This window comes from Nyctibius grandis, chromosome Z (genome assembly GCF_013368605.1).
Source record: "Nyctibius grandis isolate bNycGra1 chromosome Z, bNycGra1.pri, whole genome shotgun sequence".
Taxonomy (NCBI): Eukaryota; Metazoa; Chordata; class Aves; order Nyctibiiformes; family Nyctibiidae; genus Nyctibius; species Nyctibius grandis.
This window is the reverse complement of record NC_090695.1, coordinates 76,141,600-76,202,547: the sequence shown is the minus strand read 5'-3', so window position 1 is coordinate 76,202,547 and position 60,948 is coordinate 76,141,600. Positions and strand designations below refer to the sequence as shown.

The following is a 60,948-nucleotide window of genomic DNA, read 5'->3' as shown; positions in this document are numbered from 1 at the left end:
GGACACAGCCTCAAGCTTTGCCAGGGGAGGTTCAGGTTGGACATTAGGAAGAATTTCTTCTCAGAAAGGGTCATTAGACATTGGAATGGGCTGCCCAGGGTGGTGGTGGAGTCACCATCTCTGGATGTGTTTAAAAAAAGACTGGACATGGCACTTAATGTCATGGTCTAGTTGACATGGTGGTGTCAGGGCAATGGTTGGACTCGACGATCCCAGAGGTCTCTTCCAACCTGATTGATTCTGTGATTCTGTGATTCTGTACCCAGGCTCAGTTTGCACCATGAACACAGCAAGCCTGCCCTTTCTTTTTCACCAAGTGACCTATGCCAAGCCTTTGCTGCCAGCTTGTTTAAGCAGTGCCACAGCTGGGACTAATTGGGAAAGACAGAGTTAAAAAACCAATGCTGGATCTTGGGGCAGCTATTTAAAAACCCCCGCTACTGGTGTACTATGGACAAACACGTGTGCTTGGTTTTAGGAACACTGAAAAAGCTAATTGGTCTGCCCTTTCTCCTTGTGCCAGCTATCTGCCCAGCTTTGAACATCCCAGTTAGCAGCCAGCCTGAAACTACCAACACATCTCAGAGAACATGGAGCAAAAAAGGGGTCACAATGCAATGTGTGTTGAACACAGAATGTATTTTCAACTTTTCATGTAAATGCTGTGATTAACAGCTCTGCACACCGATAGGTCACCCAGCCTCTCTACATGTGATAGCAACAGGGAGTTAAAATTTTACTTAACAATCCTTCATTCAAAGGCAATCTTTTCAATTAGTTTTCAGACTTGTGCTGCCACTGAAAAAGCAAAGTAGGAAAAACACATTTTCTTTGGCCTGCAAACGATTTCATCAACCATATTCCTTCTCATACACAACTCCCCACCACTACAACTGCTGAAACAAACATCACTACATCTGAACTTCAAGAGGATTTACTTGGACCAGAGGCAGCCAGCAACAGAAGAATTTTAATGACTGTGGGAGGACTGCTGGTATTTTAAGAAGTCTTCTAGAACCTTTTGAAGGATTTGAGATAAGTAAAAATAAGTGGAGCAATTTTTTTTCCCTAAGTACTTTGCACCATGTTTTCACATAGCAGAAGTGAGTTCTACAACTGGACAATGAAGCTGAAAAATCTGAACAGAGAAGTAAAAGTTAAAAAAAATCTGAGACAAAACCAAGTGGCATGTGAACCACTCTAAAGAAGAGAGCAAATGAATCCTTCTAGTCCAAGCTCTGTTTTTTATTCTCTTTGCTCACAGCAGCTTTAATTTGATTAGCTTGCAAAAAAACACTCAATCCACAGATCAGATTTCTCAGGGGTATAGGGAGATCATGTCAACCTAACAAAACACTAATTAAATTTTTAAACAGCAGCCACATGCTCAGTGAGTTCCTCTAGTGGAGTCATACAAGCAAGGTTTGCATCCTGTTGCCTTTGATCTAAAGCATTGCACTTCACCTTTTAGAACAAAAAGCCACCTGCTGCCAGAAGTGCTCCTGAATTAATCTACCCCATGACTGAAATTTAACTGCTGTTAAAAGAGTTTCAAAAGGTCCAGCTTCTTGAATGGTCTAGTGCCTCCTTGGAGAAGGGCTGATCGATGTACCTGAGCAGCAACTGCTACCTGTCCTAATTACAATGAGAAAAGAAAAGCCTCCTTGGGCATCCGTCTTCACAAGGGCCCTCTGGACCCAGGCGCCTGTCATGAACGATTGCATCCCTGGTTTAAAATTATCCACCCACAGCTTCTCCAAAACCACCACACTTTCAGCACAGTAAGCTAGGGCGAATGATTTGCTGCTATTTCTTAACATCATCCCCCCATCCTATCCAGGAGAGATTCAATAAAGAGCACGCAAACAGCAGTAAAAAGGACACTTGGAAAGGGCAACACCCCCCAAAAAAATAAAGTCTCTATGATATCCTTCTTTTGTGGGCAAGTTGGGGACACAAAAAAGTGCTCTCCCTGGAGCCAGGGAAGAAAGCAACTCTGAGAGCTCTTGAGAAAAGGGAATTGTTTTTCGCTCAGATGTCCACTGTCTTCGGAGGCACTCTTACCCTCTCCTTTCCTCTGCTTACCTGCACTAGCTCAAACATCACGCAGGCACTAAGAAGAATTTATGAGTGGCTTAGCCAGCAGATGCTTTTAAATGAAAAAGTTCACACTGCCTGTCCTTCTCTTTCTCAGTACACTTACATGGATAAAAAACAGATCAACATTTACATTCACTTGCTCTCAAACACAGTCATTAAAAACAGCTGTTTAGTCCAAAGCGAGACATTCAATACCTTGGTCAACTGGCAGATAATGCTGTGTTTATACCCTCTGCCCACTCCATCTTCCACAGCGTCCACACAAATTTGGCTTGACAGAACAGGTGAATTTCAGTTTTACTAAAACCAGTGGCAAAACTCTCACTTTATTCAGTGGAGACAGGTTTTGCTCACTTGCTGCTCTTCCCTTCCTCAGCAAGGAACTGCCTTTTCCAAGCAATTTTATGCTCGGAAGTATAAAATCCAAGCATCTCTTCCAAGCAAGAGACGCTAAAAATTCTGCTTTGCTGGGCTGAACCTCTCCCCTCCATTTCTTCCCTGCCCAAATGGGAGAATATTGTCCCTTATGTTACATTCCAGTATGTTACATTGATGGATACACCTCTGATTTTGTTTTCTTTTTTCTTTTTGTTATAGAGGCAAATTACAATGAGGAAAATGGCCCCAGGAATTTACTGTTGATATATTTTACATCATTAGGAAAACATACAGTTTCCCAGAGAAAGGTCCCAAGTTTTTTATCAGTAAGATCCCACCTTTGCTCACATTTACCCCTGTCAAGGAGTTTTGATTTAATATCACTGGTTCTCGGTAACCGAGATTCACATGAGTGGCATTTCTCTTTAAAACAGCCAGATATGAAAAAATCCATCTGTTAGCTTAGCTATTCGTAACAATGTGCATGTGTGGCTATTATACCTAGCACAGTCCAGTCATTTGCAATAGACTACTACATATGTTGTCTTGACCTTACAAAACAAAATTGTACCTTGGCTTTTAGTAGCCCACTGCTTTTGACATGAAGGGTACATCATTTAAAAGATACCCTACAAACATTTTTCAGTGCAAATATGCAGAAGCTGTTTTGTTTTCAATTACAAGAAAGGTTCCATAAAAACGCATACATTTTTTTCACGTTAAAAAACCCTTTGCTTTCTGCCATGACCAAGAAAAGCATTCCAATGCCATAAATACATTTTTTTTAATCTAGCATCCTGACTGTAGCCCTTTAAGAGCCTTAGGGATGTGTCCTACTTTACGAACTTGTCCATGAAAAACTTGGGACCCCTCACATGTTATACATTTCATATCGCACTTCAAAGAAGAACGTTAAATACCTTGTGACTAGAGTACTGTTTATTTCATAATCTAAACAAACACTGGAATACAGTCTATGCTTTTCTACTTTCCTGCAGACTTTACAACGAGCTTTTTTTCCCCCCATAATTAAAACCATCTGCATACACACAGAACATGCATGCTCTCTAACACCAGTAATCAAGGTAAGAAGAGTCAGTTTCCATGGTCTTCCTGTTGCCTGTATTACAAAACAATACTTTTGTTTTTACTGTAGTTATGGCAGTGTGGCTAAGGATACAAAGACTAGAGCACAGTTTTACTCCCTGCACAGAAAATGTTCATCACAAGCATGCTGATGGTGATAAATATTACATGTCTATTAAATGATAGGCATACTTTTATCCCCTTTACTCCCTTTTTAAAAAGACTAAGTGGCTACATGTAAATGCAGTGAAGCAGTTATAAGCTTAATTAATCAGAGTTGATTCAGACTGGCACCAAGATGCAGCGAAGTCCAACGAAGTCTCAGCGAGGCTCTCCATGGGCTACCGATGACCTCTGCCACAAGGCATCTGCCTTCTGCTTTTTGAAAGTAGAAATCAAAGGCCTTGCAGCACGGCTAGTCCTGCAGACGGGGCAGTGTGTTGGGCTTCCTGGAAAAGAAGCACTTGTAGTCCATTAGTGTTTGAGAAAGCCTTGTGAGTGGGTTACCTTCCCCGGGGCCGTGCACCCACCCCGCTCTGCAGCGTAGCCCACTGCTCTTCGCCGGCCATGCAGCTGGCTGCGGTTTTACACCACTGAGTGGTCGTTGCTGTGGACGCCAGCCAAGATGGTGTGGTTGAGCGAGGACGCCGACCGGTCCGAGCCTTCGGTGGGGCCGTTGGCGCTCTCGCTGCGCTGGCAGCAGAGGATCTGCTTGAAGGTCGCGCTCATCTCCTTGTCCCGGTAAGAGTAGATGATGGGGTTCATGGCAGAGTTGAACTCCGCCAGAAGCAGGAAGAATTTTTCATAGGCCAGGACGTTGCACTGGGGACAGCAAACATCAAGGAGCAGCAAGACTAATCCTGGGGTCCAGCAGATTATGAAAGCACCTAGGAAGAGAAAGAGCGGACAAAACACAACAAAACCCACAAATATACTAATGCACCGTGACTTGTCAAAACACTATGAGAACCATGTAACTGGAAGGAGCAATGGTTAATTTTCTCCTTCAAGAGTATCGTTCCCACACTATTTCTTTACTGACCCGATGAGAAGGCTGCCTTTCAAAGATCTGTAAATGGTTATGGGCAGCATATCAAAAGAGCAAGGCATTGCCCCCTACACTCACCATCTGAAACGTTCTCTGCTTGGCAAATACATTTGCATTTAAAGCTGATAATGAAGAACATTTTTTCCCTTCAGCTAGAGACCTCTGACTAATCAATCTCTTGATCAGGAGAAACAATGCTGCAATTTACTCCTCAAACTAATAAGAACAAAGAAAACCTTTCTGTGAGTGCTGTGACTGAAGCATCAGGAACACAAAAAGAGTGGTGCAGGCAGCAATTCTGAAGAAAAAGAAAGCCTGGGTCTTGTTAATCCATTTCAGCCCCATTATGTAATGGTAAGTCCTAAACACACATCCTTCTTGCACTGAAATGTCTTCCTTCAACAGATCTACTTCTTTTCTTAGGGTTTTATTCAACAGAAATTCAGAGGCTCCTCAAGCTTCAATAGTGTAAATGCGAAAGAGCCTTACCCTGATTGAAATTCTTCCCCCTCCTTTCTCTGCTTTGAAAAGCTCTGAGGAGGATAAAGCCCAGAACAAAATTCAGAGTTCAATGCAGAAAGGAAATCAAACACCTTCCACTTTATTGGGAGTACCGAGTTAAACAAAGATGATAACTCTAAGGTTAAAGAAGTTTTAAATATAAGCACCATTGGGGAAGCCCTTACACACCAATCATGTCAGAACAAAGACGGTGCTTCTGAGATTTTCCAGACTGACATGCTTGGCTGAGGTGGAAACCAAGACCTTATTATCAGCGGGCAGGCTTAGTGCAGGCAGCAGCACTAAGGGCTTCCCAGCACTAGCTGGTGAGCACTGTTTTCAAACAGGTTCTCCTGTCACTGTGGTATTTATTTGTTAACATACTGCCTGCGTTTTTTCTGCAGTGATGCTCTCTGCAGGTCTAGCAGCTGACTACAGTCAGTCTCCGCAGCATGCAGACTTTTCGCCGTTCCGGCCAAGAAGGTGCCAGCTATTTCCAGCTGGGGCAGTGGTAGCTGTAAGCTGTGCAGACACCTTTCTGTTTGGATACCAAACCCACCTAGATCAAACAGAAGAATGTTTTCCGAAGGACTTTGCAAACATGCAGGGTGTGCTGGGTTACCGACACCGCCAACACACAGGCTTTCTACGTACCAAACAGCACCCCTAAGCTGAGCTTGTTTGCAGCTGATGGTGCCACAGTGCCACTCAATGCCTGTCACTTTCCCTACCAACAAAGCTCGCAAAGGGAAAGAAGCTGGGAGGCGAACTGCCAGCTGCCAGTACAAAGCACCGATGTCTTTGGCCAAATGACTTTGTTAGGGGCTGGCAGCAATTTTACAGCATAGGGATGAAACTCTCCCACGCTGAGGTGGCATCAAACACATGAATCCACTTCATAGCCTTTGTCTGCAGCTCTTTTGGATTCCAGCAGTCCTATAAAGGAGTACTTGAAACCCTTGCAAAGGACTACAGTCTTTTATCCCTTCCTTGTACCTGTTCCCAGAAAAGTAGAAAACTGCATCTCTTTGTTTGCAGGATTGTCTGGGGTGATACACAGGCTGCCCTCTGCACAGAGCAGCTCTGCTGAGCTGGTTTCTGCAGAAACCAAGACAATCTTTCAAATTCAACCACTAGCTGCTGAAACTGTGTGTGTTGTATTCAACCTCCTAGCTAATGAGGCCATGGTGGACTTTGTTCCAGCTTGAGCATGTATTTTCTCCATTACAGGCTGCCTCAGGAGAACAACATCAGAGACGAGAACACTGCAAGTCATGGGATCTACAGTCAAGGACAAAAGACGATGACAGCATCCTCACCAGGCCTGCAGCAGAAAAGTCCAATGTGGGAACAATGGAGCTGACAGGAAAGCTCTCCTAAGCATTGTTCAAAGTTGCAATTGAAAGCTTCCAATTTTCCAACAATTTTGTTTGGTTGGTTGGTTGTTTTTTTTCACATGTGTTGTTGAGAAACAAAATATGCCAAACAGAATGTTGTGTTGCTATAATTTTTGGTATGGTAAAAGCAGCAACAAGAAGAAGCAGTACGGTGAGGCAGGTAGGCATTTGCCCCTGAGAAAGGCCCAAAGTCGTTGTCAAAAGTCCACATGCAGCCCACTGCACTGAACACTGGTCTCAGGTGGAGTTTCTGAGCCTCTCTGGGCTCCTCAGTATCTCAGATAGGTCCAATAACCTATATGCTGAGGCTTGTATTGTTGCAGTCAAGAAAAAGTGAACTGCAGTTGAGCAAGCAACTAAATGCCCTGTGCAGCTCATGCTACACTGAAAAAAGATAAAAACAAAGGGTCACCTTCCCACCCAGCTCTGGAAGAGAATGGAAGTCATTATTCTGCAAGTTGTCACCCTGCTGCTCATGCCAGGCCTGGAGATGGGTCAATGATGTGCTGGCAGCCACGGTGTCAAGAGGAGAAGAAACCCATGTTGCCCAGCTCCAGACCTGCTTGGGTAACTTTTCGGGTGGGCTTTCTGCTGCCCTGGCCCCCAGCCACAGACCAGGCTGACTTTCCAACCTGTTTCCTCCACGCGGCAGCGGTGGCAGCAAAGGAGCACACAGTACCCAGGACCACACCTTTGTGCAAACAGGGCTAGCTCCAAGCTTCTGCACAGACAGCTCATTTGTTATTGGGAAGTAAAAGCCATTGAAGCCAGCTTCATTCAGTCTAGAGGGTTTTGTTTTACTTTAGCCCCTGGGATTTTCCTAGCAAAATTTCCCACCATGCTAATGGCTCTTGTGGCTTACTAAGTTAAGTGCTTGCAAATGGTGACACAAACAATGCCTCAGGTTTTCTCAGTTGTTATTTAACTGTCAGTGCCCTGGAAAATACTGTAAAGTATCACTCATGGTAAGGGCATGTTTGAGTTAGGTACAATGCAAAGAACATAAAAATGTCAACCTCCTATTATACTTCAGATTTGGGAAACATCATCTGTTAAACATGGAACTCTTCCCCTGGAAGGAAAAAAAAGCTTGAAATTTATTTTTTTCTACTTCTTACTTGGAATATTTGTCAAAGTAAAGTGATACTAAGCTAAAAGTGAGCTAAATTCTTCCCTTTCCAGAAATATGTTGTGCATTGATTTCACCAAGAATGAAGATCTAAAAATATCACATCTAATAAAACAATGAGATCCAAAAGCTTCCTGCTGCCATATACTGAAAAGCCTTAAGCATACACCAAAATCTTGATGTATTTTTTCTGCTCAGGAACAGAACTGAGAGCAGCCCAACGTACAGTGTGAGTAATTTCCAGTTTCCATGAGTGCATCTTAACATTTTACAAACTTGGTCAAACCACGTTACCATGACATACAAAGCAGACCTACTGCGTTCAGTGAATCAAATATGCTCATCTTTGTGGATATGTCATTGACACGCCATGGCACTAGGAAAGCCCAACATGCATGAATAAAATCACAGATCGTATGTCCTTGGGTGGCTGAAGAGCACTGTTGCCTGGACAGATACCGCCTTGGGGTGACACCTCCAACCCTGGCAGTCCTTAGAGGTGCTGGCACCGCATGAAGCTGACTGAGCTGTTCAGTTGAAGCAGTAGGAACATCCCTATGGTGCATGGCCAAGGTCTGCCCTGCGGGTCTGGTAGGAGAAGGCTGGGTGAGGAAGAAATACCCATCAGGCTGAGGGGCGAATGGCTAGCCATGAGACAGAAAAGCTTGAGGGAAACGGAGAAATGGCACTGCATTTTTGAAAAAGATTTAAGGAGACAAGAGGGGAAGGGTTCCTATAGACTGAGAAGCACGTTTTACAGCAGGAAATCTGAGCTACAACAAAGCAGTCATGAGATTAATCTCATCTTCTGCTGTTGTGTGATACCTCTAATCCAGGGCTGAACCTCCAACTCCTTGTGCACAGTCTGTCTTGCTGCGCTGTGGCGGAAGTCCACCGGGGGCTTTCCAATGACCCCTATATGACTCTATCACATCTGTCTTGAACCCGTGTCTGGTGCACCAGTGCAGACTGTACTTCCATGGCAGCTGCATGCTTGGAAACTCCTGGGTAAGCGTGGCATGGCCTCAGAGCCAGAGCTGATTGCAAGAGAGTAAAAACTGTTGTGGGCAGTAGGCATATGAAGCCAACCATGATAAATCACACAAAAATGAGTGAGTAGAAAAATAAAAGAGAAAACAACTCCCAAAACCACCAGCAGAAAAGAAACAAGCTACGTGAGAATAAACGCTGACGAACTAGTCACTCATTGGTCCTCTCAGGAATGTTTGCAAAATCAACGTAACAAACTGCAGACAGTACAGAAAGATAAATTAGGAAAAAAAGGATATGACAGAAACAGCCTCTTAAAACACAGAAATATTAATTTAAGGCTGTACTGAATGACAGATCACCTATGTGCTACTGCAGTCAAGCACGCCTGCTGGTTTAGTTTATCGCTAAGCACTGACCATTCAGGATGACGTTTTTTCCTACCAGTGGAGACTGTCTTAAATGCCTGTATTTGCAAAAACTTGGTAAGAACCAAAGCAAATAAGAGCCCACTTTCTGAGAAGCAGACATACCTGGAGGATCTGACATAGTTAGTGGAAAACAGGGCAAAGAGGAGGGGAAAACATTGTCAGTTTGTCTTGAGGAGCTTCCTTTTGTTTTTCAAAGGCAGACACTGCACAGATCCAAATCCATGCTCAGAGAAGTGACTTTCAAGCGACCATCCGTCTACATGCATGGCAAGATCATTTGGTCGAGCTTTATCCTAGGGCTGCAGATTAAATCATTTTATTGCTGCTGCAGATGGAAAGAGAGCCTTGTTTTAGCAGGACACTGGTCAACTGCAGGATATTTTTGTGTTATGCTTCTCTCTGTGGAGGATGTAAGAAGTTCACAAACAATACACTGGAGGCACACTGGCACACAGCCCCAGGGGACTGCTCAGGGCCAGCCTTGTCAGGGGGTGGCATGGAGGAGCATCCTGAGGCTCACCTGCCGCCCCCCTCCCAGCAGCTCCCTGGGGCCACAGTGTCCCCATGCTGCCCCAGGGGTGGGCAGCGGGTCAAGGATGCAATTCAGCCTTAACCACCCAGCCTGGATGCCAAGGACCTGCCCATGGCCACCTCTCAGTGACCAGACTGGATGGCTACTTGTGAAACTTCCCAGGTTAGCAGGCGAAGCATTTCCAAAGCAGCAGAACAGGTTGCCCAGAGAAGCTGTGGCTGCGCCCTCCCTGGCAGTGTTCAAGGCCAGTCTGGATGGGGCTTTGAGCAACCTTGTCTAGAGGAAAAGTGTCCGTGCCTGTGGCAGGGGGGTTGGAACTAGATGACCTTTAAGGTCCCTTCAACCCAAACCATTCTATGATTCTATGATTCTATGAACGTGCAACAGCAAAATAAAAGAAGTGCTTCTGCTCCTGCCAAGTGACACACCGCCGTCCCTCGGAGGCTCCGGTGGGATGTGGCTCTTGTCAATGCACACTGATACTGAAACACCCCCTTCCTGCTCAGACATATTTTGTCCCTTTTGTGTTGCCCTCTTACACCCCTCTTGGGTGTTGACCGTGACTACTGTTTTCTGGCATGGCCTCACACTCACCTTGCAAATTCCTCACACACGGAGTCCATACGGAAGGTAAAAATACTGAAAAGTCCTCTTTTAGGGAGCAAGAGGAGAGAAGGGGGAAAAAAGATCTTGCTTGTGTTTGCAGTTTTGTTAAGATTACAGAAACAGGATAAGGCACTACCATATCAAAGACAGAAAAGACCCACTCCAGCTGAACTACAGGGACATTTACGATCTGCCGCTGTTGCCTACCTCCCCTTGTCTACCCACTGTCCTCTCCAAATCCCCTCCTGTTCCCAGAGTGGCACTTGTGACAGGGTGGCTACACCACCTCTTCTACTGGGACAACGGTGACCAAGAGAGTAAAGGACATGGCATCACTGCCAGTTACCAACATGGAAAAGGGTCTTGCTGCACTTTCTGCAGCCTGAAAGCAATGCTATGGGGAGACGATTTGTTTTATTTAACAAAACCATAGCCAAAAAGGGCTACAGAAATGGCTGGCATTTTCTACATCCTGATACAATCCCACCCTCAGCAGGGTGAACCACTTGCTATGCTAGCTGAGGAGCAAGCTCACTAGCTGCAACACAACTGCACTTCTTCATGCCCTAGCCATCTGTAAGCTGTATCAATAACCCTCCTTATCACACTGCGTATTATCTTGTGCATAGCATGAATAGAGATAAGTACTGCATGAAATAGTGCTTTTTTATAGCTATGTATTGTTTTCCCCAGATACAAATATTAGAGAATGAAATCTAAAATGAATGCAGAATTATGATATATGGAAAAGACCCATGAAGATCATTTATCATGCTGGAAATATACAGAGTGTAGGAGTAATTCTTCTAATTCTAGTCTGACATAATTTTCTCCAATTTTGCCACAACATTACTACAATATAGCTTATAGTTCTTGGTGGATGAAAACACAGTTCTTGTTGTTTTTTGTAGGTTCTGCTGGAAATAGTCAGCACTGGTGTAAGGTTTGCTTCCACCCATGGAATTTTTATATGAAAAAATAAAATGTGACTACCACATATGGATCAGATTAACAAATGTAAAATAATCCTATGCTAAACTTGGCAAATTCTGCAGAGCTCCAGATATGAAAGGCTTGCCTCTCCATCCACAGACTCCAAAAGGATCAGGGAGGATGACAATGAAAGACAGTCCTTGAAAAATACCCGAGGCAGGGGAGACCAGCATGCAGTGTGCCAGTAAGAATGGTCTTGTTGAAAAGGGTACTATCAAAACCCCTTCATTTATTTAAGTTGTCTTTATTTAAGGAAGCTGTATGAATTTTGAATGAGTGAGAGATTTGTAGCACACTCCTTCTGCAGTTTTTGATTGAGTGCAAAACACTGCTTTCTCTGGCATGCATCTGGGAGACTTTAATGCAACGGCCCCTTTGGGTTTCAAGCCAAACATTTTTCTGGTGGGACTGTGTGTGAAAGGAAGAGGGGATATCTCCAGCAGTGTAAAATAGGAAATGAGAAACAAGGCAAAGCTGAATAAAATCTACATTCATATTCATGCAACAGTATATTACATGTACTTCTCGTAAGATCATTTGGAGCAAAAGGATCCGAGCAAATAAGAGAAAATACACAACCAGGGAGCATATGGGAGGAGCTGGGTGGTATGACCTATCAGCTTGTCTTTCACAACACTATACGTGCCCCATCCCTGGGGACTCCTGTTCTAGTCTCCCATGAGCTGAACAGCTCGGAACGTACAGGTTATAGATAAAATCCCGACACTTTTCCAAGTGTCTGAACTCCACATGAAAAGTTGACAGGTTTGCCAGATTTTTCAGTCTACTGCACCCATGGTTTGCGAAGGGAGTTTTAAATAAACTGTTTCTGCTAGTACTGCATCCAGTACCTGATTTCCTACCTTCTCCACAGCTATATGCACACACACACTCCAACCTCTTCCTGAATCCTGTTCTGGGATTTTGAGCTGTTGAGTTTGGTCAGACTTTGCACGAAATAATGGCTGGATCGTGTAGGAACCCAGAAATCACGTCTTGCTCCAAATACAGTGTGTGTCTGCTTCAAACATCTGTCTTCACCTTTGACCTCCTGTGCACCGAATTTATTTGGTGTTTAAGGCATGGCTATCTTGTCAACAAATCACTCCCTCTCTGAGGAATCTGGCTGCTTCCCTCTTGAAGCATTTATTTGATTTAAAACACACTAATGACTTAGCATGAAAGCTTCCTTGGGGCTCTGCCTGTGCTCTAGCTGGGCTGGGAGGAGCAGCAAGCCTTGCGCATAAAGAGTGAAGTTCCAGTGTGTGCTAGCATCACCTCATTCTGAGCTTAATAAATACTAAATACTTAATATTTAGTATTTCATCTGTGTCTGTTCATCCCTTTAATCCTCATCACCTTCTTTTTTTTTTTCAGAAAAAATACAATGAAGCAAAAATCTCTTCCTAAATGGACAGTCTTGACCACAACTGATGCTCCTGCTGGCATATAGACTCCTTTGCTACAGGCTGGCTCTCCCTGTTCTCTTCCAATGCTCACACCACCACATTGCTCCTGACAGTTTATCATTTAAATACTGACTCTTACACATTCCTTGGTGAAATCTTTAGGTCAAAGCCCTCCTTTTAAACCAGACACACTTCTGCATCTACACCTGCTGCACGTAAGGCCAACTGGAGATACACTTGACCCACTGTGGCATTTCAGAGGGTGCTGACAATAACCATTTGCCAACAACCCCATTGGCACCACTAGCTGCATGACCGCTGTCTCTGAGCATGGAGATGCTCAGATGGAAAACGCCTGTGGTCGGTGAGGCTGCACTTACAGCCATCACACCTTCCTGTTTCTCAGGGTGGCCGACACCTTTGATCTCCTCTTCCTGCTTCAGTTTGCAAGCCCAGACCAGTGGTAATGAAGGGCAGGTTTCCCTCAGTAGGACTTGTAAATGGCATCCATGGGAGTCCTCATGAGCTTGCTCTCCACAGCACTTTGCACTCGCCGCCTCTGAGTGCTTGCTGCCAAGTGCTGGAGGCAGGGTACGCTGACACTTGGCCTCCTGGGTTTCCTTCTGGAGGTCCCATCTGCTGGGTGTCTTCCCACCTGGACCCTGGATGGCCTTTGCACAGAGCCTGGCATCAGCTGCGGATGTTTCAGATACCGAGTGGGTCTCCAAGCCCTAGTGTATCTCTGTAGTATCTGAAGCTTTTGAAGTTTGCAACAGTAACAGACAGAAAAGCCTGGGGAGGATGGATAAGAAAACAAAACAAACTGAAGAGAAAATGAGACCCGGGCAGAAGCAAGCTGTCAGAACTTATCCGTTTATTTCATGGGTGCTCGTTCAACTCCAGCCCAGGTTAACACTTGATTGGTGTCATTCTCTGCCTGCTGCTCGCAGCCTTGCAAAATGAGTTCGCTGGTCTCTGGCCAGCTGATCCAGCCGCCCTCAAGTATTCTTTGGCTGACATCTCTGAAGGAGAAAACAAGTACTAATGCAAATGGAGGAGACCAGGACCGTTTTTCAACTGACACCTGCAAACCAAAGGTGTTCGAATATCTCCTCGTTTCAAACATATGCTTGTCGTGGTTTTAAAGAACACCTTGCAAAGACGGCATGTGCAAACTGCTTTCCAAAAAGAAAAGCAAAAGCTTGAGCCCATGGCAATTTACCCACATCCATTTGAATCCCTCAAATCAAAAGGTTGTTAAGGAAAAAAGGAATTTGCCACTGATCTAGTGACTGCAGGAGAAAGACGGTGCTCCCCGCACCTCCCCCCACATAAGTGTTTTATCTATAAAAAGCATTTTAGACAAAAACAGGAAGTCATTAAACACCAATGCTCAGGATTCCAGCTGATTTCTAAATTCATACAGATATGTGAAGCTAATCTCTGAATAAAAGCCTGGCTGTTGCCAAAGCAATCTGAGTATTTATCTCTGTGTAAAGACAAACAGTAGTCCCCGTGGAGTTTTGCTGTTGCCAAAAACCTGACACACAGAGGAAATTTTGGTGTCTTTTTCAACTTGGAGGCGTTCTTGATGAGCCTTTATCCTCTATTATGCACACAAATGCTCCTACAGTCCCAAACCAGTGGTGGTAGCTTGGCTGGAAAAGGGAGCACAAAAGCCCAGCTGATAAGAGGCTCTTGAGGCTCATGGTACTGGTTTCCCTGGGTCACGATGACACAGGACAAAGAAAAGCAGGCAACTGATGTCTGGGGAAGAGCAGAAGCAAGAAACCGCCTTTCAGTCCATACCTGGCATCCTACTTGCATCCCCTAGTCCAAATTCAGCCAGGATCCTCTTTATTCAGCCAGGATCCTGATTCCTCATGGTCATGACTTGGGGTGCAGGGTGGGGGACAGACCAAACCCTGAACAGCAAAAGGACCCTGTCCTATGGGTCTGGGTGAGGCTTTCAGGTCCTGGACATGGAGCAGCTGGAGGTGACCAGGTCTGGTGCCTACACAAACGTGAAGCTCACCGCAAGAGGTCATCTTAGGCAGGATCGGGACAGCTGGCACCCTGCAGGCAGGGCTCACAAACCAGGCTCTGTTGTGCCTGCCTCTGGAAGGTATATTTAGCATGCTTGGGACCTGGGTGTTTCACCTCTTCTCTAGGACCTGCAGTTTTCAATCACGGAAAAATAATTCATGGCCATGTTGAAAAAACCCTGTTTTGCCTACTTTTCCTTTGGAAATCCATATACCCCCTGCGGTACTCTGGTTCTTTCCCAAGTCACAATGCTACAGTCAAACAACACAGTTTGTTTAGGAGATTTAAACAACTTCGGTACAAGAGATTGTTTAATTGTATTTTCTTTTGTTGTTAAGGATATTAAGTGTTACTGGTATTATGTTTGGATAAGCTCCACTTGCAACACAAGTTTCCAAATGAAGCATGGGTGGATGCAATTTAATTTGTAAAAGACTGCTTTGATTCTTACATAAGATGAAACTAATAATATTAGAAGAAAAATATTAGCCTCTATCTGCTTCCTTAATAGGAATATAATTTGTTTCTCCCATGCTAGCACCAGACTGTGAATAGAAGAAAGTGTTACAAAAAGGTAGAGACACTTAAAATGATTGTATTATATACCAGCTCTACCCTAGCTGCAAGAAAACTGCATGTGCATTATTTTTATATAGCCATACTGCAATTTATCTGATTACAGCTAGCTGGCTAAGCTATGGTAGACACCCCTTCAGGGAATTGGATTAAGACCAGTTACACAAAACAGTTTTAAGAAGCAGAATCCACCATGACAGCTGTGCTCCTCTGGGAAAATGAAGTGCATGAGCTCTGGAGTGAAGTGGACAACAGGGGAAAAGACCTCTTGGTTAAGGGGACATCACTCCAGAATAAATCTTCCAGGAAAATCAGTCTGTCTTTTGGATATGTTAGGATAACCTCCTCCCCAAACAGACCTTCTACCCCTCACCTGAATGCTAACAAATCAAAATACTGCCTTAAGTATTACTGCCAAAATACAGCCAATACAGCCTTGGACAGACTGTACAGGAGCAACGGTGCTGTAGTAGTCACTTGTATACCTCACCACCCAAGCAATGTCAAGGTTGCTTGGGCTATCAGACTACCAGTGCGGCAGCTACAAATAGCAATGATAAAACAGAGGGATAGCAGACAGACACAACATTGCACTTCACAAGAGAAGCACTGAGTGAAGAACTACCCAAATTTTGCTTGTGGTAAGTATACACTGACAGCTTATCAGGATAAACTCAAGGTTTTATCACTTAATTCTACATGTACACGTTTAAACCTGTCTAGATGAGGCTGATAACTTGGGCAGAAAATACCGCTTTTGGTCTGTATTTCTACACTGAAGATGAGAGATGGTTTAAAGCTACTTCTTGGTTCTCACAGATACCTCTGAATTCCCTTGGAACGTCTAATTTTTCCTGTCTGGACAAGATGCCATTGCACTGTAACTTATGCCTTAGGTGTCAGGGAGAATGAAAGATTAGTATTCTATCAACTTCTATGAAGCCAGTCTCTGGATTCATTAAAAATACTATCACACAGAAAGAAGCACTGCAACAGTGTACAGTAGGCACTTTTTTCCCTGTCAGAAGGGTGTTTACCATCCTGCAGCATACAATTTTACTGCGGTAACGACAGTATTTCCCATACTTAAAATGGGAAATACAGTGAACAAGTCTGGAAATGTTTCATTGCTGGTGGTAAATATCTGGATTCCAGTGGCAGCTTCTCTGTGATTTCCTTTGCATTTACCATTACAGAATCTATATTGATTTAAAGTCTTCAGGCAAACGCAGAAGACAGCATTGATAAAATTTAGCCTTTATTTCAACTCTTATCTTCAAGAATCACATTCCCAAACCATGCATTATACTGGTGAAAAAAAGGTGCGTCTTCAGCTAGCCCTTTCTCTCACCAGTACACTGCTGTGGAAAACCCTGGGAACGCAGCTATTGGGGGAGCGATGCTTTGCACTGTTCTGTTTTACGTCATTTGGTCAGGCCAAGCAGGCAAAAATCAAAGCAAGGGAAAAATTCAGAATGCATTAGAAACCCCCACCACTGCAAATGAGGGAACCCCAGTCTCCTGCACTTAAAGGGTTAGCCATTAAAACTGCTTCTGGGTTGGATGAGTGATGCGTCCTCTGACTATGACCGAGTTTCCCCACATTTCATGCATTTATCGGAGATGTGAGTTTGATTCGGCATACTGAACTGATCCTTGGTGTTTCAGTTGGTTTTCGGGAACAGCACTTCTGCCTTTGGCAGTGTGCTGTCCCGTTCTAAATTTAACCCCTGCTAAGCAAAGTATGGCACCTAAAAGTGTCCAAGAATAGCGCTTGCCTTTCAGCTCCTGTGTTAGCACCACATCCTACGTCACTGTGGCTTAAAGATTCATATATAAATAGCCTCTGAAACCACCAAAAAAGCGCATTATCATACTGTTTTGAAGGTTGCTCAATCTGCATGTTTCTGAGGATGTGACTCCTTCGACCTCTGGCATACAATTTGCTCCAGTGTCCCCATAAAAGACTGTAGATTTTGGCTATGATAAAAAGGAACAGTAATAATGAACAGATTAAAAAAAAAAAGCACTAACTCTTCTCTTTCAGTTCACTTGCTCCCACCTACTCATAGAAGAACAATCGTATTGCAGCAGCATACTGAAATACTTTCAACGCCAAAACTGGGCTGATTCCCAGACACCTTCAGGTCTTTCAGGGGTGTTCATGAGAAGTGCCAGACAACGGTTATTTAAATCCAGCCCCTATCTACCAAGCAAGGAAGTAAGAGGCATTAACATTGCTGCTTTCTCTGCAGCATGCCTTGACTGCAGCTCGGCTTTGTCCTAGGTCTTCTGCTGCTGAGCATGAAAGAGCCGTCTCTGTCCCCACTGAGCCCTTGGCCTCTCGAACAAGACTGCTAAAGAAAACAGTAATTATTTTCTGCTGTCACCTGTCTTCAGACTAAGGGCGAAGCCAACTCGCCTCTCACAGGGACACGGAGAAGGCAAGCTGCTGCGAGGGCAGAGCTCGTGGCTGTGCTCACTTAAGTGCTCCCCATGGACCCGACAGGGAGCACGCGGCTTCTGCAGGGCAAGGACTTGAACGTTCTTCCCTTTTAGCACTCTCTGCTTACCAGGGTCTTCAGTCCTCAAGGGATAAGGGATTTAAATGCCATTCAATGTAAAATCTTTGGCAGTTGAAAATGAAACCGCCTAGAAGTTTTCAAAATACAGAAGACATTTTAAACAATTCTCTGAGATGCAGACTGAGATGATTTGATAATAACTCACATCACCATTATGTATGGCAGGGCAGCACTCTACTTTTTAAAATAACCACTAATAACAGTTCGATCAGATGTGGTAGATCAGTTACCTACGGTGCAGGTCGCACCAATGGCTGCCAGAGGCAGAAGATATCTGTGAAAGCATTTGCTGCACACTTAGAAAGCCTGAGGCTGCATGAGGAGAATGACAAAGCCGTGGCATCCAAAAAGCAAGCCTAATTTGTTCTGCATGCTATGAATGGCCCTTAGATCCATCTAATCCCCTGCGATTGATCCGGCATGCTGTGCTCACCGGCCACATCTGCATGGCACGCTGCTTTGATCGCTCCATGGGAACGGGTTCTAGACGCAGGGTTGAGCTGTCTGCTCAGAGAAAGGGGACAGCATATGAGGAGCGATCTGGCCATCAAAGAAATTGTAAATCTACTGATTTCCAGAAGCAGTGGTAAAAACAGTTGCAAATGGTACGGCTGCATTGAAAGCGGGCCTCTCAAAGGAAAACAAAAGGCTCCTCCATGCTCTCTCTGTGGAAAACTACAAGAAGTTACTGCAAGGTTATCAGCCCTCAAAAGAAGGTCTTAGTATGTCAAGGCCGTCTACTGTATTGCATCCTTCTGCTTTCAACAGTACAGGGTTGTGATCATAGATACAGGCTGCAAAACAGAAAACCTAACTAGCATCACACCAGCTGTTGTTCTCCAATGGAAGAGGAACTGAAGGACCAAGACTGCTACCAAACCATATAGGCAACTTGCAGCTGGATCACCTTCAGCAGCTGCACAGGCCTGCAGCTCACCTATGGGGCTGAGGAGGCAGCAAATCGACAGACTAGCAGAAGGGGTGAAACAGGGCCATGGTGATTAAAAAAGACACCTCCTCAAACTCCTGCTGCCAGCTTCTGAATTGCCCCGTGTTAAAAAAACCTCCAGCACCAAGCAGACAGGCCGTGCCCACTGGCATTGCTCAATGGTACCAGAACACGTCCAGGAGGTGGAACCTGGAGACACAGGAAATATGTTTTATTGCAACGCCAGCTAATTAAAGCACCTACACTGAGTAGCACTCCTCCAGCACGCACCCAAACCAGTGCCTGCAGGATCATTCAGATGTTTTAATTCCGCACTGCTCACAGTAGTTTAAGTCAGATTATTTTGGGACAGACAGACTGACACATGAATTTACAAGATTTCTGCAGTTGTTTTTTTAGCAGATATTTGTGGGCTTGCACCTAAAGCAAACGGGAAGCTGCATGAGATAAACGGAGACCTTTGAGGCAAAAGGCCCTCCACTGAGGAATTTCTGGTTTAAAAAAAAAAAAAAAAAGAAAAAAGCAATTAGTATATTGTAAGCAAATCGCTTGCAAAATCCTTCTACTCAGTAAAGTAATTGCTTCCATGAGGTACCTCTGCTGCTCTAAATGAAATACGCAGCTTTTTTTTTTTTTATTCTTCAGAAAAGAATAAAAACCCCTAACACTTCAGCAACACACTGAAGGAAGCCAATCAGAGCTGACCTCATTTTCTTTAAAAATGTTTTAACGATGAAAGGAATACTGAGGCAATATTGAGGTAAAATCCAACACAGCAGCAGTGTGTAGGGGAGGTGCACAAAGGAGAAGCCCTGATGTAAACTGAGATCAGGCTTTTCTGGACTTCATTTAAAGCTCCTGGTGAAATTTGCTGGCTTCTCACCATTTTTCTGCAGAGCTCAGAGCAGTGGCTGTAACAAAGCCAGGCTAGCAAAATTAGAGATGAATGCAGCAAGGCAGAGAGACCATTTCAGCGTTGTCTTCAATAGGCAGGCTTTGTAGCCTGGGGATTGATCACAGCCGCGTCTCAAACAATAAAGAGCCAAACCAATCAGTGCAACAAGGTTCAGATCTGCTGGGTTCTTACAGCTGTTCTGCAAACTACAAGGGGAGGAGAAGAGCACAGATTTTCTGTCCCTGGTACCTTCTTGGCAAGCGACAAGGGATGAGTCTACTTGTTCCTCCTCCAAAATTAATCAGCATTCAGCTTCCTTAGTCACCTGGTGACATCACAAGCGTTTTTACTGGTACCAGTGCTCTCTCTGCTGTCCTACCATCCCAACCCTGACATTGTAACTAACTCTGTTCATTAATGCTCTATCTATGTGCATGAGAATACAGGGCTGAGAACAGGGTAATGACCAGGCAGGTTTTCCAGATTGACCTACTGCAAGTTTGATGACTCCACGGTATTTCCAGCACATATTTTTCTGAACACACTCACTGTTTATATTTATCATTGACTACACTCCTGCCTTAAACAGCATTTATCAACGAATGCACATGCAAGTTTCACCAGCTCTAGTGCTTTTAAGGATGCAGTGCTGGCGTACGCAACGAGGCTGAACAGGGCTACGCGTGCAGGGCAGGTAACATGGTCTGGGCAGGATACAGTCTTCATTCCCTGCTAATTTCATCAGCGTTTGGCTGATCTTATGTCTCAAGCTGTCTGAATGCTTTGTAAAGCCCAGGATCCCCTCTGAGCTGCCTGGGTGGCTGAGCTCTGCGCTCCAGTACACAAGACGTTGTTCCCAGTTGTGATGCGGTTGCCCTCCTCACTTATTGACACAGCCTATGTGCAGGGTTTGCTCTCCTGCCCTGACCCACAGCTGGAGAAGCCTGCGTCAGTGCCTGAACCACTGGGGTTTTGCAAAACCCAAGCTGTGCTTGCCTGGGGAAGGGAATGAGCAAGAACGGGGAGGTGCAGGAGCACCACTGGACCCCGCTTTCCCTCTCACCCTCCTCAAACCAGGAAGTTTTGCTCCAGCAAGTCATAAACAGCATCACAGTAGCTCTGTTTTCTCTGCGAATTGGCCAGGGAATCTCCCTTGAGAGTAAAGCCTGCTACAGTTGCCCATCGCTGTGACTGTCCACGGGCATTGATGCTCTGTATGTTACTGCAATTGGCTATACATTACATTCATAAAAGAAAAAAAAAAAGAAAAAAAAGTTGCCTGTAACTGATCCACAGCCTACACGTTCCTCATCGCCTCCTCCTTATTCTGTGTCACACAGTAATACCTATATCTTCAGGCCCACTTTGGGCAGGAGTTCAGGGTTGATGGGAGAGGGTTGAATGCAGAGATCTCCCAGGGTTCAGTCATGGCTGTCAAACACTGCTGCTAGCAGCAGGTCTGAGCTTGAATGTTGCTGCAATGCAAGAATTTTGAGCGGAAAATTCAGTCTCATTCACAGTAGATGGTGCAGGAAAGAGCAAACACACAAGAAAGCAAGGAAATGAGTTTGTCCACAGAATGCAGTACACACTGTCAGGAGGCTTTGAGATGAGCAGCGAGATGACCACATACGGTAGAATGAGCACAGGGAAAGGGAAAGGCAGAGGAAAGTACACCAATGCCTATAAGAGCGTTGCACACCACTGCGACAGATGCGTGTAAATGTTTACAGATACAATTTAAAACTTAATCTTTTCCCCAGAAATGTTCTATCGAGACGTGTGTAAAACAGATGAAAAGAGAAAACCCCAGAAGTTATTTGCAGCAGAAGAGGGCCGTGCGTGACCTGCCACTTCTCCAGCCTTCTCCCTAGCTGCACTTTCTGAATTTCGTGACACTATGGAAAGCTGTCCCGTTAAGCCGGCATCACAAGAGGATGAGCTGTCTCCTTCCTGTGCAGAATAACCAGCAGCACAAACTTGCTGACAAAACCCTTCCTTGCCACAATTCTTAGGTAATTTTTCTCAGAACGTTCATACTTAAAGCAATCTACAACATGCTAAGCAGGGAGAAGGAAAGAGTACAAATTAAGGAACAGTACTGATGTCTCTCTCTGGCTCATTTAGCACTGTTTGGCTTTCCAAAACCATGTTGTTATTACAGGGCTAGAAATTATTTGATGCCACTGTGGCACTGTGTTTGTGTTGCCTGGCTTCCAGGACATCTAATTGTTTTGGGTTTGGTTTTTTTTTTTTTTTTTTTTTTTTTTTTTTGAGGAGTGGTGAAAGCAAAAACACCGGCATGCCTCCATGCCAAGGGAAGTGACAAGACTCTCTGTGAGTCCTTGCTGGAAGATGCTCTGGACAGATCAGGAGGAGCCAGAGAAGCCTCTACTCATGGCTTCCTCAGAGAAAAGGGCCAAACAACTCACAGTGGTCCCCCCAGGGAGAGTCATGGCCACCCTCTGTAACACTCCCCCACATCATGGCACTGCCAGTGAGGCAAAACCCTCTCTCATCGGCGGCAGACCCAAGCCCCAACCCAAACTCTCTACCCTAGTCACCTGTTGGGGTTCAGAAGCAACTGCTATGACCAGAATTTGAGTGCTCATCTTCCCAGTGCAGACCCACCACCTATGCCAATTTTTTTTTTTTTTTTCTCAAGCATTTGTAATAACTCAGGCACAGGATACAACAGGAGGCAGTTCCTGCCAATGCATCACGTGCAGACCAAAGGCATGTTTATCTGCTCTTGAGCTCTCGTGAACTCTTAAGCAAGTCCTGAAGCCAGAGCTGACACTGCCACAAAGAGGGCAGCTGCGGTCACAGCCGTGAGGGATCCCCTGGAAAAACCTCACACCAAGGGCACCAACTGCAACACACGCCCTTTAATCTCAAATAATGAAAATAATCTAAGACAAGTCCCCTCCATCTACATTAGAGAACAATTCATACATGAAGTGAGCTACCAAATAATTAAATATTTCCAGATGTTTCTCTTACTGATAATATCTCATGCTGGTTCAGGAAGTTTCTGAACCTATCGCTAGCCTAGCAGTTCTTCTCTCACAGCTCCTTAAAATCCTGGCAATGTGCCCATCTTTTCCAAGTACTTTGCGTTTAATTTTCCTGGGGCATGAAAGATAAGAGATATTTACACAAAGAAAATATACTTCCAAGCTTCCAAGAATGTGGACACTTTTTTTTTTTTTTTTGAAAGTGGTCAGTCCATGTCACGGAAGTGGAGGAGATGGTTTCAAGATGTGGCGGCATACATCTCGTTATCACAGATTTCAGTACACGCAGAACTCCACCATGGCACTCTATTGCAAAATGCTGCCTGAAAAATCACGTACGTGAAAGCTTTACAGGCATTATATCAGGATACTAGTGCCTTTTCTATGCACTGTACTAAGACTACTTTCTTAACAAGAAAAAACCTTAACTCTTTAAAACAGTATCAGAAACCTTCCGCTTGTGCTGACTTTTTTTGTTTGCTGTGGTTTCCGCTCTCTTACATACATCTGAAGAGATGCTCAATGAAATTGCTGCATCCAACAGACATTTTTCTTTCCTGTTTGAAAGCAACAGCAGCAAAAAGAGGCAGTGAACTTAAACTTCAAATAACAAGAAGGATGTCAAAGCTTTTCTAATAAAACCTCTGGCAAGTGTAATATTTTCGTTAGCTATTCTTGTTACCTTTTGGGAGATCTGCACTCAACAGTGCAATATGCAATAGAGACATTTTTGCAAGATTCCCTCTACTGTATGAGTCAAGGGTAACTCTTGATAGTTAGCCTGCTGATGCAGGAGACCACTCTTAAAACTTTCGGGAGAAAAGCATATTGCTTCAAAGTGAAGTGCGTAAGTTACAAAGCTTATGAACGGATCATGCTCAAGAGTTTTAATACATTTCATCACCTGTATTTAAGGTCAAGGCCAGGTTTTAAAATCTGGTTCTTGTTCCTTCCCAAGATTTCACCAACATTCGCAGTGAAATCCTGGTGCTAACACAGCCAAATGCAGAACTTGTGCTTCAGCCAGCTCTGGATCCAGCTCTCTCCATTTGTTCTAAATGAAGGAGATGTTCGAAATTTGAGGCACTGTCATATGCACTGTATGCTGGAAAATTGCTATGTCTGTGGCTGAACATCCCTCCGAAGGGAAATACTCAAACAGGCACAGTTTCTTTCTGGATCAGGCTTTGACCAGCCATTATCTCTGTGCAATCTACTTTTTCAATTACTGATGCTCAGTCAGGTCTGGGAGCTTCAGAACTGGGAGTATGTGATAACTAGGTTAAAATAAAATAAAATAAAATAATTTAAAAAAAGTATCTTTTTGGTGTTGAGTTTCCCAGAGCACTGAGGAGGGGTTATAGTCTTCCTAGAACAGGCAAAATTTTGGGAAACCTGGGAAAAAATGTATCCTTTGCACCCCTAACCACTGCCATGCAGGAGGACATGTCCCAGCCCTGCTTGATGTCTGTGGGCTCCACTGGACCCAGAGGGAGCTACTCAAGGCAAAAAAACCCCAAAAAAACCAAAATCTCAGCAGCAACAGTAAAACGACCCATGCCAGCCAGTGGCCAAGGGCAGTGGGCTCTGTCACACTCCTATGCCCCGCTCCCTTGGACCTGCCCAGTCAGGGAAGCTGGGAAGCAAACACCTGCCTACCCAGCTCTGCAGGCAGGGTACTCAATACTACTTCCACCGAGGTAATTCTCTCCTTCAGAGAGATAAATCAACAAGAGGGCTAAGCGGTTAATATTTAATTGTACTATTTTCTAAAACTTCCCAGGGAAAAATTTTAAAGTTTCATATCCCAAATTAATGGGGGATTTATATTTATTTATTTATTACTTCTTAGCAATTTAAAGTTTCTAGGGAACTCATAATTTCTTCTGAATGTAAGGAACTTGCAGATGGGCTGCAGGACATGAAACAGGCAATTTCAGCAAAAAACAAAAAAAGAAAACCTAAAACATTTCAAAAACTAGAAAAAAAAAATGAAACAATTCAGCAAAAGCATAGTGAATTAAGAGCTCCCTCTCAATTAAATCATGTTTGCTTGTAAAATCAACATCCATATGCATAAAAGAAATTTAAAAGGTTAAATCCTCAATGCATGTTACCAATAACAAACAGTTCAATTAGATCTACTCTTAGGGTTTAAATACATCTATTTTTAATGCACACTGGAAAAATCATGGTATTACTGGCAGGGTAAAAATGCAACACATGCATCTTCCATTTCACAGCCTGGTTCCAAAAACTCAGGAAAAAAAAAAAATTGTTCTCTTCCAGGAGCAAATCTCTATACACTGGATATTTATGCTGATGGCAATGGTTTGCAGGAAGGTGGCTACACTTTGCTTTCTGGAAATGGGCCTGGAATTGTTTTTCTCTGCCACGCCAGGAGCGCCCGGCAGCCCGGGGCCACCAGCGCTGCAGGACAGGGCGGTGCGGGCTGTGATGGCCCCACAACATCCTCCCACAGCTCACACTCCCACGTACCATCCCGGCGGCTGGGCTGGCTCTCAGAGGTGCTGCTCCTGCCTGCCAGCTGAACAGGGGCAAGGCCACAGAGATAAAGTTATAAATCAAGAAAGGGAGCGGAGAGATGGGAACAGAAGGACAGGAGAGGGAGGGCGAGTGAAGAATTAAAAAAACCTAAATAACTGAAAATCTCACAGGAAACAGCATCAATCACTACTGTGTTCTCTGGAATGTGCTTGAAAGTTCACGTTTCTTGAGTGCATACGGCTTTATACACACCTCTCACCCTTACTTGGCGGCACAAGCAAGGCCAGCGCTGCGTATCTGAAAGCCCTTTAACACCACTACGCAGCAGCACACAGCGAATACAGCACTCGGGTATTTGATGGATTAATAGACTGAAAGCTGAAGTGTTCATCTAAACAATGCTATGTTAATTATTTCCAGTTAATTACTTTGCTTTGTTTGTTTATTTAAATTGACCCCTCCTCACTCTAGACTGAACCAAGCCAAGCTTTTCTGCTGGAAAGACAGGAACCAGCACAACTCATTTCATGCAGAACACTGACTAAACAGCCAAGGATTAGATGCTGATTACCCTCAGTGAAGGACCGTTTTCAATCTGCATGGTCTACAGAAGCCATATAGGCTATTAACCAATATGCATTCCCTTTACCTTTTTTTTTTTTTTGGTGTGATGACAATAGGAAGGACATTAAGCTACAACACATTTTGATATCACTCTCTCCTTGTTGAAGGACAGTAAATCCAAAATGCAATTGGAAGGCAAAGCCTGTCCATGGGGATGAGCATCAGGCAGCAAGCAAGCAGACAAGCAATGATCCCTCAGCACCCAGCACCTCTCTACACCTATATCCCACAACATTGCTTCTACCCTGGGAAAGGGCTTTGTGGGAAACGCATTGCAAAATGCAAAAATGCACAACAGGGACACACAGAGCAATGTCGAGCGGCTGAGCAGGAGGGGGAGTTTTTGAGTTTTTGCAGGTGGCCATTTCGCGCACCTTCCGTCCCTGCGGTGCAGAGGCAACCACCCTCCCTGGGGATGGGAATGCTGAAAGTAGGGAGGAGGGACCAGAGCCATCTGCTGGATTAACAGCTCTCTGGGGAAGTCTGCATCTTCTTTCCTCAGCTGGGGCTGACAGGCTTTTTCAACAGAGATCTCATTAAGCCCATAGTGTGCCTAAGAAAAAGGAAGAAACCCCCATATCTTCACATCTTCAGAGCTAAATTCTGCAGATCACCCTATATTCTGGCACCAGAACAAATGCAGAGCAAGTGAAAAGCCAATTTGCTGCATTTCTTTGCTATGTTATGTAACAAGGATGTATATTGAAATAGTAATTAAAAAAAAAAAGTGATCTCTTTAAGGAACAATGAATACATTCCATTGCTGTATACTACAAAACATACTTCCAAAAGATGCTTTGTTGAAATGAATTAATAAATCTTCATAGAGCACTCATACAAGTTCCATGAACTATGCCAAGCGTTATTAGAAATGCCAATTTCTTCTGTATTTCACAACATAAAGAGTGTATCGCCTTCAGTGACCACGGTACTGCATCTCTTCCGCTCTCACCTAACAGTGAGAGTTATCTCCTTTTCTCTACTATGAATTATTGACTCGTCAGCTTCAGAACAAGAACTTCAGTCTGTGCATTTTCTTGGAAAACAATTCTTCAGTTTCCTAAATGCCACTTGGTATGAACCAGCATACAGGGGTAACAAAAAAAAAAATAAAAAAATACTTTGTGACTGTGTGCTTCAAATTAACCTTATGGGTAGTCAACCTCTGAAACAAAATACAACACAAATTAAAACCCAACCAATTTATCTATTAGTCTTTCCATCCTGTTACTATCAACCTTATAGGTTTTGTTTGTTTGGTTGGTTGGTTTTTTCAGCCTTTAAAGCTTGTGCACCACCCCACCATGTCCATCCTGCACATTAAGATGGGAAACCCGCATCTGTGTGGCTTCTAGCAGCACAACCTACATTTCACGTGATTTCTGGCAAGTCAGGTTGAAGATCTTCTTCAAGAAGTATCTTCCATGGCCCTGAAAGGTACATCCGTCTCAATGCAAACCTCTTTCTGTTTTTAACACTCACACCTGCAACTGAGGTAACTTAAAATTTTCATTTATGGCTAGGGCAGTTACCAAAGGGAGATTGTGGCTTTACTACAGCACATGCTCAAGAGCCTACAGCAGAACAGTAGCTGACCAAGCAAGCCTTTTGCTATTCTGAAGTGATAGAAAACCCCTCAATATCTAGCTGACAAACCATATGCTTGAAGTGAAGCAGCAGGTAAAAAAAATGGAGGCTTAACTCCGAACTATCTAAAATGCGGACCATGACCTCTCCATCTCCTTCAGAGGCAGAAAAGATAAAAGAAATTTCTCATCACATAGAGGATGAGACTGAAACACCTGAGGATGTGAGCAGGACCACAAGATATCACGTTCACCTCTTGCCTTAAGGTTGAAGGACAGCTTGTGGTCTCCTCAGACGCACTCCACCGCTCCTCCAGGCGGCAGGAAATGCAAAGTTTTGAAGTTGAAAACTGTTAATATATGTTTGGAAAGCTCAAAAGGTAGTTCAAATGAGAACTCCAAGAAATACACAGCAGTTGCTTTTGCATGCAGCAGCATGTAAATGAGAGCTGCTGGGAAGGGGAGACTGGCTACCATCAGCAGGAAACCCAGACAGAGCAGAGGCTTTTGATTCAGAAATTAAAGTGTCAAATATCTCTCCGCATTGATGTTACTTCAGAAATCACCCACTAGAAACTAAAATTACACTGCTTTTTATAGGGTGGAAGGGCAGTCCCAGCCTTCATATTCTTTGGCTTCCATGCAATCCTTACATTTTTTTTTTGCTTGGGCACATGCACAGCAAAGGCAAGGGATCTCCTGGAAAATGAACTGGTCAGCACAGAAATCCATTTCACTGTTTGCCTCCAGAGGAGGAACCAGAATGTGACGGTGTGCCCTGATGACAGAACTTTGAACATCAAACACTAGCAGACACGCTTCGCAGGTCTGCCAGCTTAAGACAATTTTTCTACCACAAATTTCTGTTTAGACCTGTGCAAGCACGGGATAGAAACATCCACACATCATTCCCACCCTGCTTTCTGCAGGGTGGTACGAGCAGACAGGAGCTGTTATGCATTTCTGTTTGCAGAGAAGACATGACTTTACTCCTTCAGCTTGTGCCTTTCTCCATCCATGAGGCTCTTCACAGCCTGCAGTTAAGTGACTCTTTGTAGCCCCTTTGCCAATTAACTGAGAGCAAGGGCCTGTTTTACACATAAAGTTGACAGTTTCTTACTATGTATGAAAAGAATTATATTTCCCCATTAAACAGTTGTAAACTGAAGGTAGACACCTCATTGCTTAATGTACCCAAACTCACGGCTATGCTAGTAAATTTTTACTTGTAACTTGCCTTTATCAAAAGTAGACCTTGTAGCACTAGTTGCTGATTAATAGGCACAACATGATTGACTTTTTAATACTGTTATTCACCAGACTCTTCACTCCCCACGCCAACTGAAGAGACAAAAAAACAGCCTGTTCATCATATGTTCAAGGTTTGAAATGAAACTTTTTTTTTGTAATTATGTAGAAGTTTTTCCTCCCAATTCACAGGAGCTAGCAAAAATGCATGTGCAATAGCATTGGCACCAAAGCAGGCGGCTGTGAGGGGCAGCGTGTCACACGGGAGACTGGCAGGCAACGCCAGGTCCTGGCATGGTACCCCACCTGTTTTGGGGTGTTAGTGCAACTGCTCCAAGTTGGGAAGAGTGAGCACAGTTTCCACTGCACCCTTTTCTCTTATGTAAGCAGGATGCCGCTGTCATAGAATCACAGAATGGTTTGGGTTGGAAGGGACCTCAAAGATCATCTAGTTCCAACCCCCCTGCCACAGGCAGGGACACCTTCCACTAGACCAAGTTGCTCAGAGCCTCATCCAACCCGGCCTTGAACACTTCCAGTGATGGGGCATCCACAACTTCCCTGGGTAACCTGTGCCAGTGTCTCACCACCCTCACAGTTACGCTAGAAAGTATGTAATATATATGATAAATAATGAAGGTAACCAACTTTAAAAAAATCCAACACCTCATCACGGAAATCCAGTCACATATCTAAACTCATTTAATATATTTTAAAAAAATTTCCTTCAGTTTTTCTTTTTTTGAACTACAGTTTTTAATTTTGGTTTGTTTAATGGAAGAAAGCTACAACCATTCTACAACTATGCAATACATTTACACGGCTTTTTTCCCTTTCTCTCTATATACACAGCTTCTGCTTGGAAAATTCATCTCTGTGTTAGTCCTCGTACTTCTAGAAAAGTAAAAAGTGTGCACTTAAAAGCATCTTCAAACAAAAGGAGACGAGAATTATCAATACCATATGTCAGAACAAGTTCTTTCTGAGGTTACATCAATATCAGAAGATGGGAAACAGCTCCCAAAACTGCTTTTAGGAGAACAAGGAAGGTACTGAGTACAGGATCAGAGGAAACCATTTCCATGAAAAGAAGATAAAATGCAGGACCTTGGCAGCTTTTCCTGCTTGTAACAGCTAAATTCCCTCCCTCTTCTTCAGGAGATGACGACGACTTCTTTCATGAAAGAAGATATCTCAAAAATCTTAACTGTCCTTGCATATCTATGGTTGTATTAGCAAATTTGTATTCAGATACCAAGTACTTTGTTAAAGCAGAAACACCCAGGCAGATAGCTCTTACTTCAACACAAAGAAATGCATAGGAAGCACTCTCTCTCACTCCCCTCAAATTTACCTGAAACTTTTTTTTTTTTAAATATAACGTCATAGGCTTTTAGCGCTAACATCAAGGAATTACTGTTTCAACCTACTGCAACACACAGAGGCTGCTCTCCTAACGTTAGCCCATAGCAGCAGACAGACAGCCCTGTGTCAGGTATGTTTGGGACAGTTCTACAGACTAAGTTCTCGCTCCCCCAGCTGCAGAACGCAAGGTCACCCTGCCCTCAAACTTCAAAGCACTCATCCCTGGGACTTCGAACAGCTCCTGTTCAGCAGTGGGCCTGGAAGCCAAGTATTTTCAGTTACAGTAGTTCCCTTTGCTTCACTACTTCTGTAAGCAGCACAGACTGACAGACAACTCTTGAGCATGAAAAAGAAACACTTCAGACAACAAATGATGCCGTAGCTTCTGAAGTCACATGTCCTTCCATACAAGCTCAGAGTCCTTTTACCTGCTCTCCAGGCACTGATGGGAAAGGATACGTGTCCACCAGCGGACTTGCCACGTACACAAGCACACTTGAATGCAGTATCAGTGTTTTTCCATGTAGATACAAAGAAAACGAACTTGAGACTTTTTTAGACGGTGTTAAGTGGAAGTTTGGCAGGAAGGCTTCACAAACGAGAACTTCAGAAAGCATGGGGATGTTGCTTTCAGCTTTAAAGAAGGACATCAAATGTCTAAGCATGTGACAGAAACTTATGGACAAGCTGAAAAAAAATTAAAGAAAAAGATTTTTGTCTGAAAGAAAAAAGAAAAAATAGCAGTCCACCTGTGATCTCAGTGACAGCATCTCCCACTGTATGAAACAGGGAAATAGGAAGCTGTTCTGCTAATAAAGCCAGAACAAGAAGAGCTCAGAATCACATTTTTCTTTCATATTCAGGTTCAAAATACATTTATTAAAAAAAAATACACAAACTAAGCCTGTTTCTTCAACACGCTTTTCATGCTGAGACTAGAAGGAGGGAGGCAAAAAGGCTATTGTCTGAAGGCTATCACCCACTGCCAACCATTTCCCACCCCACTGACCGGCTGCTGTACCTCTGATGTCTCAGCAAGCTTTTCCACTGGCAATAACTTGGTGTTTGATGTTAAGGGACATAGTTTCACTGCAACTGTAAAGGTAAACATAATTTGGGGTTTAAAATGGTATTCTTCTGTTTTCACGGATTACCCCAGCAAAACAGACAACCCAGAACACTTACTCACACTACTCATGTGCAATGAAGCAATGCGCAAGAAGGAGCACCACTTCTCCTCTCCCACAAAACAGTCTCTTGTTCTCAGTGTTTTCCACTGGTGGAAACAAATGATTGTTCAATGCCTCATTGAATGCAGTTTTGCAATGTGACAAGTTAGCAGCTGGCATTTTTGTTTGCGTAGTTTCTCAAGCTGAGGTCTAGCTCTCAGTTTGGTTTAGCGTTTGAGCGGTTTTTGCTGAAACATGGGAAGGACGAACAGTATCTCAAAGATGAAAACATAAGCCAGTGGCTGGACACAGACATTACTCCAGATCTTCCAGACTGCAAATGCTTTGCTTTAACAGTTACCAAGGATGTATTAGTTTTAACTGAGGATGCAAGAAATTTAACCCAGAGATTCAGTGAAGAAATTAAGCAAAACATTTAGAACCAAACTCCCCACCCAACTATGTGCTTTCCAGGGCACAAAAACGGTATCTTGCAAGCAGTCATTTCGTAAAAGCATTATTATTACCTCTTCTAAAGGATGGATTCCCATCTTCTGTTCCAAAAAATTCAGCTCAAAAAGCCTGAGATCAGTAGGTCTTGGTCATGTGCCGACATTTTACATGTAAGTCTTCCTGCACATGCTGGTTTTCAAATTTTTTCCTTGGTAACAATTTCTGCCCTGGTCCTTCAGCTTTTCTCAGAGTTTACCAACACCTCTGGATTAGAGCAAATGTCCCACAACACATCCCCGTCTCCACTATTTTGGAGAAGCTCAGTACTCAATCATGGATGTAGAACTGTTAAGTGGAGTCAGATGGCAGAGCAAGATATGGTACTAATTCATTTTGGTTTAGTGCGGATTTTTACTAAGTGAATTTCACTCCTTAGCCAGCAGTTTGTTATTTCACCTGGATCCAACAGAAAAGGTTGGATTCTATTGCTTGGGGGTAAGGGTGTGATTTCCAAATCCTATTATTCTTAAAGAAAAATAAAAATAAATTCCCTTGGCCTTGTTGAGAAGAATACCTACTTTTGCCATTGCAGTTCACTATTAGAAGCCTTTTGGAAACAAGACACAACCTACACAAGCAATTATATGTATTTTTTTTTAATCAAAAGCTGAACATTAGTACAAACCAAGAACTGCTCAAGGTTTATTCCTCGTTGGCCATTCTTGGAAGAACGCTTAGAGCTTTCCTTTGCCCTTTAAATTTATTTCTTCCCTGAAAAGGTAATAAGTTATACTGAAGTCAGGGGAAAGACTTTTATTAAACAAGGCCTCATTTCCATCGTATGTAAAGGAATGGATTTACTAGAGGGATTTTCCCCCTTCAAAAATAAAATAAACCCACATTCCTGCCTTGGGAAATGATGGAAGTTCCTCAAAACACAGTTTCAAAGAATCCAAAATGAAAATAAATAATACTTATTCTGAACTGAAGGGGGAAAGAAGGGGAAGCCTCCAAATGGTTTCCCCAGGGTGAAGCAATGAATTATACAGGGATACCTGGAATACTTTAGAGAAAAGACAGTTACCAGGGACATATCGGATTTAGCTGGGGATGCAATAAATTCAATTGGGAGAGTCAGTGAAGAAATTAAGCAAAACATTTAGAATGAGACTCCCAACACACCCCGTCAGGCTCCAGGTTCAGAGAAAGAGCAACCTGGATCCAAGGCACCAATAACTTCTGCTTCAGCAAGGACAGCTTGCAAGGGCTTGTTTTGAAAAAGAAAGCTACTTACGTAGTTTATCACACAAACAAACTGACCACAGTGTAATTTCCAGATGCTGTGCTCCCTTATTATTTTTCCTTTCAATATCCTCACCAACCAAGCAGTACTGGGAAGAGATTTGGTTTGGGGCTACTAGACAGAATTCAAAAAGATCAACTGGAATTCATTTACAGGACTATAAATGTCAATAAAAAAGATCAGTGAGTGAGATTTAGAGAGACAGATTAAGTGTCAGAGAGCACACATAGTATTGCTTTTACTAGCAGCATGAAAAAAAACAAGCAAGGAAGAAACATCCTATGCAAGTCCAAAGGGTCTTAAATTGAAGACACACTCCAATCACTGCATAATTACATACAGATTACAGCTTAGATCCTTAGCAACTTTTCATGCCTCCATAATTTTAGCTGAAAGCAGAAACCCATTTTCCTGATGAATGTAACTAATTGATTTTTTATAGTTCTTTGTGAAGATTTGTTTTTCTTTTACAAAACAGTGCTAGATCTAATATAGTAATCCAGCTATACTTATCAAGAAAATAAGAATATGGACATGTACATGTACAAGCATAAAAATATTAGTCCACTCATTATCGATAACAGACATCATGAAAATTCTATTTTTTTTGTTATTAAATCTGAACGATTTCACAATGAAATCTTCTAACAATTATAAGAAATAACATGAAGACTTCCTACTTGCAAGCTGAATGTACCTTTTTTTTTAAGTCAACACCAAAGTGTCATTAAGATGCATGGGGGGGAAAAAAAAAAAAAGATAATACATTGTAAGTAGTAACAGCAAGCCCTGGAAGCCACCCCCACCCCAAACTGTATGCGTTATTTTCCTCCAAGGAAGCTTCAGAGGAGCAATCACAACTACTCTTAAGAACTTCCACTAAGAAAAGAGAAAGAAATCCAAGCCATCAAAAAACCTGTAGGATAAGGTATGCTATAAAAAAAAACTTATAGAATAATTTTAATGAAGATTTTACTTCTTCTTGCAAATATTTGATGATACATCTTGAAAGTATTGCCGTCACACTGCAGCTCTGAATACACTTATTATAAAACTTTCCTCTCCATGCAACGGTAATAAGCATTAATCTCATAAACTTTATGAGGAGTGCTCCATTTAGACTATGGTCATCAGCCACAATTTCCCAGTTTACTCGACTGTGGGTTAAATTCACAGCTTATGCACTTTTAAAATATACTTATCTAAAAACACTGGGACTGCACATAACTGCACCCTGTGTGCTAGAACAGAAAGTCATTGATGCTCAGACTCATATTGCCAGCGCCAGTTCCAGAGTTTATTGCCCTGTTTTTCCGTCAGGACTAAATCAACACACAAGCGACGTTACTGTGACGCAGGGGTCAGGCAGGGCTGGTGACTGTGAACGAGCCCCCCGTGCTGGCCACAGGGTAACCCGGTTATTTATGGCTTCACACTCCCCCACGCCCAGAGAAGAAGCTGTGAAATGTGCTGCCTTCATCTGAACACCAGCCTGATCTCACTGCCCAGCCCAGCTCTCTAAGGAAAATGTAATAACATCAAGGGAAAAAACCAACTGGATGCTGCTCCAAACAGGGCCACTGCTACCTGGTGGAAGGACAGCTCCAAGCTAAGGTGACATTCTCATTTTCAGTCATCTCAGGGGAAACACTGCTCGAGAGCTTGGCTCTCTTCAGGCCAGCAGGACTCCTCATGGAAGAGGTGAATAGATGATGAAGTTGTCATCTTCCAGTCACAGCGCTCAGAGTTAAACCCTGGCCTCTCCAAAAGACCCTCTTATCAGTTGTACTGTGCTACCAGGGCTGATGTTTGCTTTGGCCCACCAGAATAACTTTCCATGGGCAGGGAGGGTCTGCCGAAGCCCAAGTGAGGCCATAACCAAGCTCTGTCTAGACAAGATCATCTGCATCTTGGCCCAGGACCACTTACTTGGTAACTGGTGAAACACAGTTAATAAGGCTTAGGTAGATCAAAGCCCTACGATTTGCGGGCTGATGAAGATAGGCCATGGCAGTTAACCACCCGACACTGCATGAGGGGTATGGAAATAAAGACATGCCTCTGGCAAAACACAGGGTGCTGCCATTCAGGCTGTAGCCTGGTTTCACAATCTTTTTATTTTCTACTGAAAATCAAGTGCTCTTACTGCATGAGGGGAAGAAGCAGGAAAAGATGCAGACTGCATGCCAGGGGAGACAGCGTAGATATTAGATACATCTTTTAAAAAATGTGCCTCCACAGAACGTCATGTTTTTGATCTTGGAATGAAATGCTGCATATCAATCAATTACCCAGAAGGGTTAAAGTTATCAATAATGCACTTTATTTGCTTTAACTGTCTGGCTACAGCATATGTTGACACTCACATGCATTACCATAGTTATTTGCTGCTTTCCATGCCCGTTTGGTACCTAGTTGTGAAAGAAAAGCTACAAAAGTACAAAAATAAGTCTCTCATGCAATTCATAACTGGCAGAAAGAGAGGGCAAGAAAGAAGCTGTTGCTGAGCAGTTCCCCCCTTCCAGATGTTTATACTGAACTTCCAGATGTTTTCCTTGCATTTATTGCCTTGTTATAATACGTAAGGGACTGTCTTCAAGCACAGTGAGACTCCTTTAAATCAAAACAGTTTATACGAAAAGTACCTTCACTTTTTTATCTGTGCCCACATTAGTTTCCAAATCTTACAGAATAAACCACATTCCTCTAAACAAAGTGGATGGTGTTACAGGCGGGAAAGACCTAAGTGTCTTTTTAGTTCCCAGGAACATCAAGGATAAGCAATCATGTCGTGTTTGCTCTCCCTCTGTCCTGAGGGCTAGCTGTGGTGCTTGGCTCAACAGGCACACCTAATTTTGGCCAAACACCATTGAGAACTCGCCCAACACAGAACTGGCAGGATTGATTAAATACATGTAAAAAGGGTTGTTGCTATTATTGTTATTTAAAATTCAGTTCTAAAACCTCAGTATCATAATCTCACAGTCCAATGACTAAATAAAGAATGCCCAAGACGTGTATGGAGGTATAGGGAAGAGTTATCCACACTGTAAAAACAAGAACTGACAAATTAAGGATGGGTGTTTAATCAGCATTTTGGCAGGAGAATATACAGGATAACTTTCCAACAGTAATGATCTAAGTCAGTAGTCATCTACAAATGCCAGTATGTAAGAACCCCTGAAAGACCCTAGCCTTTCATGACTTACTCCCAGCCCAAGGAAATGCAGAGCAGAGCTATTTTTTTCAGCCCTGACTCTGAAATCCTTTTTCGGTGCTTTCACTGATGCTTAAAACAGTAGTTAGATGTTGTCATCCATTTTTGGGCCAAATCTGCATTTGGCCCAGCCAAACGCATTCAGAGTCTATGACCTCCACCAGAAAAACAGTTTAGCTTTGTGCTTAAATGTAAGATAAGAAAACGGGGAAGACGGAAGAGAGGATGCCAACTTTCACCTGTTGTATCAGCTAGGTTTCTGCCTGTTCCCTTGATTGCTCATTTAAATGTAACACGTGGTGGTGGTGAAAGGCAAAGCATCACTGAGCTGCAAGCCAAACCAGACCCGATTTTATGGCTATGTGCTGTACACAGATCAGTCCTGCTTTAGCCCCAGCGCTAAGGAAAGGCATGCTCTAGAGAAAGAGCTTTATGTCCCTTGTTACTTTCGAAAGATTTCAAAAGCAGCCTTGTTAAAAGAAAAAAAGGGCTCAACTATGAAATCACTTCCTTCTGTTTAAAATATTTTACTCAAGGAAAAAAAAAAAACAAAGGGGCATAAAAAGTTAAAAAAAAAAGCGTTCTCTGCTCTTGCCTTGTTCCCAGGACTCAGCATCCCACCCGCTCCGCAGGATGACGCAGTGTGCCAGATCCCGACTGCTCCAGCCAGCGCGTCAAGCGGCCGTGGCCGCCCCACACAATCACCCTCTTGTCAGCGGTGGCCCCGCACACGCTGACAGGATCGCCGCCGGGAGGACTGCACCTCCGTCGCAGCTGTTCTTCTCCTCCTGGAGCAAGGCAGCGAGGCACGAGGAGGGCAGGAGGTGTTAGGCAGCGCACAAACAAGAAGCTCTTGTGTTAGTTCCCTCCTGCTCCTGCCTCTCGAAACGTAGCGTGGATGGGGAGAGGGGAAAAGATGACCTTCTGCTTGCAGCAGCGAGGCTTTGCCTGGGAGTGCAGCCAGCAGGACGACTTCAGGAAGACCCGTTTATGGAAGTTTAAAAGTCAAATGAACAGGTCATTGCTGCTCAAATCACAAGGGGGTTACTTACAGCTGAGCAGCATTTTAACAAAGATCCTAAGAGGAGGACTGGTTTGCCTCCCTCTGCCAGTGCTCATAGGTTTACTCAGACTCCCAGCTGTTTTTCCTTGGTTCCCAAGGCATCCTCCCTCTCCTCCAAAATGAATTGCCTCCTCCTGGGCAAGTGGGCTGACACATACCAGCTCCCTTCCCCACTCAGCTGTGGGGCAGGAGATGAGGGAGAGAGATCTTAAGAATAAACTGAAATGGTTTCTTTCCCCTCTCCACCTCCAGCAAAAAGTTGGTTTCTGTGCCAAAAAGCAATATGTTACCCTGATCTGCACCATTAAGGCAGGCAGGGGGTATTTTCCTCTGTGTTATTGGGGTCCACTGAAGCAGAAAAAGCCAGATAGCATGAGATAAACATTCAGCAAGTTTCTCCAGGCAGCCTACGACACCTACCTTTTCTGCCTTTCCCAAAGCATAAGCAGATAAACTCACAGCACTATGCATTGACTGTCTTTGCAAGAAGGCACTCGGGAAGCACAACACTTGATCTTTTCTTTGTGAAAATTTTAAGTCAGACTTGCAAGCAGACTGCAAGCAGTGCCAGAGCACCAGGACATGTGCGTGATCAACAGGCTGACCGCACCGTCTACTCCGAACTGAGACATCACCTAACCAGTGCTTCAAAGTGATGTTTCACATTTTTAATTTAGAACCAGAAAACAATCCTCCATTGGAAGTGCAAATTCAGTAAGATGGGATGGGCTCTCGTCAGCTGATGGCAACCAATGAACGTTTCTCATGGTTCATCTAGCAGTCTGCTTAACACCCTGATGCACAAACATTTAACCTCCCAAAAGTCTCTGTGGTTGCCCCCAGGCCCGACTCTTGGTTTCAGGTTGGTTTTTTTTCCTATTTATTAAAAAAAACCCAAAACAAACCCACAGCTGTTTCCCAGACATCTTTATCTTGCAACTGTGTTTCACAGGTGGCAAGGAGGTGAAAGCATTGCTGCTTCTTTACACTATAGACCTATGACTGACCTCCTCCAACCAAAGAAACCACACTGCTTCGAAAAAAAAACAAACCACCTTTTCAAAATAATAATGAACTGGAAGATCCAAATACAGGACGAAGAGTATCACAGCCTGGGAGTGCCTTTGTTTTCTTCACAGAGATTTAATAAAATAATATTAGAAGAGGTGATAAAGACAAGTGTGTGCACAGCACTGAATGAATTGAACTGCACCAATAACAAGAAATAAGCTCTTGTTTGAATTTTGAAGAAAGCTTCAAAATGTGCTACCTGCAGTCTTGAAAAATCTTACTCCAAACAGCCCCAATGAGGAATCAGTTATTACTGAACTACATCAGCAGCTTAACTTGAGTCACCTTCAGTTTGGCTAATGCTACTTAACTTCTGGAGTTGTTCCACTGTTTCCAGAACAATATCTGGAAAAAATAAGGTACTTATTATGGGGAAAAAAAAGGGCTACTTTATGTTCCTTGTACACCTCTACTGTTGTGGCCACACTGTGGTGCCTGTACATCTTCCCTGTGTCCTTTGTTCATAGGAGAGTGGAGGAGGGTGCAGTCACTACCTACCCGTCCAGCTGCATACATACCTCTAGTCCCATACATGCTTACAATTAGCTGCCATGTGCTATTTATTCAGTGACTATTTATTTATTCCTACCACTCTGAGCCAGTCTTTCACCTTACAGGAAATACTCCACTGCTCTATGAACAGCAATTCATTCGTGAGGGAAAATAAGGATCTACTTCCTAAAAAGACACTGCAAAACCTCTTTGGGTTCTTACCCTCATCTTGCCTTCTCTGAGGAGGATCATGGAGGTGGGGAAATACAGATTTCCGAACCACCAGGCAGTCAGGAGAGGTTTTACCCACCACTACAGCCTCCCTTGCAAAACTCAGAGATTCTTTCCCTGAAGAGAAGACCAGGACACGTAGGAATACAACTTATCAATGGCTGAACAGGTTAGTCAACTACACAGTTCATGTTCTGGCTACAAAGCTCATCACTAGGTCAGAGAGCAACACATACATTCTTAAACTAACATATGAGTTGACACAGTGACTCACAACAAATCTCTGCAACTATTCTGCTGTGTTTGTGCAGACAGTAACTGCTAAAAAGCACAAGTCATGGTGTAAAACCATGGAAATCAGATGTCAGAGAAAGAACTGGAGTTTAGTTTTGGGCTTTGAAGACTGTGTACAGTTGCATTTATGGACTATCAGGGCAACTTCATGATGCAACATGGTACTAGGATCCCAAGAGACCTGTGTACCACGCTGGAGAACCTCACGGGTAGCAATACAGGTTGGGACAAGGAGACAAGTGGCACCATCCCTGCCTGCTTGCAGCTCACTGTCATCTGCAGCAACAAAGAGGAGAACAAACTGCAAAGAACATTACCAGGGAATAGCACCCAGTATCCAGGCTGTGCTTTTGCATCATGAAACTGAGAGCCCCAGACAAAAATCAAATACAGCCATTCCCAAAAAGACAGGAACCTTCTGACTCCAAAGTCTGTCATGATAGTTGCCTCATGTCTCCCCGTTTTTCAAGCCCTGAAGCTTAGGCACCTCCGGAGCAGTGTGCTGAAGCACACCAATGCCTCACATGCTAATTCTCAGTATTAGCAAATTGGCAGATACGCAGATGTGCCAAACATTATACACCTGAGCAAACTGAGCACGCAGTCCTGCTTAGCATGCAAAATGTTTTCATCAATAGCCTGTAGCCCCTCATTGTTGTTCAGACATGGGAGCAGTGCCTGAATACACATAACACCTTTTGGGTGGCAAAAAGGAGACAAGACGTAATTCAGTGGTAGATTGAGCCTTCCCTGTACTATTTTAAGGTTGCAGCCATTTGACATCTTCGAAGGCAAAAGGGCAAACACTGCACAGGATAGGCTGCTACAACAGGTCTTAGATCTTCATTGCTGCAGAAAAACACCACCTTACACCTTGAGGTCCTGGATTTTCACCACTTTCATGTTACAGGGCTGAGTGACCAAGTCTCTGATACACACTTCCATAAATAAAGGTGATAGTCCCAACACAGTAATGAATGCTGGGGGTTCTTATTGCCCCCACCTCATCTAGTGTCTTCCAAATGTGGTGGACCTCCCAGAAGCTGGACATGCATTACTGAAATCATCTGATAAGAAACAAAGTGGGGAGAACAGGGGAGGCAAAGTAAGCACTTACCAAGCACAATGACCACAGTCTTCAGGAGGCTCATCATGGTGTCCCGATTCCTGCGGGGTCCAGAACTGTGTCTGGACATTCTCATAGTCCTTTGGCGGACGTACCCAAAGATATGAGCATATAGGACCACCATGACCACAAAAGTGACCAGGTTGAAAATAGCCCAGAAGACCAGGTAGGAGTCACTATAGAGCGGTGCCATGTTGGAGCAGTGAGTGATATCACAAATACAGTTCCATCCGACACTTGGTATGGCGCCCATGACGATGGCCATTGTCCAGATAACAACAATTACGACCACCACTCGCCGGTTGCTCATTCGAGTATGTAGCTGCATTCGGAAAACTGTAATGTGCCGCTCAATAGCAATGGCCAACAAATTGGCTACAGAGGCTGTCAGGCTAGTGTCAATGAGACCCTGACGGAGAAGCCAGGTGCTTACAGTCAGTCTTCTAGTGTTGGGTCCTGTGTTGAACATTAAGTAAAAGTAGGCCAGCCCTGCAAAAAAGTCCGCAGCAGCTAAGTTGGCCATTAAGTAATAAATAGGAAAGTGGAATCGGCGGTTGACATAAATAGCCACCATAACCAAGAGGTTGGCCAGCATTATGAAGATGCAGACGGTAATCCCCAGTCCCATTACAAGCTTGCTGACAGTGTTCCATTCAGTGGCTAGATATTTTCCACTTCGGTTATAAAAGAAGGCAATGGTTTCATTGTAGTAGCACTGTGGTTCACTCATGGCTGTGGACTGAAAGAAGATGGAAAAAAGAAAGAAAAAAAAAGAATGACATCAGAACTGAAAACATATGCTTGCTTCCATGGACAAGACATGCACAGAGAGTGGGAAGGGGGACAGGAAGGGAACACGCTTCAGAACAAATTTATTTTTTCAGATCAAATGGCATTCCACAACTCACAAACAATTGCTCTGAGGAGTCTAGTACGAGCAACCAGATTAGAAACAACCAGAAATGCTTCCATCTGCTGTGGGAGCTAGCATGATTTCTGACGTAGTTGTAAATTGCATAGCAAACAAGCTTCAGGGCATGCAATTCGCAATTAAGAAAAGTTAACTCTGTTACAGGACACCTTATTTATGTTATCAGTGCATAAAACCGTTGTTGGGCTGTAGCCGTGTTAAAAGAAGAGCTCCTCAAAGAGGAGGAAAACTCAATTACATTTCCCAGCAAGTTTTGACTCATTCAGCTCTCCATTAGGAGCATTCCCCCTTGTCCTGTCTTAAAAACTGGGAAGAACACCCTAAATTAAGATTGTCGATATGCCCTCAGACTGTGAATCGCCAGGGCCAGGGGCCATGTCTGTCCATAAAGCATGAAGTGCATTTATAAACAATAAAAGAGGCACGCTACTGTATTTCTATGAGCATTCTTCTTTTTCCATCAGCGATGTTTCTAAACACGGTTTGAAATACACCATGCTTTTAAGTATAACTCATCTGAACTGGCTTATTCCAATTTGAAATAGGAGTGAGGCAAGAAATCAGAAAAGCAGTATTTGACTTAACTAGTACTAAAAGCATCAAACCTTATTTCTTGCATTAAGTATTGTCATGGCTCTGTCAGGGAACACATGATTAGTTTTCCTTGCAGAGTACTCAGCTAAGCACAGCTACGGGTGCAACAAACCAACCCCATACTCCACTAGAATGTAGAAGTTTTGCATAAAACTGTTGGCTAACAAGCAAATGCTTAATGAGCTTCCTTCCTCAGTTATAATCAATTACCTGAGATGCAATTCCCAAAAGGCAAACCTTAGAAAAAGAAACTCCTCTGAATAACATCCTGGTTCCTTATTTAGCATGGCTTAACAACAAGGATGTAAAAGTAATAATTAAAAAAAAAAAACCAAATAAGAAACTCATGTCAAAAAAAGTCTCTTTCTATAGTGACCGTGGAGACCCGGCTCTGACACCCTGCTTTTATGGCTGTGAAACTCTACTGACTAAACTTGAATTTTTACAGAAAAGGAGCAGTTTTAGCAAGAAACCAGCCAAAAAGCCCAATCAAAGAACAAATCAACAACACTAAAATATGATAATTTCTTCCCATTAAAACATGCAAACAAAACCCCATGTTTTGGACAGCTCCAGCCATTCTGCAGGAAATGCTACAGCTAACCTAGCCTTCACGTTGAAACCAAAAATTACAAAATTGGGAAACAGAATTAGTTAATTGCACTCGAGTGAAAATAGTATCTGATAAAGATTTTCTTAGAATTGCCCAAAGCCGTTTCCGTTTCCTTTCATTTCCCTCTGTTTGTCCACACAATTAGGCTAATTCCAATAAAGCAATACACAAAACTTTCCACCTATATCCCAAATGCATTACATGACATTTAGATTTGTGTTGAAGAAAAAGTTCTTTTTAGAATGATTTTACCTCCAACCTAGAGATCGATCAGAAACACTTGCAGACCCAGGACAGTTAAAAGCTTCAGCAAATAGTATTTCTCAGCACAGTGACTGTAAAACTTTTATCGTTCCTCTAGGATTCATCAGCTCTTAGGTTAGAAACCTTTCAGCCTTAATTATTTAAGAATTTTTAAAAGTTCTCATGTAGGATCTCTCTGTTGCATAGAAAAAACGATTTATAAGGGATAGTTAACAAAGGGAGACCTAGCTACAAGACATCTGGCTTTAATTCTTTGGTTAAAGACTGTGTGGTAATAACAGGTCAAGTATAAGAACCCTTGAGGGAGAGAGGAAGTCATACGAATGAATTAGTGGCCCTCATAAAAGCTTGCCAACATCTGCATTAATTATGTGAATGCTCTGTTTTTTTTCTCTGTGTAGGAATATCTGGATGCAGTCTTACAGTCTGAATTACAGAGGTGGTCAGGACTCCAGGATCTAGCAGACTTTTGTGATCCTGAATAAATTCTCTCTTTGTCTATATATTTGTCAGTCTAAATTTTTCTTTCAGATGGCTGCTGCCCATATGCAACGATTCCTGCTCCACTGTTGCTCCTGCAGAGAGAGGCCAGCTACACCTGGCAAAACACATATTTTTAATTCAGAAATTTAAAATGTAGTAGATAACTTTTTTCCTTTTCTTTTTTTTTTTTTTGTTTTTTTTTTTTGGTGGCTTTGTTTTGCACATGGGCTTAGAATGTGAATTGTCCCCCGATTTTGTAATATCCTCCCCAGCCTCTTCATATGAAATCTGAAACAAAATATTTCAAAAAATCTCACGGTAACACGCACTGATACGTGCTGTGCCTTTGTCTTACTCACAAAATGCCAAGCCAGGGCTGAATGTATGCAACGCACATTAAGAGTACGTAAAATGCTACAGTCAGACTTGTTAAATTTAAAAGCCTGACAGCACTTGAGTAATCCTGCAGGAACAGCATGAGGCTCACTGGCTTCTTCTCTCATTTCGAAGACACAGGAACAAAACACTGTGTTTCCATAAAGGATTTTAGAGAAGTTTTGTTTTTAGAGCATGCTAATCTAAAACCTGGGGTCTTCTTTAAAAGCCATCTGTTCAGTCCCAAGGGAAAGAAGAGAAGAAGAGGAGACAGTTTGCTGACAAAAGTTCAAACAGAGGACTTCCAGATGATCAGCTGTCTCGGATGCCAGTGTATATCTTACAGGAAGGTTTTGACCTCCCAGGTCACAAACTTACAAATCCCAAGGCATTATATTTACCCGTAATGCTGCTATCTGACTGGAAAGGCTCAAGCAGAAGGGAAATGTAACGTATCTCTGAGTACTGAAAGTGTTAACATACCATAATGGCATATGCAAGCAGGCAGACCCATCCCCTCTCCTGCCCCTGCAGGAAAAGGGGCAGGGAAGTTTACATTTTAATTTCCTGAAGTTTCCACTTAATGTGTTTCATTGCCTGGGTAAGCCAGATGTGCAGTGCCCTGAGATTTACCTCATCCATTTAGTATATCTCAATAGAAGTTTAAACAAACTGAGCTGCAAATTGCCCATGTTAACTAAATCTGTAGGACACATCTGTGTAGAAAAAGAAATTATAAACCAACAAGACAGATAAAGCAAAATGGAGTAATAGCAAGCTAAAAGCAAAGCCTCCTCTAACCACGTGAGGCTGATTTAATACTCAAGACACAGTTGTCCCAAACCAAAGAACAAGAAAATCCTGAATACATGGAGTTAAATCTTTTAAAATCATGAGACGTAGTTATAACCACAACACAGTCCACACAGACCAGGAAATCTGGCACCAGGACTTAATAAATAAAACTCAGCCTGCTTCTACAGTCAACACTGAGTCATCCCATGGCCAGAATGTCACCTTGGCACTGGCCTTTCCAGCCACTATCTGCTATACTTGTCCTCTTGGGTCCTCTCCTCTGATGGCACGTGACCATGCCACTGGGGTGGCAGTGGGGAGACTGGGAAGAAGAGCCCGTGTATGCAACCTTCCAGTGTTTTGTGCTTGATTCATCTTGCTGCTGCCCCACCTCTCCATCACAGCTTAAAGAGTGGGGTGAGGATTTGGATCCAAGGCATGGAGCAGCTTGCCCATGGGATGTCCTTGGATGAGCAGGCCATTACCCCCTTCCCCTCTCAGGGAAGAGACTGACATGGAGAAGGCACTGGCTGCCTGGAGTGGGAAGATGAGAGGGGAGCTCTGGATCCTGGCAGCTGGGTGGTGAGTGATAGCCCACCTGGTGAGGGCTATGCATGGAGTGATGCTTAGGGTGGAAAACAAACAACAACAAGTTTTCAAACACTGCTGATGGAGATTGTCTAAACGAAGCATTAGTTAGCACAAAGTGCCCGAGGGGTAAATGATCAGTTTACAAACTTCACTGCAATCCAAGAGTATGCAGAGTTCCTCAGTCCACCTAACAAAAAAAATGGAAAAGAAAGAAAAGGACCACCCCTCCACCTCCCATCCTGCATGGGTGCATTTATTTCTCGCTGACAGAAACGGAGCTGAACATTCTTAGAATACTAAGGTCTGACTTTTCCAGAGCTTTTAAAACTTGGAAGCCACAAAAATTATTCCATATCCAAGAAAACTCTTAAAAATATTTTAACCCTGAGCTCTCCAAACACAGTCTGCTCCTTCCCTTTTACTGAATTAACCTCAACACGCTGCAGTTTTCTTACCCAGTACACAGAGAGGAGATGAAAAGCAATTTGTTTGGCAAGGAAGTCTGAGGAAGATGACAATTTTGCATACAACGAAATGTAAACTACATGCCAGAGGCCTCAAATTTGCAGAAGTCATGCAGCTTGCATGCAGTCTCCTTAATGTTTGCGAGACTCTGAGGAGACTCATTCTATACAGGATGAGCTTTTAATTCTGAGGTAGCTACCCTTGGATCCCAAAAATAACATTTATCATTCTCAGTGCTGCCCAGAAATTCAGAAAACATTTCAGAGGAAATGCAGACTTGGGAAAGGTAGACCAGGACTCCAAAACAGCAACAGGTGTCTTACAGCTTTACATTTAGTGCAGCAGTGAATGGAGAAGCAGTAGCACTGTTTTCAGTTTAGGTAAATAATCTGAAGTTTACCAACATACCAGGAAGGCTAGAGCTGAAAAACTTCAGGGAACCGCCAACTTCAAAATCCCTAAATAAGGGTATCAATTAAGAATATCCTTAAAATAATCATAAGCAAGTAAGTATAGGAGTAATTGAATCAATATATAAATACTTTCTCAACCCACAACTGCAAAACCATGGATTTTATGAAAGCAAAGTCACAATAGATGAGAAAAAAATTTTAATTTGCAACAAAAATTTCTCCATTACTTAATGAAAAGCACAAACCATTGTTCAAACTGCAGAACACAAGAAACAAGAGGTTTAAAAATAAAGTGGAAAAGATGGTGTTTTATCTTTAAAGATAAAAGTAGAAGTTGAGGAGTCATTTACCCAAAATTTAAGTAAAAAAAAAAAAAAAAAATCAAGAGATCTCAAGACAAGGGTCCTGATTCATTATAGCCTTATGCCTGCTATGCCTTATGCACAGATATAATTTCACCTGCACAATGAAAGTATGAAACCCTACCACCAAGATATAACAGCTCCTCACATACCCTTTTCAGAATTGCATCTCCCAAAGTAATAGTTCAACGGACTTAAAGAAAAATTGTATGATAGGATGTGGTGGTTCAGTCACAGCAGGCCACTTCTTTATTTCTGTAGACTTATTTTGCCCTTCACATAGCTGCAAAAACAGGAGGAAATTAATCTCTTTGCAAGGGGATCCCTTTAACTCTGCTACAACATGATAAAGCATAGTTACTTATGGATCGTGTGGCCATAGCTAGCACATCCAATAATTTTTAGGATGCTTTTGTTGTAGACTGTATTACTACACAGTCTCAGAGCTAATAAATGCCCCAACTACTAGAAACTGAACTAAGAATTTCTGTATCCTACAGTTTATACCTGAAAAGGGTAACCCAACATATCTAGACACTCAGTGTACCAACGAGATCTAGTCACCAGGAACACTGGAAAAAGAAGCAATTTTACTGCTGGAAGGTATAATTCACAAGTGACACAGATCCTGTTGGAAACTATGATTACAATCTCCACAGATTGACTATAAAACCACAGACTGACCTTCCTTAGTGATTATTCACTGTCGACTACTACAAAAGCAAGTTCAAAAATAGTTTCTGTGGGCTAAAAAAGAAATGGGTGAGAGCAGGAAGTCCAGCTAACTCTAAAAATGCCTTTCTTCTGGAAGATGCCAGGGCTGCTAACTATCAGGTCTGAAATACCTTGACTCAGCCCTACAGCTTTTCAGTACAGACAAATAAGGAGCCATGCAATTCTCTAGTCAAAGACAAGAGCATTAGTGAAGAGCAGTGATGGCCAGGAGCATACTGAGCTGGCCCAACAGGGCCCGACGTTGACAGCTCTGTAGTTTCAACTTCTTGCACTTTCTACGGCTGCAGACAGGAAGCATGCACACACATGTGCATCCACGTGCACACAAAGTCTCTTTCACTGCGGAATTAGGCAAGCAAAAGGTTAGGAAATTAAAAAGCTAGAAGAATGGGGAAAAAATATCCAAGGAAAGACAGAAAGTGAACCCATCCCTCCAGCAACCTACCCAATAATGCAGACACTGCTGTATTGTTGCTCCTTTTCCACAGATCTAGCATTTTCAGATGAGCTGCACCCCTGCCAAGCACTACCTCCATGTTCCGATGAATGTTTTCCAGTTAAAGAGGAAATGAAGACTGAATCAGGGAATAGTTCTACATCATCACAACCCCTCTTATATTGCTAGGATGGCTTAAACACTTTGATTACTGAAGATTTGTCCCCAGACCACACAGCACTTCTCTGTCACCCCGTCTCTGCCTTCCAAGCTCCTCTCCAAGGGAGGCCACCACTGCAATGCAGAGGTATTGCAGAAATAAGCTAATTGGCTTTGCCATAAGGAGAGACATGCTCAGGGTTGTTGAGCCCAAATTGGGTAGTTGAGCCCAAATGTCCCATACAAGAGTACAGAAAGGGCTTCTGCAAAGCTCTTTGAGCTTCACTGTCTTCTGGGGGAGCCTTCATGACTAGCTGAGCTTCACAAACATTAGCCAAACACAGGTATACGCTCAACACCTCCTGGCATCGTGGGATACACAGGAAGGCAGTTATATTCCATCAGCTAATTTAGTGACTGAAATATGCCCCCTCTTATGCCTTCAAAAAAAGTCTGTGTCACGATGCAGACTAGGCTGCTCGGCCGTCTCACCCAGCTCACTCCCCAGCTGCCGACCTGCCTTATCCTCAACCTGAACACCGCAGCCAAACATCCAGCCTGCTGTGAGTCCCTGAAGGCTGCTGTGCAGGGTGACTGCAGCGCAGGACAGACCTTCCCCAAAGACCCCAGCCCTGCGAAGACCCTTCTGGAGGGAGGTGCAGCACACACTCCCCTATCTGTGTCACTTTAGAAGCCATCAGGGTGAAAGAAACAGTAAGGAAAAAAAAAAAAATCCACACCTCTAACATCCCAAGTGAGTTTCCATGCAAAATGAATTGCAACATTCATCCTTTGGGCCCAGCAAGCTAAGCTTGGAATTAATTCTTGGCTCCAGCAGCTGAAAGACTGGCCTTTTATGATGAAAAAATGCTGTAGGCTATTGGGGCTACTTCCATCTCCCGGGCACACCTTCCATCGCTCCTCACCAAGCAAACCAGCAAAGTAAGCACTTGGGAGAGTTTAGTCTACAAGCAAAATGCTTACTCAAAATTATGTTAATGAGCATAGCAAATTTCATTTTGGGCTGGAAATTGAGATTTCCAAATGGAAATAAGACAACTATCCTGGGTTTACCATGGCTAATACACTTTTTTTTTCTTGAAATATACATCAGGCAGTTTGGGTTTCTTTTGCTTTGATGTACTGCTTTGTGAAATATATAAACAGAATACAGAAAACAATCTTTCTGAGGGCTCTGGCAACAATGGGTTCTCTATCAGTAACTTGTTCATACAGCACTTAGCAGCTGCCTATAAGGCAGCATTGGTCTACTTTGAACAAAATGGAGATGTACTTTGAACCCCTGGCAATCTCATCTAGTATAAGAATAAAAAAAAGCACACTGGTATTTAAGTTTCCCCTATGATGCCTGTAACTGGGTGGATACACCTCTAATCACAAATTGTTTCCTCCAGTCTCACTATTTCCTTTTGTTCTCTTGTTTACCCTATTTACCACCACCAGAGGTCTGTTTTGGTAAAGAGGTTAACTTGTTTACTCACCTAGAAGGGGAGAAAAAAAAATCAGCACATTTGTTGGCTGCAGAAATTTGGGCACCAGATCCAAAATGCAAATTGTGTTGAGCTTTGTTGGGGAAAGGGGTGACAACAGCTGTGCCAACCCACAGGAGCCTGTTCTCAAGCATCATTATAAAGAGGAAAAAGCCTCTGAGGATGACCATTCTGTGGTAGTTTAAATCTCTTCCACTCTAATTCAAACAAAAAGAAGGGAAAATAGAGAAGTATTCAACGGCACAGAGTGGGAGAAGCGTTTTTTGGCTCTGGTAACCACACAGCCATGAAAGGACACTATAATGGAAACTGCTCTGGATTTCTCTTTGGAACAGCTGCAAGGCAGTTATTTAAATATACTCATGTACTTCTAGTATTTGGCTGGTAGTATCCACTGCTGGCAAAAGCAAAGAGAGAATGATCAATTTTTGTTGTTTTCTTGTTTTAAGCATTTCTGAAGCACTGTTGCAAGTCCCTGGTTCATTAGGCAACTGGAGCTCAAATAATTTCTTCTTCAAAGCTTTTAGTGCAGAATTCATCTCATGCCATTCACAAAGGGAGAAGATACTAATCACTCCACAGAGTATATTAATCAGTTTAGATCACCACTTGTTATGTTTCCTTTCTGCAAACAGCAAAGCCCTCTGGGATGCTAAATGCTTCTTACAGAATTACTTAACTTTCTGCTTATTTAATTCTCAGACTAATCAGGTTTCTATGATACAATTTTGCTTATACATAGCTGAGGTACGAAGTCATCACATGTACCACAAAATATCCCCAACTTACAAATCAAAAAGTTCTGTTACATTTTGTTTCTCTCTCTTTAGGAGCAGAATGGCTTAGCTAATCTGAGATCCTTACAGATCCTTAATTCTGCCTTACAATAAAACCCCATCGCCAAAAACTCAAAGCATATTCTAGAATAAGTTTTTGTTTCATTGACTTCTCTGACATATTGTGAACGGTGTCCCAAAACTATTTTCTATTCCAGATTTCAGCTATGGGTAGTTAAACTACCCTGAAACTTAACTTATCCTTCTCATTTAAACATGACCAAGATGCCTTAAATCTGTGCTCTTAATCACCATTCCTTCTGTCTGGTAACAGGATGCTGCAGGGAAGAAAGAAGATGGGAGCAGAGAGCTTTGGACAGGTCAGTGCATAGGGAGGGTATGAAGAGGCATGATTGTGGAAAATGTGTTGCTTGAGTAGAGTGTTGTTGACACACTAGCAGTAAGAATATTTTAGAACAGTAACAACAATTTCACACCTGGTATCAAGATATGACTTTCAAAAACCTTCCCAAAATGTGAATCTTTTTTAACCTTACTCAGAAGACAAATCTTGAGAAAGATACCATCTGCAATTAAATTAGCAGGAACTTCCCTCATTGTGGTGCAACCACATGCATCTGTAGGATTTGAGCCCAAGCAAAAAAATGTCAGGATGGGCTTCGGATCGTAAAAGGTCCTGCTGAGATCTCTGGGATTCTCCTCTGTGATAAGTAAGAGCCTATTCTTGTGTGCCCTGTGCGGTTAAAGGACTGATGATGGGCAGAGGAATACTTATTACTGAAATGTATACACATACACACATGTATATACAAAATAGCTATTATTTACCTCTAAGACTAAATTGACCAAATGTGAAGGAAACCAACCATCCTGGCAATGCTAAAGGAAAGTTTATCTTTAATCTTTTTTTTTATCTATAAAGAAAATTTAAAGTAAAGTAGCAAACCACTTATTTTTGTAACTGAGAAGCCATCTAGCTCATGCAGAAGGCATGCAGGCTACTTCCAAGTTTAAAAGAAATCCTTCCTTAAAACATCAGACTCTAAATGTCTTCTGCAGCACGCTGTGGCATCTGCTCAGTTTTAAAAGGCAAAATAATGCCCTCCAGAAAAAAAAAAAGATTTTAATGAATATAGTTTTCTATACTATATCCAAAATTCATTTGTATGTCAACACCAGTGCTAAAGGCAAGCTCATGCATTCCCAGTCTGAAAAGTGCTTTACTTCAATACTTCGATCTAATGATTTGTCTCTTTAGCTATGTGTCTCATTATGTCCTTGCCTGTTAAAAAGCTCTTTCTTACCCTCAGAAACATACACATGGCTCCCAGCTGATCGTCTGGAGCTTTACTCCTTTACATAGGATTGAAGCCTTATATCAACCATCAGATCCACAATGGTGGGAATTCATGCATGCATGTAAGTCTGCCCATATAGATATGAAATTTCAGTCTGTTTTTAGAACACAAGGTTGAGAGAATTATATTTTTCTACCATAATCTCCCACATGGAGATACCAGTCTTTCCTTTGCTTCCTGCTGCCATTTCTTTTTGGCTCCCAAGCCAAATCTCATTGAAGCAGAGTCTCTAAAACCCAAGGGTAGAGGGAGAGCTGTCTGGATTACCAGTCAATGACTAGAATCATCCATTTATCTCTAGCCTTTGGTCTAGTGATGCAAGTCCAGTGCAGGATTTATTCCTCAGAAACTCTCTGCAGACACAGGACATGTGCATTTATTCACCCGAAAGTACAACAGAATGGTGACTATGCTGATCATCAAGTCCTTTACAAGAAGGGGTTTTTCTTCCACTCATTCTTCCACCACAGTTGACCTTATTTTCCCTTCCAGAAGGCATTTATCCCAAAGAGCAATCCTTAGATACACAAAATTCTCATACAGAAAGAAGGCTCTGAAGTAAGAATCCATGGAGACAGGGGTGCAAGTGCCTTTCAGACCACATGAGGAGATGGCCTGGGGGAGTCTTTCTCTGTGAAGGAAGAAGAGTCCAGCAGCAGCCAGGCAGCATGGGACACAAGCATACAGCATCCACCTCCTGGTGGATTCTGTTCTGCTGTAAAGACACCAAATTCCTCCTCTGACCCTAACAGGGACAGAGACTTGAAAAGCAAAAAAAAATACTTTAAAAATATACTAGTTCTCAATTTGAAACACAAGAGGAAGAGGAGCACAAAGAAGTTTCCCCAAAGCCTATTTTGGATTCAGCTTGTTTCACATCACCACCCATTAGTGGACATGTGTTTTTTTAACTGCACAGGGTCCAGGGATCTCTGAACTAGTGCACTTCTCAGTGCGTATTGCTAAGAGCTGTAGTCTCCTGAGCCAAAGAACCTCCAGCAAACAATAACATCAAAAAAGCAAATTAAACATTAGATCTCCACTTTTCTGACATCTACCTTAATCAGTTGTGGTAGCCTCTTCAGTAAAATATACATCCTTAAAAAGTTTAAGTTGCAACAGTCACTTGGGCCTCTATGAAGTCGAAGGGACTCTGAAAATGCTTTTCTGAGATGAAGTCTTGACTGTTATTAATATCTCCTTTTCTGTTTTAATATTTACTTCACCAGAAAATACAAGTACTTGGTGTTCAGTACATGGAGCTGAAGAAATCACATAGGTATTTATAAATATCAAGTCTGAAACACACACTTTGATTCATGAAAGCAAGATTAGTGTGTTAGCAATTGTAAGTATATTATTAACTTTATTGCTGCTTTTGGCTTAAAACTTTAGCTTTTCTGATAAGAAGACTGAACCTGAAATTTTCTGTGGTATTATTCCAACTGAACCACATTATGACCTTCTTCTACTTTGTATTCATTAGGCACAGTAAAAATCAAACCATAGTGCAGGGACCACCTACATGGAGTAAATAAAGATCATATTTTGCCATATATTTTCTTCTACAAATAGTAGTATAACACAGCAATGTCATGTCTCAAAGTATAACAACATTCTTAGCAAATGATAAGTGTCTTTAATACAATATTTCAGGAATAATTCCCTTGATGACTCAGAAGTGATACAGGAGAAAAAAAGCTAGGGTTCATTTAGGGAATAAGAAAGGGGTTCAGTCAGTTCAGCTGCCAGAGTTCCATGGTGGTCTACTCACCTCAATCACCTCAGGTTGGGACATCACAGAGGACGGCACCAAATCTGTGGGGATATCCATGGTAGCTCAAAATGTCCCTGCTGTCCTCGCACCCTTCCTCCACACCCACAAACCCTTGGTAGGAACACAGAAGTACTTCCTCAGACCCTAGTCATGCTGGTGTTTGCTCCTAAGTAGGACAGAAAAAAAACCGTTGAGAATAACAAGAGAACTGGGTATGCAGTCAACACCCAAGCCCCTCGGCTGCTGCAAAACCAGCCTGTGAGTTTGCACAACCCGACTTGCTTACATGACCATTCACAACAGATCTGCAGAATTTTCAAAGGGCACATTGGAATTTAGTCCAGAACAGCAAAAGAATTCACTCGACCACACAAACTAGGATTCACACAAACTTATACAGCAAGAAGGTTAATGCGTAGACCATGTACACATTTGCAAGGAAAGATGGTCACCTACAGAGCATTGGAATAAAGTTAATGGTTTTTTTTCACATCAAAAGAAAAAAACCCCACCCTCACAGAAGAGTACTCATAGAATTACTTGCTGGAATTTAGGATACATTTATTTCCTCAACAACTATTGTTTTACAGTTCAGTGATCACATGAACTTTTCTTCTGTGTTACGAAAAACAACTTCAACATTATGACATCCCATAAGTATCACGTTTATCAAATTTAGATCAGCCTCCGCATATGTTTCTATTTTTTTTTGTGCAAAGAAAACCAAACAAAAGGGAGAAAATTATAAATGGCCAAGAAATTAAGCCCATTTAAAAATTCCAGATGAAGACTACTGCAGTTTTTTTTTCCCAATCAGGCCAGACATACAACACAACCCACAAATTAGCCACCACAGAAAGGATTTTGGAGACACCTATTGCTCTCTGTATCTACTACTTCCTATTCTGTAAGTCACGGCGGAAAACCCCTTGCGCTAAGTGTATTCAGCGTTCAAAAAAATACCAAAAATGATGTGAAATCTAACTGGTATTTTTCAAACTGAGTCCATGGTGTAGTCACACAGACAATGCTAGTAACTTTCCTGGCCTTCAGTTCATTTTTTTTCAAAGACAACAGTTACTTACCAAGCCAAGAAAGGACAGATAAGTGCTGTAGGAAAGTTTCACTCCACATGCTTTTCTGAGACAGTTATGTCTGTCTTTTTCTTTTTGCGTGTGCTGTTCATTTGAACTCAGCCTTTGCACGCCACTGTGGAAATTATTCCTCCTTCTTAAAAAGCATCATCTTGAAATGCCTTCTTCACATTTCTACACACCCTTACGTCACATGTAGCTGTCTCATCTTCCAAGTTCTTGGGTCACTTTTTCCATCTTTATATAGCTTTTCAGTGACCCTTATTCTTTTCTACTCATTTCTTGCTAGTAACCTTTCATTCTTTCCACTCCTTGCTCCAAATTTTTACTAGTATACTCCTGGAGAGGACAGAAAATGGAGATATAGCATTCCTTCAAGAAAGCCTTTGCTGGAAGTCAAAGAACTGAGCTACACATCCTTCAGGCTTCCTGTTTTCTTTTCAAAAACAGAGTTTTGCCTGTTTTCTGAAATACACTAATTTTTCCACTGTGCATGACAGATGAAGGGAACACATAGCATCAACTTGAAACTACTGCTTTTCTGACTTAGGGAAGCTTTGCTATTTGACCAAGAAGAGAGTGATTTTCAGTAAAGCTCCATCAACAGCCTCAAGATCCTCAACCAGCACATTTCTTCACTGTCTTGTGAGCGGTCACAAATGTAACTTACATAAGATCTCATTAAGACCTTTGTTTCTTTTCTTCTCAACACACGCTTAAGAGCAGCAGTGCCACTGCACCTACTTTACAGCAGCTTATTGTTAGTTTCTTTTAAAGTTTATTTGCTTCTCTTAATCCTGAAATGCTGCTGCTCTTGGATAATGAAGATGGGGAAAAGATTACAGATGAAGCAGGCTTTAGGGAAGACTACTGGACCAAAACCAGAGGTATGAATCACAGAATCACAGAATCACAGAATGTTAGGGATTGGTAGGGACCTCGAAAGATCATCTAGTCTAATCCCCCTGCCGGGGCAGGATGCTTAATATCCTGCTTGCCACATATAAAAAGGAAAGAAAATGGTAATTTTTACTAGGAAGCATCACAGAGCAGAAGAGAAAGACTTAGAAAAAAAGAAATATTAAGTCTGTTCAGCCTTTAGCTAGCTCTGCGTACTCCAGGTAGAACACACATGTCACAAAAAGGTTAACTCCACAAAATCCAACGAGCACTTTAACACAGATGAGAGGAGAAGCATGCCTGTAGTCATTTTTCACCATCTCCCCAAGAAATAGAAAACACAGGATTAGCTAAAAATTCCTGTGCCTATGACCATTTCACATTTCCCCACCTGCACCTAGCTGTATTTTCATTGCTTGTATTGCACTGATCCCTCAATTTGGCTTGGAAAAGGCAGGCTCTTCTGCATACACCTTGCTTCTCAGCCTCCTGAGTGCAACGCACACAATGATTAAGACTTTCTGCTAACTGGTTAGGCTCCTAAAAGCATTCCAGCTGAAAACAGTCTGGACTGTACAAAAGTACTCTCCCCCTGCTCCCAACGCACCTCATCTCCTTCAGCAAGAATAAAGTGCAGAGGGGACTGTGCTTTCACAGCAGTGCAAAAGCACGCTGGCCCCATTCAAGCAAACAAAGGTGGCTCCTAACTTAATACCCGTGCGAGTTCAGGGTGCAGCCTCGTGTTTTTCAAGAACTGCAAAGAAAGGGAACAGGATCCTCAAATGAACTTCGCTAAAGGGCATTATGACAGAAAATGTAATCTCTACTAAAAAGAAAGTCTGAAACACAAAAGCACAGGAGTGGCTTCTTACCAATGAGATTTTGATGGCTTGCTGCACTACGAAGCATTGAAAAAAATACCCAAATTTTGAAACAGATTCACACATATCATTCCCAAACGCTGGAATTGCAGCTGTCTCAGGCGAATACCACTCTACATATGCTTCTTTTGACAGATGCTGCTGACTTTACTGAGCGCATCTAGAGAACTGCAAACCGAGGAAACACATTGGATCTGTATCTAAAATTAGTAAAATGAAGAGTATAGAATTTCTTATCCTCTGTGAAGTTGACTCATCTCTAAGAAATGATGCTTCACCATAAATGACAACATTCAGAAAGTCATCTATGGTAACACATTGAGTTTTTGGTTAACTGAGAAAAAAAAAATCAGCTGAAGTTCGGCAGAGTAGCACATATCTAACATGCGGAGCAGGAATGCATCCTCACCAAATAAAACATTCTGCTCTCTGACGTGCTATGATTAAGCGTCACGATTTCTGGATGAGCTGTCTGAGACCACAGAAAAGAGGAACCATGCAGTTTTGTCATTACTTGGAACAGATAATTGCATTTCTCCCAACTATCACAAAAACATCATCTTGAAGGAACTGCTTCCAGAAAATCCATTACGATGACAAAAATTATTACGCTTATCCCCCCCCCAGTTTCTTGCACAGTACAAGTGATCTGCAATTTAGAAGTGATACAGCAATACCAACAACTTCTGCATCCCTGTGTATCTCATCTGGGCCCACAAATATACAGTGCCTTTGCTAGAGTAAGGTGCTGTGACTGGAAGGCAAAAAAGATAACCTCCTGCACCCTGCGTTAACTTGCTTAGCAACTAAAAGAACTGCAGTAAGTTAATAGCTGTGATTCAGTATTGGGCAAAAGAAGCAGAAAATAAATAAAAGAGGCAATTTCCAGACAGATGGTGGGGCCCATTGTTGCACTCTTGCCTTAAAGTCCCTCCGAACAACAGCAGCAAGTCTTGTTCCACTTAAGACTCTTTCCCCACCGTCTCCCCATCAAGTTCCTGATGTCTCAGAAAAGAGACCTCCCCTTCTCTTCACTCAACAGATGCATCAATGCAGATTGGAAGACAGCACAAAATTAACTGTCCCTGCCAAACTCTAAACAGTTTGTGTGTGTGTTTGACTACGCACATTTTACTGTACAAATTCTGCAGCTTGGCTGGTGTCAGCCTGGCGCTTTCACCTGACACCCCTCTCCACAAAGCTGGATAAAGGCTGTCGTCGCATCCACCATCTATTACCATAGCAATAAGTATCATAATAGATGTAGTATATGGTATGATTAAGCAGGTTTAATAGCAGTGAATCTGAAATTACACTGCTGGAGTTCGAAATTACTTTGTCAATAAGAACATGGAAGACAATTATCTATTTCTGATGTCACAGGGACTGACGCGAGCACTGACTGGGTTGTATCACTGTTCATATACATCCTTGTAGAAGGAAGTGGGTGCAACTATTCAGCATGCCTTCAGACCAACCACCAACAAACTGCACCAGTTACACTGATATTACAGCACAAGCAACACTACCCTCTGTTGTCCCAGGGAATCACAGAATCACAGAATGTTAGGGACTGGAAGGGACCTCAAAAGATCATCTAGTCCAATCCCCCTGCCGGAGCAGGATTGCCTAGACCATATCACACAGGAACGCGTCCAGGCGGGTTTGGAATGTCTCCAGAGAAGGAGACTCCACAACCTCTCTGGGCAGCCTGTTCCAGTGTTCGGTCACCCTCACCGTAAACAAGTTTTTCCTCATATTTATGTGGAACCTCCTGTGTTCCAGCTTGCACCCATTGCCCCTTGTCCTGTCAAGGGATGTCACTGAGAAGAGCCTGGCTCCATCCTCATGACACTTGCCCTTTACATATTTATAAACATTAATGAGGTCACCCCTCAGTCTCCTCTTCTCTAAGCTAAAGAGACCCAGCTCCCTCAGCCTCTCCTCATAAGGGAGATGTTCCACCCCCTTAATCATCTTCGTGGCTCTGCGCTGGACTCTCTCTAGCAGTTCCCTGTCCTTCTTGAACTGAGGGGCCCAGAACTGGACACAATATTCCAGATGCGGCCTCACCAGGGCAGAGTAGAGGGGGAGGAGAACCTCTCTTGACCTGCTAACCACACCCCTTCTAATACACCCCAGGATGCCATTGGCCTTCTTGGCCACAAGGGCACACTGCTGGCTCATGGTCATCCTGCTGTCCACTAGGATCCCCAGGTCCCTTTCCCCTACGCTGCTCTCCAACAGGTCTGCCCCCAACTTGTACTGGTACATGGGGTTGTTCTTGCCCAGATGCAGGACTCTACACTTGCCCTTGTTATATTTCATTAAATTTCTCCCCGCCCAACTCTCCAGCCTGTCTAGGTCTCTCTGAATGGCTGCACAGCCTTCCGTTGTGTCAGACACTCCTCCCAGTTTTGTGTCATCAGCGAACTTGCTGACAGTGCACTCTATTCCCTCATCCAAGTCATTAATGAATATATTGAATAGTACTGGTCCCAGTACCGACCCTTGAGGGACTCCGCTAGACACAGGCCTCCAACTGGACTCAGTCCCATTGACCACCACTCTCTGGCTCTTTCCTTCAGCCAGTTCACAATCCACCTCACTACCCGATCATCCAGACCACACTTCCCCAGTTTAGCTGCAAGGATGCTGTGGGAGACCGTGTCAAACGCTTTACTGAAATCGAGATAGACCACATCCACAGCTTTACCATCATCTATCCACCGGGTTATGTCCTCATAAAAGGCTATCAAGTTGGTTGAGCAAGACTTCCCGTTGGTGAAGCCATGCTGAGTGCCCCTAATGATCCCCCTATCCTTGATGTGCCTAGAGACAGCACCAAGGACAAGTTGTTCCATCACCTTTCCGGGGATGGAGGTGAGGCTGACCGATCTATAGTTACCCGGGTCCTCCTTCTTGCCCTTTTTGAAGACTGGAGTGACATTCGCTTTCCTCCAGTCCTCAGACACCTCTCCCGTTGCCCACGACTTAGCAAAGATGATGGAGAGTGGCCTAGCAATGACTTCCGCCAGCTCCCTCAGCACCCGCGGGTGCATCCCATCAGGGCCCATAGATTTATGGACGTCCAGATTGCTTAATTGGTCCCTGACCCAGCCCTCATCTACCAAGGCAGATTCCTCCTCTATCCTGACTTCTTCTGGGGCCTCAGGGGTCCGGGGCTCCTCAGGACAGCCTCCAGCAGTATAGACAGAGGCAAAGAAGGCATTCAGTAACTCCGCCTTCTTTTTATCCTCTGTCTCCAGGGCCCCCACCTCATTCATCAGTGGGCCTACATTGCCTCTAGTGTTGGCTTTACCTGCAATGTATTTGAAGAAGCCCTTTCTGTTGTCCTTGACCTCTCTTGCAAGGTTTAATTCCAAGGAGGCCTTAGCTTTTCTAGTTGCCTCCCTAAATCCTCTGACAACAGACTTATATTCCTCCCAAGTGGCCAGCCCCTCCTTCCATGATCTGTACACCCTCTTCTTCCACTGGAGTTTGCCCAGCAGTTCCCTGTTTAACCATGCAGGTCTCCTGGTACCCTTCCTTGACTTCCTACCTGCTGGGATGCTCTGATCTTGAGCTTGGAAGAAGCAGTCCTTGAATGCTAACCAACTATCTTGAGCCCCCTTACCTTCTAGTACCCTGTCCCATGGGATTTCCCCTAGCAATTGCTTGAAAAGGCCAAAGTTGGCCCTCCTGAAGTTCAGGGTTGCGATTCTGCTAGCTATTCTGTTCCTGCCACATGAGATCCTGAACTCTACCATCTCATGGTCACTACAACCAAGGCTGCCCTCAACCTTCACCTCTTCAACCAGACCCTCCTTGTTAGTAAGGAGAAGATCCAGCAGCGCTCCTCTCCTAGTTGGCTCATCCACCATTTGCATCAGAAAGTTATCATCAATGCACTGGAGGAACCTCCTGGACTGAGGATGGCTGGCTGAGTAGGCCTCCCAGCAAATATCAGGGTAGTTGAAATCCCCCACGACAACCAGGCCCTGTAATTGCGAGACTGCTCTCAGCTGCCTGTAGAAGGCCTCATCACCCTCCTCATCCTGATCCGGTGGCCTGTAATAGACACCCACAACAGTATCACCCCTGCCAGCCTGCCCTTAATTCGCACCCACAAACTCTCAACTCGCTCCTGATCCGCCCCTGGACAGAACTCAATACATTCTAGCTGCTCACTCACATAAAGAGCAACTCCACCACCTCTCCGTAGTGGCCTGTCTTTCCTGAACAGGACATAGCCATCCATGACCACATTCCAGTCATGCGAGGCGTCCCACCAAGTCTCTGTAATTGCCACTAGATCATAGCCCCCCGACCGAACACGGGTTTCCAACTCCTCCTGTTTATTCCCCATGCTGCGTGCATTGGTGCATAGGCATTTCAGGGAGCGAGCTGAGCACAGCGATTTCACTCCAGGGGGATGGGGGGCCTCCTGGTCTCCTGGAAGACCACTTATACAAATGTGCCTCCTCCCAAAGCCTTCCCATCTCTTGCTTCTAGTCACTGGATAGACTGCTTTAAAGAGCTACGGAGCTATAGCATCTCTCCCATTTGGAAGCTCTTCATAAGAAGGAATAAATACACTGTGAAAATGGATTTGTGACATTTTATTGAGGGGTCGTGGAAGCCTCAAAGGGGATTGCCAGAGGAAGGGGACAGCGTCGCTCAGTTGCCTGTGCTGGCTGTACCGTCACCCCCCTGGAAACAGCCTCTGCCAGTAAAGCCAGACATTTCTTGAGTCCAACTTCACTGACTAGAAAAATAGATTTTACTGGAATTTGCTAACATATGGAAAGGTTCAGACACAACAATATGAAATCTCTACCTCACAAATATGGCAAACACCCTCCCCCAAAACTCAGAGTAAAACACACTTGATAGTCTCTGCCCTTCCCCACTAGCAAGAGTTAGTATCACAAAAATTACAACCAGCCCTAAGAAACTGGCCAGATTTTTCAGTCTGAGAAGAAATGTCAATGAC

General features: G+C 43.2%; 1 protein-coding gene across 1 annotated transcript; it reads right to left on the bottom strand.

Moving 5' to 3' along the window:
- Positions 1-3,485: 3,485 nt before the first annotated feature.
- On the bottom strand, positions 3,486-53,232 carry LPAR1 (lysophosphatidic acid receptor 1). The gene is made up of 3 exons (XM_068423388.1): positions 53,075-53,232; positions 40,410-41,157; positions 3,486-4,451 (listed from the first exon to the last, which is right to left on the bottom strand). Exons 1-3 carry the CDS (start codon positions 53,132-53,134, stop codon positions 4,150-4,152), a joined length of 1,110 nt encoding a protein of 369 aa, XP_068279489.1. The 5' UTR covers positions 53,135-53,232; the 3' UTR covers positions 3,486-4,149.
- Positions 53,233-60,948: the final 7,716 nt, after the last annotated feature.

Bases quoted from the DNA above. Each gene is read 5' to 3' on its own strand.
- LPAR1 (XM_068423388.1), bottom strand. From the start codon at position 53,134: ATGGATATCCCCACAGATTTGGTGCCGTCCTCTGTGATGTCCCAACCT. The intron at 41,158-53,074 runs GTGAGTAGACCA...ATCTTCTTTCAG, and splicing joins CCCAACCTGAGGTGATTGAG to TCCACAGCCATGAGTGAACC. The intron at 4,452-40,409 runs GTAAGTGCTTAC...TTCTCTTCCTAG, and splicing joins GACTGTGGTCATTGTGCTTG to GTGCTTTCATAATCTGCTGG.